Below are 60,948 nucleotides of genomic sequence, written 5' to 3'. Positions count from 1 at the left end.
TACTTCTTGATTTTTCACGTGCTTTTGAAACTTTAAATATAAATCTCCTACTTTCCAAGTTAGCCTACTATGGTTTTAGTGAAAATAGTATTAAGTGGTTTGAAAGCTATCTCACTAATAGAACACAGACGGTCTGAGTGATAGATGAGCAAAGTAACATAAAATTTTCAGAACGTGCCATTATAACGAGGGGAGTTCCCCAGGGCTCTCTTTTAGGGCCCCTTATTTTTATTATATATATTGCAGACATAATTAAATAAATAAAACACTACAATTATCAGATATATGCTGATGATACACAACTTTATTTTTCTATTCCGCCACACGAAGCCCAACAGGCAATAGATATTTTAAATGCTGATCTTCATGATATATTCATGTGGTCTGAAAAAAACTCACCGATTTTAAACCCCAATAAAACAAAATTTATGATCTTCGGCAATTGTAACGGCTTAGAATTAATTAATGAATTCAATGTAAGACTTGAGTAGTCTTACATTGAATTCATAATGATAAGCATATCGAACGCGTACAAGAAGTTCGCAATCTTGGGTTGATAATGGATGAATCCCTAAGATTTGAAAAGCATATAAATAAAGTGATTTCCAACAGTTTTTATAGATTAAAAGTTTTGTACCAAATTAGACCATTTATAACCACAGAATTGCGCATACGTCTTTGTGAGGCTCTTGTTCTATCCAAGCTTAACTATACCGATACTGTGTATGGTCTGAGGTTGCTTGGCAGAACAATACAGAGTCAATACAGAGAGTACAAAATGCATGTGCTCGTTTTTGCTGAGACATACCGGCCCGACAATACATTCTCCACTCAAAGAAGCAAATATTTTAAATATGGATGCTCGTAGACGACTTCAATTAGCCACGCTTCTTTTTGGTATTATTAAGACAAAAACGCCAAAATATTTATATAGTAAATTGGAATGGCTAGGTCAGCAAAGCCAGTTAAATTTTGAAACAAGGTTCGCATTCAATAATCTCCATCATTCCGCCTCTTTTAGAGGAAGTTTTAGGTACAGTGCCACCAAGTGCTGGAATGATATACCACCACCGTTTCGCAATTTGAAGACGAAAAAAGTTAAAAATCTCATCCTTATGTCTATTTGAATTATTAAGTATCTGCTCACAAATTGTGTGCATAAGTCCTACATTATTAGACATTATTAGATATATCTTATTAATAATACATAATGGGATCGAGCTGTTCTAGTTTGTTTCTGGCAATATTTCTAAAATTGCTATTATTTTAATATTTATGTATGTATGTATATTTATGTAATATTCTGAACAAGTAGAACCTAATTTGAAATTATCATCTTTAAAAAAATATTATGGAACCCTTAATAAAACTAAATATATTTTTTAACAATAGTAGTTACTCAATGGGTCACCTGGGGGCTGCTAAAAATCAGCGCGGTGTTGGTGCGCTGAGTCAGTTCCTTTTGATAACAATAACTGCTTTTACATTAAGATAATCACTATAATATTATGCATACATTTTTTTTTATCATTTCTATTTTTTTACGCTATAATTTTTGTTTAATTTTTTACCTGTGTAAGTCTTATTTAGTTGTATTAGTCTGTGTGGTATGTGTTTGTTATTGATAAAGTTTTCATTCATTCATAATTCTAGTTACGATTATAGTAATTTTTGGAGTCGGTGTCATCCAACATAGGTTTGTAACTACATACATTGTTATAGGTGAGATGTCCTTGAGTCGTGAGGAGACGAGAGGCGAGAGCGGGTCGCAGCGAAAGAAGACCGTTTTAAAAAATAACAATAATCGTAACTAGAATTAGATTAATTAATTAGATTATATAATAATACGCAATTATTTTTATACTTTTAGTGCATATTATAATATCTATTGTTTTGGAATACTTACTGTTTCTGATGTCGATTGTTTTTTTGTTAATTTTTTTTTAATTACCTAATTAGTGAACCTTCGTGATGGATATCGATTGAAAAATAAAACATTATTTTCCTGCCTAGCAAAATAAAATTTTAATAACACTTAATTTTAGTTAAGGCAATTAAACAATGAATGGAATCAAGGAATATTGTGAAGTTCACAAATGATACCAATTTAACGTAATAGAGGCCGAGCCTTTTGCTATCTTCACAGTCGCTAAACTTTAACAGAGTGGTCGTGCTCGTAAGTTGGCACCTACGATATTTTCACCTTGGATATGTACCATGTATAATACCTTAGAACGCTTATCAACTATGTTATATATATATATAAAGTCAACAACGTCAGTCTCAAAACTACTAATGAATTTATATTCATTTTGACCGTTGGAGAAACCCTTTGCACATCATTGAGAAAATACCGACTCAAAGAAATCTTGGTAAAATATATTATTATTAATGAAATTCGACTTGTGACAATCCTAGACCCAGGAAAGTTGTGTCACTCAAGTTTCCAAAACACTGCACAACATTGCATACCCACAGCTTATTTTAATAAAAGAATATGGGAAAAAGAAAGTATCTTCTTACCTTGGCATGTAATTCCTTCTCTAAAATACTGTTCCTACAGCTAAAATATCAAAAGCTGCAGGATGCAAAAAATATCCGTTCACTCCCTGGTCTTTATCACACAACCGACGGAGACAGATTCCAAATTCAAATGTAATATTTTGTTTATTTTTAATTCTTACAGTATTTATGTCCAGATTAAGTATAATAAATACTCTTTCGTATCCCATGTCAAACCTATATGATTGGAATGCCAAAATCGACAAATCCTAAAATATGTAAATAAGTCATTTTGATAAGGTTTAATGAATTTATTTTACAAAGTTATTTGTGATAATAATGAGCGATTCTGTGGTAATAAATGTACAGAAATTTCATTAATATTTTTAGTCGTACTGGGTACATTAAATTATTTCCTGTTGCAGACTACTGGAACGAAAACTGTTAGCGATACTTCTGGATCTGAATCAACAGAGGTTCCTCTGGTAACAAAATAAAATATACTTAAGTAATGAATTAACATTTTTTTAATGCACCAAAATTTCTGAGTATTTTCACATTGCCTTTTTAACCGAATTCAAGAAGAAATGATTTGTAAAAGGAATATTTAGAGGTTTCACAATATGATCTAAGCTTAGATAATTTATACGTCTAGATAGGAGTCTCTTCCTGTTAGTGATAAAAACACGCACACCTTTGTTCAGAACAAGGAAGGATATTGGCATTAGGGGTAGACGTGACAGAGACAGGAAGCTTTTTGCGTACTTATCGCCCCCCTAATAAAAACCGTCCAATCACCAGTGTCTGGATACACTTTGGCTGAAGGCCTTTTTCACAAAAATGAAACTTGATGAGACATCACTCACCAAACCATGACTGACTCTTGCCAGATGATGATCCATTTTTCCGTCTACTTGTGAATCTTCTTCGGAGCTATAAGCGAACATTGCATAAAGTCAAAAAAGTCAAAGTTTTTATTTGCATATGTTAGATTGATGTTACATAAATATTATGAAGTACATGTTTGCCACATTTATGACGTGCAAATTATACAAAATACATTTCTAAATTATTAGTTACAATAATATCAATTTAACAAAAGATTAGTAGTAGTAAGTATTTTTAATTAATATTAAATTATTTAAAAAAAAAAGTAATATTTCTGTTCTTTTCACCCGCTTAACGGGACAGCAAGCATTTCAAGCCCGATGGAGCCCCCTCTCCTGAACTGTAGGGTATTCCGTATGACTGTACATACACGAAAGGACAAGTCTTCATTTCCCGCCTAATTGTTTCCTCACAGCAATATGGCGAATTCTAGCTTTAGCAATATTAACAGCCTTGTTGTTCTATAGTAGACGGCCGCCCCGATCTTTTATGGTCTTCGACAGACGATGCGGTACCAATATCTATCGACAATATGATATACAAGTGCAGCTGACCTGGCAAACGTTGCGTTGTTTTGCCATATTGGTACATAAATTACACCGGGCCCGCTCATTATATGAATTGTGATGTAATGAAGTAACATTGTGTTTTTTAATTGGATTGCGAATATATATATTTCTTAGTAAAAAAAATATGTACTACTAAATACGTAAATTACTAAAACCTTCTGCGATAGACGCTGCATCTTATGGTATAAGAATTCCGATCGGTTCTCTAGTTTTCGCAGTATAACCGAAGAAGAAAACGGCTCTATATTAGTTATTAGTATTGTGTTCATATACACAAATAAGGTTTTTTAAATTTGAAAACAAAATTTTATGAACGATGTGGGACTAGAACCCACGACCTCTCGCATTCCGTGCGAGCGCTCTTACCAACTGAGCCAGCCGTTAGAGTGACGTATCGTTGACAAAATCTTGTATGCTTTGTTCAACTCTCAGTTTGTGGCTTCATCTACTTATAGTTAAACAAAGCATACAAGATTTAATCAAGTAAATAGTAGTATAATATTAGTTTTTAAAGTAGCCGTCTCTTACTAACTTTACTACAATTTATATACGGCTGCTTAGGTTTATATACATATCTTGTATTCGTTTTAAAAAGTAGACTGCGAAAACACAGATACTACGTTTTAAAACAATATTAATAGTTGTAGATTTAAAATTATCCTTTGATTCAAGTGATACCCTTTCTGAAGATTTTAAGTCCGTGTATATTTAAGTAAATTTAATTTATTTTAACTTCGCATTAATCCTCAAAATCTCCTTGTGCAGTATAGTTTTATAAAATTATTTTTACTGATATGTTCCAGTTGTTATCCAAGGCTATGAGCGCACGCTAGATTGGAAACTTCTTTGCTCACGCCGTTTGTATTCATTTGAGGCCGCCTTTAACATATTCCATGCTAAATAACGTCTGCTCGATATTATTTCGATTGTTTTTTTTATAAATTTTAAATTAAATACTTTCTTAGAAAACACCTCTCACAAACCAATAGACTAATGAATGACTTTACTACTATCGAAACTATTTCTCGACAGCATCTGTCAAGTAACTACTACAAGTACTCATGGTACCGATTTTCTATAGAAACCACTGCAAAACGTTACTTTTACTTTATGACTCATACTACCGAAATAAGTTCTCTAGATGACCGCCAGAGGTGCTGTATAATTAAATCTATACAATTTTTTTACGTAGTCGCTAGCGAGTAGGATCACTGCCAAGTCATGGTGGAGGTACAGGCCAGGTTTATTACTTTAGTGTGTAATGTGTATGACAAGGTACGTCTTACTGCACGACAATGCACGCAGTTACCTACTGTAGATAGAGGTTAACAGTTTGCTTTTTATTTCGACGTATTCACAGTCTATCTAGACGTATAAATTATCTAAGGCACCAAATTTTAATTAAAAAAATATAAATTAGAAGTTTTTAAGTCATGAAAACATTTATGGCTAGACTAGTTATAGAAATTAGTACAATCTATACTAATATTATAAAGCTGCTGTGTTTGTTTGTTTGTTTGATTGTTTGTTTGAACGCGCTAATCTCTGGTACGACTGGTCCGATTTGAATGATTCTTTCAGTGTTGGGTAGTCCATTTATCGAGGAAGGCTATAGGCTATGTTTTTTTTTTCAAAATTAGGGATCCGTAATAAAATTGCTATTTTGTAACACAAGGTGTAAAATCGAAAACCTATTTTTGCGTGCGCTGCAAAAACGATTGACAATAGGACAAAATGATGTACAGGCTATAATATAGGCAATATTTTATTACTTATAAAACTATCACGTGAATTATACTTTATATGGCAAAACAACGTTTGCCGGGTCAGCTAGTATTTAATATAAAGATTTTGATTAGATTTGACTAGGTAAATATGTATTTATGTTGACCAGGTCGTAGACCGATGGACTAATAACATCAGCTACCGTCAACTTGTCCTGTCAAGCTGCATAGGAATCGCTCAGTTCTGGTGGCACCCCTACATCCATGACCTCACGAAGCTACTCCCGTTTCTCTTTCTCCACAATGTGTTCAGCATTATCGTGGCGTATCCCTTATTTTATCTAGAGCTTGCACTTGGAGTTGTCACAAAGAAGGGAGTTTTGATGTGCTGGGACATGGCGCCTGTCGCTAGAGGTAGGTACCTACATCAATTATTTAATTTACATGATCCATCACACTCTGACAGGAGGTCTGATGTCATAACAGTATAATTCGTCTTCTCGAAAGGAAATTTGTTTTGGTGTGTCAACTGGCCTCAATTGCAGCTTTTTTTTAGCAATACTGCGGACTTAAAAGATATATCAAAGTCGATTTCTAGCGTTTTTGTTTATTTAACGTTTGAAGTAACTGAAACATACAACCTGTACCAGGATACTCCTGTTAATAAAAAAAACCTTTTTCAGGAATTGGTTTCGCAATGTTAATATGTGCTGCGTTCACTACATTGGCGTTTGGTGTGGTTTGTGCCTGGAGCTTGGCGTTCACTGTTCACTCGATGCATACGTTCTTACCGTGGCTGCATTGCGCTGCTGAGGTGACCCCCGCCTGCGCATCGAGACATCGACCATTGCCTGAAGGAAGTGAAACCCCAGCGCAATCTTTTTTTTAGTAAGTCATTCCTTAAATTTATTTTTATTTATTTATTTATTTAATATTTTTAAGAAAGCCAACAGCTGGTTTTACGTACATTAAAATAATTAACAAACATAATTCGTTCGAGCTAATAATAGGTTTCCACATGTACATAGGAACAAGTATAATATTATTAAATCTGGCATATTAATTACAAACAAAAAACACAAGTATAATTAAAAGTTATTAAATAAAACTTCATAAAATTATTAAATAAAATCTTCTCGCACTCCTATCGCCAGTTGAAACCATGATCAAAAAAGATTAATTTCATTCCTAATGTTAATTTGTTAATCACTGCAAAATGTTTTACCAAATAGGCTCTATTTGAATTAATACTGGAGTTAAAGACATCAATATTATCCGTGTCACAAAAATGATTGAATGACTGCATAGCTCTTAAAATAAATGTGTTTCTTCTATAATTTTTGCGACAGAATGGTACAGCAAAGATAGTCTGTTGTCTTAACATTCTACTAGAGGCTGCCAGACATACTTTGGTCAGTAATATAGAACAGTCAATCATACTTCTTAGTATTTTGATTAAGGTGATTATATGAGACATATCTCTACGAGCTTTAAGTGGTAGAAGGTGGAAGCGCTTGCAGCGTTCTTCATAGCTTACATTAGTTATTTTAAACTTAAAGCCTAGATATCGTGTAAACTTCCGCTAAACCCTTTCAATTCGATTAATGTGTTCAGCATAGATGGGTTCCAAATTTGTGAACCATATTCAAGATGGCTGCGAACGAAAGAACAGTAGAGAATTTTTAATGTTTTCATACTTTTGAAAGGTATTATGAAACCTAGTGCTTTAGACGCTTTATTGATAGTCTGATCAATAGGTATGTGGTACGTTTTTTATAATTATCAATTTTATTGGTACCGCAACATCACAAGGTCTCATACAAATTATATCGCGCGCAGATTTTTGTAGCTATAGTAAGTAATACATTACAACTTATGTCAGGACCATCCAGAGGTCCTTTATCAGGGTGAGTATATGCAGTTGGCGGTAACGCCCAGTCTAGCACTACAGCTCTTTGGCTGGACAGGGCGGGGGCGCTGCGTGCGCAGGCGGTGATGACGTGCACCGTATCACTGAAACTTTTGTGTGACTCTCAATATTCGCGTGTGCACAATATGTACTCACCATGTCCACTAATATAGTCATCGGCACTTACATTTTTACTTTATTTTATTTTATTTTATATTAAGAATTTGAAAATCGTGAAAATTGTAAAACAAGTTTTTACTACAAATTATAAACTGACCCTTTTGACTGTCTTGCATATATTTTTATATTTTTTTTTATTATTTCTAGCAATTTCGTATTGCATCTCAAACGGAACGGACTTTCTGGAGGTTTTGGCAACGTGGTGACAGAGTTGACCATTTATTATGTTATATCATGGATTTTAATTTATTTTATTGCTTGTAAAAGACTATACAGTTATTCAAAGGTAAGCTGTAAAATATAGTATTTACTTTGATTAGCCCAAGTGTTACACATCTGAATAAACCACTTTTTAAAGGATTACAAAGTGTGTAATTGTAACTGTGTTTTTAACATTAGATTTTGCATATAAGTTACATTTTTAGTTAAGTTAAGTTAAGTAAAATATCTTATTCTTGTAACACAAATTGACCATTCAGTTACGATTGTGATGATGTTATGTATGCTCAGACTTAGGGAAATCGTATGAGTCTGGTTGACTTGACAACTTAAAACATCGTAGTAGAAATATTTTAGATTTGGTGGAGCAATATTGGTGTCTTCAAATGTCGATGACACGCGACTGCGATTCAAATAACGTTCTACGGAAATGTCTGATAGGAGAATACGAATCTACAGAAAAACGTGGTTAGGATCGGAACATAGTCACTGGCATGTATTAACGCCTTGATCAATAATCCTGAGCAATCTATTAAACATTGATTCGAAGACACACTTACATTTATTATAATTACAGTTGGTATACTTCAAAGACGTGTTGGCATATTTCGTGATAGTATGCTGTGCCTGTGGGGTCACCATGTTAAGAGGAGCCAGTCGAATGTTTCGGGAGTCTGAGTGGGGTATCGTCTTCAACAACTTGCAGGTTATCAGCATTTTAAGAACTTTGGACAAGTAGAGTATATCCAACTCAATAGAGAATAGTGTCTCAAATGGCGGTGCTTATCATGCTCTCTCACTCACACACTATTTCTATACGTATACCTACAGGAAGCCTATAGGGTTATATTATACGTTATATTATCTGTTATATTTCTTTAAATATTCTATTTTCAAATGCTTTCGAAGGCTCCATACTAAACTCAATTATTGAAACTCTTTTCGGGATAAAATGTAGATTATGATATTATTGTTATGTATCCCTAAGTCCCTTTTAGTATCCCTAAAAACAAATGTGCAAAATTTTACGATAATTATTTATAGTAAATTATCATTACAAACATATATTCATCATAACAACCCTATATTTTTATTGCAGATATGGCGAGACGCTATCGAATTTTCGTTCATGCAAATGGTAATATCTCAAGGGACGCTTGTGATGTTGGGCTCGTATTGTCCCAAGCACAAACACAAACTCACGAGGACAGCTCTGTGTGCCTTCGCAGTGTCGAGGAGCTGCAGCACAGGATCTGCGTTAATATTGGGCGCTGTGCACGGGGCGCTCACTGTGGACTATGATAATAAGACTAATCTCACTGGAGGTATGACAAACATCATTTATCACGGGGCTTGTTCCGAAGTAGATATGAGCGCCGATGGTCAATTCCACGGCGGTGGCGTGATCTTAAAATTTGACGGCGGCGGCGGCGTCTCGGCGGCGCGGGCGCAGTTTTACAGGTTTATAAGGGACTGATTTTTGAATAAAAAATAAACCATTGTCAGTACTTAATAAAGTTATTTAAATCAAAATTAAAAGGTAAACAGAATATACCTGGCAGTTAGCCTGTCGACGGTTATTGCTCGAACCCGAAGCCCGTGGACGCTGGAGTGCCACAAGGCTGTGTGCTATCTCCCACGCTGTTTCTTCTGCATATCAATGATATGTTGGACACCTCCAACATACATTGCTATGCAGATGACAGCACTGGTGATGCCGTATACGGTACCGTACACGGGCCATACACGTCTCTCTCGCGAAATCGTTGACCAGTGCCGGGAGAAACTTGTGTCTTCTATCGAGTCCTCTCTTGGGAAGGTCGCGGAACGGGGTAAATTGAAGCTTGTCCAATTTAACCCCCAGAAGACTCAAAATTGCGCGTTTACCACTAAAATAAAACCCCATTTGCCGTATCACCGCTCGCCGACAACACTTCCTTTAAAGCCTCGCCTAGTATCGGAATACCGGGTCTCGAAATCTCGAGCGATGCCAATTCCGTGGCCATCTGGAGGGCAAAGCCAAATTGGCTTCGAAGAAGCTGGGTGTCATTAATAGAGCACGGCAGTATTGCCATGCTCTATTAATGACACCGCCCAATTGCTAGCTGGCCCACAATCTAGCGCTCTACAAAGCGCAGGATCGGCCACACATGGAATATTGCTGTCACCCCAGTAGGTGCGCCAGACCAGACATGACAGCTGATACTGATCAGCTCGACCCATTTGACCGCGTGCAACGTAGAGCAGCTCGAATTGTCGAGGATCCAGCGCTGTGTGAACGGCTGGATCACTTTGCGTTGCGTAGAGATGTCGCTTCATTGTGTGTCTTCTACCGCATTTATCACGGGGAGTGTTCCGAAGAGCTGTTAAACCTGATTCCTGCTGCGGAATTCCACCTTCGGACGACACGCCACAAGTTAGGATATCATCCCCACCATCTGGATGTGTGGCGGTCCTCCACAGTGCGGTTTCCAAGGAGCTTTCTTCTACGTTCTACAAAGCTGTGGAATGAGTTTATTTGTGCGGTGTTTCCGGTACGATACGACATGGGTACCTTCAAAAAAAGCGCGTACTCCTTCCTTAAAGGCCGGCAACGCCTGTGATTCCTCTGGTGTTGCAAGAGATTGTGGGTGGCGGTGATCACTTAACAACAGGGTACCGGTACGCTCGTTTGTCCACTCATTTTTTTTAATGGAATATTTAAAAAAATAAGTGATACAGCGCGACCTCGGCGGCGCGTGTTCCATTCGGCGGCGCGGCATTGACTGAACTCCGCAGCGGCGACGGCGCGCCGCCGCGGCGCTCATCTCTATTACGAAGAGTAGTTGTAACATGATTCCAGCCGCCGAGTTCCACCTTCGCATGAAACGCAACAAATCAGGATAAAATATCATCTCCACCATCTGGATGTGTAGCATTCTTGCACAGTGCGGTCTTCTTTCTGCCACGTACAATCAAGCTTTGACTGACTGTGTGAATGACCTTCATTGTGTGGTGTTTCTAGGACGACTTTTCTAAAAGACATACAACGCTCCTGTGACTCCTCTGGTGTTGCAAGAGAATGCGGACGGCGGTGATCACTTAACACCAGGTGACCCGTACGCTCGTTTAACCTCCTCTTCCTTAAAAAAATCATGAATCCGTATTTTAAGCTTGGACAGATATTAATTTAATTAAAATTCCCCGTACTTTCATTTATTTATTCAATTAGTTTTTTTTAATATCAGCTTGTTTTTTGTTTCTACTCAGGAAAACCTTTCATTTACTCCGTATCATTTGGGCTCATTAAAATGTCTGTGTGGTTAACTGTTTAGGAGCGCCCTCGTAAGGAGCCTTAAGCATAGTCTGTAGCCATGCTATGGTGTTAAATAAATCGACTTTCATAATTCGGAGCGGTACAAAAAATGTCGTGTCTGTAATGTCGGCTGATGAATAGTTCTCTTATGAAGAATGGGAATCCTGGATGCGGCTGCAGCAAATACTTATTATAAAAATGCATTGTCATCGAATTAAACCAAAATTTTTTTATAATCAAAGTGGGCAAAAAACCACAAAGTGGTTGTGCGAGGCAAGAAATTCCTCGCAAAAGATGTGGTTATTGAACACCCATATATTTTATGTCAACATGCGCCTGTTGTACCGCATGTGACGTAATTTCCCGCGTGGGAATTTGCCTGCTGGTATATACCTGAACAACTCCCCTGAGCACTCCGCTGTGATATATGTGATAGAAAATACAGAGAGAATCCACATCTCTGCGCAACGTCAAAGAATCTAGCCGATCGGAGATGACTTGATTGTTGATGATTCTAGCCACCATCACAAAAATTTTATCGGGAAAACTTTAGAAACATCTGTAAAATATACTCCATCGCAAATAAATTATATTATAAGGATTTATAACAGTAAAAACAGACTACAGCATTGCAAGCATCTAATTAGTTAAACAAAAGTAAAAGTTTTTAGGACCAATTTTGATATGTCCGTGTGTGTGTTAGCTAGTGATTTGCTAGTTTAATATTCAAAATACTATCGGTATTATTACAAAATATCATTTAAACATGGCTTAGACACGTGTTTTGTTAAACAGTGTCAGGCTATTAAGCGATTGACGCTAAACAGCAGAAAGATACGGATTTGTAGTAGATTTTTTTAAAGCAAGTTTTCAACACGTGCTTAACTTTTTTCGTAATAACACCGTAAGGAGCTAATTCAAAGCATTGACTATTTACGACTTGTCTATCAAAATCAATAATTACAGTTACAATAGATTCTATCTTGCTGTATCTCCACTAAAGATGTGTCCTCTTGCACGCTTTGTTCGTCTATACGCTTGTGTATTGGAACTGTTTGGTCAAAATTTTGTATATTGGTACACTACGCATCAATATCTAATAAGTATTGCCTATTATTAAAAGTAAGAACACATAATATTATTAAGATAACTACAATCTTCTCCTGTAATTCTCAGTACAGTAATAACATGTTTCAGGTACTTCAGCGTCGTTCATTCTCTGGTCAGACTTCGTAACTCGAATACCTGGCAGTCAGGTCTGGTCGTTGCTTATATTCTTCACAATATTTGTGTTGGCATTGTCTTCAACGGTAATTTATGTTTTTGTTGTATTATGTATTCATATGTGTTAGCCGCCTGTAGACCGCCTAATTAAGAGGAAACATTCGTGACGATTTTTCCATACAAACGTTGTTAACTCTTTTCTCATTGGCTTTTAAACTTAGATCAAAATTATTTTCAAATAAGATCAATATCAGCAGTATCTTTGTCCCTCTGTTTTACTTTTTTTGTTATTTTTATTTTTGTAAGTGCTAGAGTGGCTCAAAAAGTGGCCTAGCGTACAAATCTGACATTAATACTTACGCGAAAAAATCAAAACAGTCCGACAAAGAATCTTTCCCTTCCAGTCAGTTTCCGAAATTTTGTTATTTTTAGTGGCGAAAATTCTCGAGAACGAAATCCTGATTTTATCGTGTTTTACACGCGACTTTTAATAGGAGCTGCAGTTGTCCTTATCGCACTAATTATTGTCTCACTGACGTTACCGCGACGGTATGATATTTTAGAATTCTGAAATTTCTGAAAAAAAGGCCTCATCTAACGTTGCGTCCTGTAGGGGGAGTCCGGGAGAGTTTAGCATGTGGGGGCAATAGCCACTGCTCATTAAATCTTTGTGGAACTGGATTTTGCGACATTACCACACTTCTTAGACTCCTTAGACGCCTCACATCTCGCTCACACGACGCCGTTGCTATCGGCAGTTTGATTTAGGGGTGAGTAGTGACGATACAATTTCGTGCGCGGTTTGTAAATTTTTTCAATTTTCGATATTCGATTTCTGCTGCTTACTATGAATAGACTCCAGCATGTCATTTATATTACGGTAGGTAGCTTTTACTTATTTGTCATAGTTCTTTATAAAAATGTACTAAAGGACAGCTTGGCATGGGGTGGGAGACATTATCCTGCCGTCGGGAGGAGACTTTACCCAGGGTAATCTCTCTCCTTCTCCCACAATAATATTTATTTTCATATAATTCTTGGACTTTCAACAACTGCGCACGGAATGATTAGTTAAGACAAGAAACTCTGAACTAAGTTTAAGAACTCCAGAAGCAACCAACTCTGGATGAACCAGGTTTAATAGAAAAAAAATGATGATGATGATGAGTTTTCGAAGAAAATTCTGTTTTCTTCGAAAACTCAAAGAAGTTCAAGTTATCAAATACGCAGATTTAAATGGATTTTGCTGCAGCCAACCCCCTGCAGAATTAATTTAAGCCATTAGCTGTTGCCATTTATTCACCTGGCAAGGCTAGATATAATTCAGCCATTAATAATTGGGTGGTTAAAAACCCAGTACGAACTGTTATGATCTACATTACAGCCATTTGTAAGTACAATTATGTCGCAGGCTTTTAGCCGACATCTTTACAGATGAAGGTTTTTATGCTCCATCACCATCAATTTTGACTAAGGAGGATTTTCGAATCCTCCGTTTCAAGGAATTGTAACATTCAGACAATCAGCAGAGGTAGCTTCTACAATCTCAAGATCTGGATATCCAGAATAGTCAAATGACAGTGATTGATTTTGATTCGGAGAAGAAAAAGTTATGGACATGAGAATTAGTGTTTTTTGTGGCAAATATGTCTATGCAATTTGCGTTGGATTCTCCAAAGATGATAAGGAACAGTTTATTTGTCCTATTGCTCTAATTAAGAAAACAAGGTTATGTAGATTTAATTTTTGTTTTATTATTTTACCTATTTTTAAACCCGGGTAAATTCTCCCACCCAGGCGGGAGATATTAGCCGAATGTCACTTTGGTATAAATCGTTAATTACTCTTAAACTATTAAAGATTCGTCAAACTTTATTAAGATAAAATGTAGCTAAATAATGCAGCTTAAGATAAAACTTATGGAAAATAGCGATTTGTAAGTACAGAAAGAATTATGAGTATTTTAGTCGAAGGCGGGTATACTCTCCCGGACTCCTACTCGAAATTGCATTAGGCCAGGTCCATAGGTAACAAAGACGGCGAATGTAATGTTAAAAACAAAGGAGATAGAATATATGTAGAGAGTAAGTGGGTAGTAATTTATTAAATTATTTTCGCTCAACTCCCAAACTACTAAAAGTCTAAGCTAGGATTATAACTAATGTTTATAATTTTGTCAAAAAGTCGTATAAAGGGGCAACCTATAGATCGCTATAATAGCATTTTGTACAGTAGGTGTAGTATTGATGTTTCGGCTGATTTAAGCATAATAAACATTTTCCTTAATTTCAGGCATTATTAGTCCAGACAATAATGTCGACGTTCACTGGAAGGTTTATTCGTAAAATAAGATGGGCGTTCCTGATCTTTCTATGTATATTATTCTGTTTCATTGGAATTATAACACTTTGCACACAGGTAATTTGATATATTTTGATGATTCACTTCACTTTCGAGGCAACACTGCCGAAATTTATTGAGAAATTGGGCCCTGTAGAAATTGTACCCTTCTAATAATGGATCCTAATCCATATCCTAGTATAGGATTCAACCCTTAGTCCTGACACCCACCTTCCGCCCCCACCCGAGGGTGAGAAGACAGCTTAACGACTATACTCTTAGAAATAAAATGTTAGAAGCAAGACTTCGCAAAAATTCTTGAAGGAAACAAAAAAATTAATAGCGAGAAATGAAGGTTCTCGCTAGAATACTTTTGCGTATCATCAAAGAAAATTTTGGTGGTTGTCGTCGATATACAGGACATGACTTAAGTTAATTCCTACAGTTAAAGACACTGGTTTTATTTAAGTGCTTACTGGTTTGCTGGTAATAATTACATTTTTTCTTACTTACTTATAGCCAGCTTAGGAATACTTTTGAAGTTTTCTCTTTACTAATCGACTGAGTAGTTTGTAAATTTTTCGAGGAGTAAAAGCATGACATGCCTAAAAGTGACGAGTTATGTTACTTATCATTATGGGATTATGACGAATCCAATATGGCCGCTGCGCACTATTATCTTTGGATCAATATAATCGTTTAGAATGGTTCTTGAGTGGCAGGAAACAATTTTGGCAACGCCGTACGTGACCCACTTTGTATCACCAATCTCTTCAAAAATGATTCGGTTTTATTACATCTCAATAAAGTAACGCAAATAGATAGTAATAGGTATACATTTCAATTGGTTTCTCTCAGTGTGCTCGAGATGCACCCAAATAGTGAGCTTTTTTGTGTACTATCATTTTTCAAATAGGTGAAAACTATTTTGTGCTACTTTCCAGTTCTACAGCAATGTCGTAATTACTTATATACCGACCCTTGTTCAACTCTTTCAAAAATGGTATCCATATTATTCATAATAAAATGACCAGAGCGAGGTGCATCATTGAAAACGCTTTAACGTCAGTATAAATTACTGACAAACAAACAGAAATCCAAACAAGTTCAATCTTGTTCGATCCAAAAATTCTTTTTTATGAATATAATTTTAAAATAATTTCTTCATTATATTCACTCATTATGACAGAAAAATAAACAAATTAGAAATAGCTGGATCAACATTTTTCTAATTAATTTCTTTTTTTAATGTAGGTACTTAACCATTTTAATGTCATCAAAAGAGCCAGATAGAACTAGTAAATAAACATAGGTACTATAAGCGAAAACACGTTTTCCCTTGAGTATTATATCACAAAAATCGTTCAGTAAACAGCCGGAGTTAGCACATAACTTTTTATCTCATTAGAATATCTGATATAAGTTTTGAATAGAGATTAATAAATAATCCTTTGCAGGGAGGACTGTACGGTCTAAACTTCCTGATGAAATGGCCTGTTTCGAAACCTCGAGTGGTGATTGGAGCTATCGTTGCAATGGTTGTGTCATACTTTTATGGGCAATCAACTTTCTGTGAAGATATTTTCTTTACCGTCGGGGAGTACCCTGGTATTTTCATAAGAGTTTGTTGGGCTGTGTCACCTTTCATACTATTAGTAAGTATCGTATAAAAAATCGAAAAATACTTATTTTAAAATATAAAAGAATAGGTCACCTGATATAAAGGGATCACCGCCGCCCACATTCTCTTGCAACACCAGAGGAATCATAGGAGCGTTGCCGGCCTTTTAGGAAGGTGTACGCGCTGTTATTGAAGGTACCCATGCTTAAACTAAGCACTATTGAATCGTCACCATACATATTTCTTTATGGGTACAACCCATAATTTAACAAAGATATATTTAAAACAATATACTTACATATATATTATAAAACATCCACTACTCGGAACCATACATACCTACATATTTATCATATAGCGTCGCACCTATCGGGATTCGAACCCGGCACCTCTAGTTCAGTAAGCAGCGTCACTAACCAAAAGGCTATATGGGTCGACAAAGGAATTTTGCTGTTCTCTCTCACTAGAATAGAAACCTACATAGTTACGAATGGATTCAATTAGTTTCTTAATAATTAGGTGGTTACGTCAGAATAAAAGAAAATCTCAATAGATAGATACTTGTTATTTTAATGTCGACATCATCTTTTAATAAATTAGGTAATTAATTTGTCAGAGCTCGTTTCTATCCGACGTCGCGTCGTGGACGCAGCCGGATTCAGGCATCGGATGGGCGCTTGTGATTATCACGTTACTGCCAGTGATGACGCTCATGACTCTGTACCTGGTCTTCAAATTCCGAGTCAGGGTATGTACATTGTAGTGACACATAATATAATATACCTTAGTCAGTCAACCAGTTGATAGACATCTTGTAGATATTTATTTGTCAAACATGATGGAAATTCGAGCATTTTTAATAACCTTCTACTAAATAAATCAGCCGACAAAAGTTGTACCTATATTTGTCGTGGTTAGCGGCCAAATCAATTACATAGTAAAGTCTGTCTTATACTTAAAAAATGGAACGGTCATTTACTCTGAAACATGTCAACAAAGGAGGTTTTACTTAAATTTCGAACTGGCTTGCAATCGATTTTTTTTTTATTGAAAAAGTACTAAACAATCCTTGGGCACAACTAGGTATTGATGTACTTTTCTACGCTTTTTCTGGCCGCTGCAGTAAGTAATGTACTTTCTACTTAATAGTAACAATTATTATGAAAATCTAAGATAAAACGAATATCTGCTTAGCCGTGGTAGTTTCCTTGGACCCAGAATGTTCACAATTTTTGGAACGAAGTTCCTTACGGCAGGCTTGGAGGAGATAGGGAGTTTGCTGCGGGACCGAACTGAAAAAAATGTGATAGTAAAACCGTAAGAAAAAGTCCGTGGAATAAAACCGTTAGACGTGCGCAGGCGCGACTTTTGTAATTATTTCTACGGCAGGCTTGGAGGAGATAGGGATTTTGCTGCGGGACCGAACTGAAAAAAATGTGATAGTAAAACCGTAAGAAAAAGTCCGTGGAATAAAACCGTTAAATGAGACGTGCGCAGGCGCGACTTTTGTAATTATTTCTATTTCTATGTAATTTTATGTTGTCAAACAAAAATAAACAGACATATTTTGTTATTTTAATTGATAATCTGGATTACGTTTTTTTTTTATTTTACGTAATTTATTATTTTCTAAATACTTTCCTGTACTTAAATAAAAACTAATCTGCAAAATTTAAGAGAAAAATCAAGAAAACCTACATACAATTGAACACGTTTTTTTTACAAATTGTGTCGATTCTACATTAGCCGAAGGAACTTCGTTCCTACCTGGTGTCCCACGACACCACATCTTTTTATTTTATTACCTACTTGTTTAGCTGAAATTACAAAGAAAAGAACAGTTACCTCAATTTCAATATTTTGCCCAAAGAAAAAGTCAATTTTGTTGTGTCAATGTGTTTACTACGTTAGCTAGTTAGTCCATTGAAATGTAATATTTTATGGACCTAATAGCATTTTTTGGAGGACGCAATTTTATTTTTGGGACATGTGGGGTCAATAGAAGCTTAACGTTTGTGGGGCTGCCACCCTTGTCCCCCGTCCGCCATCTTGGAAAAAGGGGTGTAAACACATTTTTCGCAATATCTCGAAAACTGCGTCCTAAAAACAATTCCTAGAGACATAATTTTTAGCAACTCGCTTTTTGCCCTAAACTTAAAGATGTTACAAGCAAAAAAGTGAGAAACAATTCTATAAAAAAATATTTTTTGCTCTAGTAACTTTTTTTAAAAACTCTCTTTAAGTTAGACTTGTAGATTAGAGATAAAACGGATAGCAGTTTGGCCGGATACCGGATATTCGGCCAACAATGTGGCTGAATATCCGGCCGCCAGATATCTGACGGAACTTAGCCGTTTGGTGTATCGCACACACAAACACAGACTTGCGTAGGCGGCGCGCAAACGATCGAGTAGACTCGGTTGAGAGAAGCGAAACCGCTTGCTATCTCTCAATGCAGATAAATTAGTATTTATCCACCATAATTTGCCTTTAGTGCAGTACGAGTACTAATTAATTAATTTTTTTCTATTACATTAAAAAATTAAAAATTTACAGCTCAAACTAATTATGTTTCTTTAGTTATAAAGCAAATAATTACTTAAAATATATTTTTATACAGTTTTTTTTAATTCGGCCTGATGCCTATCCGGCCGTATAGTAGGTAGTTATCCGGTATTCGGCCAGATAGTATTAAAGCCGCCGGATAGTTACCGGATATCCGTTTCATCTCTATTGTAGATGGTCTTCAGAGGAAATTTTTTCTCTATTTTTTTTATTTCAATTATATAAAACGCTGTTACAGCGCTCCAAAGTTGACGGGTTTCGTAACTTGAGTTTTATAATCTTTTTTTTTATTGTAAATACATTCCTAAAAAAAATAGTTAAATCACTACCTACAACTTTACTCAGGTACCTTCTCATTGCTCTTTTTCCGTCAGCTACTACGCCACTACGAGGGCTACAGGCCTCGAGACAATTCGATTCCGGATGAATGTTCTGTTTATATTGTTCATTTGAAGTTCAGTGAAACGTGTGAAATCCACTATCCAACATCGTTAGATCGGATCGGAAGTACCGAAATAAGGAAATAAATTTTATAGCTTCCTACTACAACTGTAAGATGCGACAGTGTATAATATAATAACACATGTATACTGCCTTGAGCCAGTCGGTGTCTTCCGTACACAAGATACTGGTATTATTTTCAACACTACACGTCACAGTATGCTCACAGCTAGACTCTGATTTATTAATCTGCTCTGTTCGATCATAGACCAAGAAACTTCTGCAGATCTATTCCACGAAACTCCCTATGGAAGATGTATATTAATATAATTTGTCTTTTTCAGAACATGATCAGCAATGAGAAGTGACAAGATTATGTTTTGAACTAGAAATGAAATAAATACACGCATCTATAGAATGACACCATATTTTTATTCACAATTTCCTCATAACACCAATTTGTTACCAAAATAAAGGATTATTTTATAATTAGTCATACACTTCATATATTAACAACATAGGAAGATGATCATTACAGACAACATCATCTCGTATACCTTCTCCATCGAGCTCTGTCTATCACGATCACTAAGGAGAGTTTTTACATTAAATTATTGATAAATAAAACCAAAATGAGTAGTGGGCACACATAGCTTACAAATAGGCATGTTTGATCACTTGTCTCTCTAAATTAAAATTAAGCCTACTAAGCATAACATTTCTTGTGGTAGGTGACCACCTAAAAGGTAATGTGTCACAGATAGAACTACATAATATTGTCATGAAACACTAAGTTGAACTCAGAAACAATCTATTTTCAATTTTTATTTTGATGCTACAAGATTAAACAAGTTTAGTTTATACAAACAATTGACAAAGTTCACCAATTTCCAAGCAATTGTGTACCCAGCTGTGAATTATTAATGAAAAACACTCCTTTAATACAGCCTTGGAACTTAATATCTAACTATATGTAACTTAAATAAGCGATCCTCTCATATAAAAATAATAAAATGACAATAATAATTAGTGTACGCTAAAAACTAAGTAGAAAGACTGCTCACATTATTTGATTGGTAACGTTAACTTTTGTTAACGTTAGATCTGTTGAACGATACGAACGATAGAGCTGTTGCCAGCGTCAAATCTACTTTAAATATAATAGGATTAAAACAAACCAAAGTTTGTTTCTGCTAATATAACCCTGGGGTAGCAGCAAGAGAATTATTTATAAAGAGACAAGGTAACCATATAGAGTATCCAAATAACAGACATGCAGACTATGATATTATATAATAAATATGTATAGTGTGTGCAAAGCATAACTCAAGAGTCCTAGTTGGGAGTCATATTTCTTTAGCCTGCATCGCCGAGGGCATCGAGTGACTAATATAAAATGGAACATTTTGTTGGGTCCTGCGATTAAAAGAAGTAACAAACCTTAATTAAAATTTCTAATATTATAATATCACTGCATGCATAATTGAAAGCAAGCATAAAATATCTCACAAAAACCCAATAATTATGAAGGGCTTTAAATTATGCTAAACACAAATTAATATTATGTCAGTTAGCACTATATGGGAGATTGTCTCTGGGGTAGATCTTAGATCAGTGATTGAATTTGCAATTGAACAAATCGCAATCAAATATTTGAATTTGGAAGTCAATGAGAACTAAGTAGCAGGTGTTCAATATGTAAAGATGAGTGTTACAAAGCGGAGTGTGTGTGTGTGTGCTGTTTGATGAAATACTCAGAAAACAAAATTGTCACCAGCCGTAAGAGGCTTTCACTTACAATACAACTCAGCTCAAAAATATAAACAAGATGTTGAGTAAAGGACGCTAAGTATGGACTTGTAACTAGTGTGTGGTCACCATTACTGTTACAGTATGTATTATTGTAGGACTTAAAAATAATTTTCCTTGAAATATCAAGTTTTTAGTGGAATTATTACTTTTTTCAATCGGACTACCAACATCATTGAAATATTGCATAAAAGCGAGCTAAAACTACTATTTAGTATAAGTTAAGTTATTCAATGCACTCTTACACATTACAATATAATCAGTGCAATTCAACATACAATGAGTACATTTAACTTTTAATACGGTGTGACTGTGAGACACTAACACTAATAGACTATTCCGTTCTGCTTCTAAATTTGTTAAATTAGTGTTGTGTATGTACACACAAGCGACATTAATGATTAAACAGTGTGCTACAGACCGCCTTGCGGTTTAGTTGTGTCCGTTCTACTACAGAATAATTAGGCAAGTTTTTTTTTTTAATTAATTTCCTTATAGAACTTTAGATAATTTATATGTCTAGACAGAACCTCTGACTGCTAGACAACCAATGAAAACAGGCCAGGTTTATGGCTGTAGTGTGCACTTGTTACACTCGCGTTTTTTCACTTTGTGTTAGTGTGCGTGCATCTTCAAAATGGACGTTACAGTCTATCTAGACATAAAAAAGTATAAAACAATGAAGTGTGGGTACATCACCGCACTGCGGCATTATTTTGTAAGTTAAGCGCAAGCACCGACAGGTCCGTTCGTTCACCTTCCTTCTTCAGCATACCGCGATTAGAGAGTGTCCTCGTGTTGCGTTATTAATAAATTAACTTTTAAGTTCAACCAAGTACTAAAATATTTTTTTTTATTAATAATATTATATGATCGCCAAGTATAACGTCGTCCTCCAGTATCGTTAGTGTCTCCTCAGTCACTTTATAATATATATTATAAGGGGTGCACCTGGATATGAAAGAAATCAAAACATGTTTATTCTCTAGTCATTTCTCTCTCATTTAGTGTCTGATAAAACCAGTTAGTCACTCACTGGGTGTTGTTACTGTCTATTATATATTATATTAGTTCTCGCTTATATCGGTCAAGATATCAACATTGACTCTGTACTGCAAGCTTTTCACTGTCCTCTCAGATTACAATCAGTTGTAAGCTTCATAAGAAGTTCTTTTACTGGGGTAATAATGTGACGACAAGTTTACAGTTTTCTCACTTATCCAGGTTAGACTTACTGGGAATCAATTTGGAGAAAATATGTTGGAATCTAATTGTGTAAATAAAGATATAAGTAAATGAAAAATATCAACCCAGAAAAGAATCCATTGAGTATGAAATCAATGTTCATAATCTGTGTTGGTAATAAATGGTATTATATAAAACAAGTGTCCCATAATATAGTTGTCTCTATAAATACAATAAAGTACACACTAAATAATGCAGAACACATTTTGATCGGACCTAAAGCACATAACTATGTATAATTAACACCAAATAACATATTTACATCAATTTTGTTATATTTACATACACTACTCGAAATCTACTAATAAGTTACAATTCATATAAATATAAAAATTCAAGAGTGCCTCAAGATATATAATTCATATGGAAAATTTGTACAGTCTTCTTTTTATTCATTATGAGTTTTCACTCAAGTACAAATTCAATAAGAGTTATTTTTTTTGGAAAATAAAATATGTACAAAATATATATCTAAAAGCACTTTTCATAGCAACAATCCCAAGTGAGGATCACAGCCAACTGTGTCAGAATTGTCCGATACAGACTCAATACAAGATTAGTCATATTAGAATGGGGACACAATTAAACATTGAAAACAATCATTATATGTTTGCTGAATACTACAAAAGCAAACCAAGTAGGACATTAAAAAATGTCTGAAATAAGTTTTGTAATTGTCTCAGGACAACTATCTAGTAAAAAAGGCATATATTAACTTCCAGTCTGTGTCCCCCCCCCTCTATTTAATGAAAAACATCATAAAATCAATATAAATAAATGATTACATCGAACACACAAACAATTCCTAACTAAATAGTACTTAATTAAGGCAGCGTTACAATAAACTTATAATAATGTTATCACTAAACCAAACATTTCTTTCTGTCTTATGCACAACTATGAAACCTGAAATACAACACCGAGAATGGGAAAATATATGGATGTGCTTCCACCAGCAACTGAACTAAATAAAGATTGATCAAATAAAGGGTGGTTAAGTATGTTTTTGAATGACATACTTATTTATTAAAGAATCATTCATTATTTATTTTATGATGTTTGTTCGTTATAACTCCACAAATAACTTATATTTTACTGTTTACACTATATTGTTCTATGTCACTAGTACCAAGTCTTTTTCCTTACAGGTGAACTGTTATTGATGCACGAAAAGAGGAACAACAAATGTTTAAACTAAATTTGTGCAAACATAAAACTAAGAGAATTAGTGTATTATTTATTGATAACCTAGGTTATTAATTTATTCAAAATTACATTTGTATAGTAGAGAAATCATTTGAAATAAATTATCATCTTTCATATTTATAGTAATCATTATAATCAACAGAAACTTTGATTGGAACAACAGAAGATTAAAATAATGTGCAAATTGTTTGCAATTTGCACATTATGCAATTTTATATAATACATAAAATATTCTGATAATTCAACAAGGCTGATTTATGTAATTCAGTTGTAAACAAATAAAATTTGATTATAATATATTATATGTTATAAAGTTTTCAAGATTTCCCAAATACTTGATAGCTGTTAATAACTTATCTTAGTGGTCACTATGAGCTACCCACATTCCTTTTACCATTAACAGTATTCACAAAACTTACAATTACAATTCTAAATAAAGATAATTTCACTGAACTTTTTATAACTAAAAAACCTTCTAGAATAGCAGTTAAATTGACTAAATATAAGACTACATTTTTTTAGTTCATTTGGACAATGACCCAAATGATGATTTTTTTTTATAATTTTTAACACTTAACATCTAATTCATTAGCTGTTTCAAACAATATTTACCATTCATTGTTATTTAAAAAGTTAGACTAATATTTCGCTTGCTGTGAGGAATTAGGACATTAAACTTAATCCAATTTTTTTTTATTATTGAAATTAAACCAAAATAACAATAAAGGTGAGATCAGATAATTTTTAAACAATACAACCGATTTGCACCTAACATTCAGGTTTGTTTAAAAACATTATGAAATTTATATGTCAACATAATGTATAGATAGGAGATTTAGAATAATATTAAAAACAGGCATCGACACGAAAGTCACTGCTTCACACTAAGTAGCAGTCAATAACATATAATCTATTTAAATGTAACACTTAACATACTCTTACCTACAGTTATGTCAACTAAGCCATTTTCATTCCATATCACATTAGAAGGTCACAATACCACACAACACCAACTTAATCATTTGCATTTTCGATATAACTTCAACAAGTAATGAGATGATATATCAAACAAAATTGTTCCAACAATTTTGGTATTTAGCTCAATTTGACTCACCGACAAAACATAAATTTGGCCCCAAAGTCCGCACTAAATTCAATAAATCTTTGATAATAAACTGTATGATACTAACTCATATAGTACATCGAAAATGCAATGTAAGTCCCAATGAGCACCATTTCCATAATTAGTAACCACACAGTCCTCAGTACAATAATATTACAAACGACATAGCTTGCTACAAGCAGATTTGAGGTGATATATAAAAGGCTATGTACAATGAGGTTTTGAATTTTGACAGAACTAAATACACCAAAGTTAGCTTTGTACTTCCTATCAGATTTAACCTTCACTGTTCAATCCAAACATCATTATAGACAATTGAGAAAGTTTTAAAATAGATTCATGTAACATACAACTCCGTTTTGTCCTCATATTCTGATTATATACATTGAATTAAAGGCTTAAAACTCTTCAAGTTTTAGTACCAAAAATGATTAAAATGAAAAACCAAATTGTAACTCTTGTCAGGCCAAGGTTGAGATAATTTACAATAATAATAATAATGAGCTTCAAACAATTCCCTATAATAACTCTGGACGCTATTTACACATTAACCTAAATTCTATCACATTATAACAGTGTGTAATATAAATATACAAAATTTAAATTATATAATTTTCTGCTTGATAAACATTTTCATGAGACATCAAACTTTATGTTATAATTATTTCGTTGTGCTCGCAATCAATCATAGGCACAATTAAATCAAAACATACAGTTCCATTCAAATATTGATATTATTAAATCTTAGCTTTAATATTTATTTAACAATATTCACAAGACAAATATATATTTTACTATCAACATCTAAAACTGTCTGAAGCCAATCACTTATTGAATCGCTCAATTCAATTGATTGGACTTTACACTTCAATACCTGCCAGATATTACATGCCATTTGATATCAAATAATATAATACATATCTATTACATATATATTTGATAGGATATTATGTTAAATAAATAGTTTTTTAGTTTAACTTCAATTCTACTACTACACTATGTTTAATGTCACTTTTCACTTTACCGAGTTCACTACAGTCTCATTCAGGTTTAGTCGGGGCTCTAGCTGGCAGAGTGTCATGTCTGCGGTACATCAACAGATATGGCATCCTCGGTGGCTTTGGCTTCAGTACTTGTGCATCAGTAACCTGGGTTACTGTTGAGTCATCATATCTGCAAATTATATTATAAATTAATGTAAAATCATGTGCCACAAAGATATTAATCTACAAGGTGTTGAAAACTCAGTAAGAATTGTCTACATTGTGATTTCACTTTCAGAGACGAAAAATATGGCATCATTGTATCCTCTATAGTCTAGGATTAAGCTTTAGACCTGACTATTCAGATCGCTATTTTGTGTGACATGAAGGTTATGAATCAGCATGCAACTATGGAAATCTACATGAGAATTATTCTGAAAGAAAATCTATTTTGTGCTATTTAAATTCTCTTAGAATTTGATTGTTGTCAACTCTAACTGTTGGGCAGAAATTTGACTTTTGTAATTTATTTGTATTGTATTCAGGGTGTTACAAGTGTACACCTCAATCTAATGTATCTTGTAACTTTGGTGTCAGTTGTGTTTTTGTAAATAACATAGGTAGTTGTAATGTACATATTTTGTCTTCATTGTTTGTGTTTCTTAGTTGCAACAAGTTCTGTCCTTTCAATGCAGACATCTACTTACATTTTATAAAAGGTGGAGTCACAAAAGTTTATCCACTTCAGTCGTTTACAAATAGCTTATGGGGATAGATTCATAAGTTTTAACTTGCAAGTGCATTGGGATGAATTTTACTTTATAATATATAATAATATCATGTTACATATTGTTCATGATTTTTTCTAAGACGGAAATCTATACGTCATACTTATCTAACACTACAGATCTCAGCCCAATAACTTATTTCTTAGAGGACCTAGTAAGATTTATGCGATTAATTCCTCAAAAAATGAACTAACCTTATCCAACCAGCTTGTCCGTGATAAGTGTCAGTCAAATAGTGGCCTTTGACTGCTTCCACCCCCTCATGGTACACCACAGCAAACAATTTATACCACTTCTGTTTCGATGTGCACTTCGATGACATTATCTCTGTTGAACAATCACATATACATTAACACCAGCTGTCTAAGGAGATATTATACAGATACAGCAAATAGCCACTCAGTTAATATTGTCAACATGTGTTATGTGATAAAACACATTCAGAGACGAAAAATAAGTACATCATGGTATACATAAAATATATTTTTATTATTATTAAAATTTTATTCAGAAAATACTTTTTTTTTCAATTTATTCTAAATATTTCTTGACATCATCGATATTATAATTTAAATAAGAACCATTTGTTTTCATTTATAACCAAAATGATTTTATTTTGTGGAAGAAAGTAAGTGTTAAAAAGTGCAATAATTAACTGAAATTTTAAATATGTAATTGAAAAGCAACACCATTGGTCAGTGATATTTTGAAATAAGGTGATAAATTCCCAATTTTCCAGAATTTCTTTTAAAAACTTTGAGTTTTAAATTTTTGATATTTTTTAAATAAGATTATCACATACATAAATAGCATATTGCTTATTACAGCTTCGCAACATGAATTTTCTCTTCCAAAAAAGCATAATGAGAAACAAATACAAGGAAAAATGAATAATTGTGTTATACATACTTGTATCAATTTTCAAATCAATGGGAAAATCGATATTCTTAACGATTTTGGCTGTATGTCCTTCGGAATTCAACTGGAAACACTTCAGGTGCAAGAGTAGCACCACGGGAAGATGTTCGAGGGAAAGTTGTTGCCAAGCATCTGATACGCCTTCAAGGGTCTCCTTGCCAGCTAGCAGTTCTAAAGCATCTTTAACAGTGTTGGATCTCTGAAAGAAAATTATAATATTTTTATCTAATAATAATACTTACTAATGTATTTCAAATATAGTCGTGATTATCTTAACATGAATAATATATGGGTTCAAGATAATTTGTACTACTAACCCCAATCAAAAAATTAGGAATGACCCTAAAGGGTAACCCTGGAACTTTCCGTTAGTTCCATACATAAACGCTTTAAATTGTACTTATATATACAAAACATGCATTTGATCAGATATTAAACTACCTACAAACGAGGGCCTCTAAGCAGTTTTCGCGGTAAGTAGCGAGTGTCGCGACTAGACGAGTGTCACGTTGTTATTTGTTTCCACGATCTTTATAATAATGCCAGCCTATTGCGTGGTTGCGGCTTTGTTTGAATTCGGCTCCATCAAAACAGGAGCTATCGTTTTCTAACTATAAAGTAGCATAATATATAATTTCTCGCGGGGGCGAAAAGCGGCCCATGGAGAGCCGCTTTGCTACGTTGAATGTGGAGGAGTGGATGATAAGGTAGATGAAGTATGTCAGATGATGGATGAACGATCCATAGATATTCTGTGCGTGAATGAAACGAAGAGGAAAGGATGTGATACCACGGTTCATGGTCCCTACACGGCATACTGGTCCGGAGTCCCCCAAACCAGTCGAGGCTGTCAGGGAGTTGGTGTGATTCTTTCCGCTCGAATAGTAGAATGTGTGATAGAGCATGAATGTGTTAGCCCAAGACTCCTCTGGATTAGGTTAAAAGTCGGACTCACTCGCTTGTTTATCCTTGGGGTCTATGCACCGACGGATCTGTGCGGAGGTGGGTCATTAAAAGCCACAAAAGAGAGAGAGGAATTTTGGGACAGTATGAGAGAGGTCTTGAATAAATGCGAAGAAAATGAACGGATCGTGATGTTAGGGGATTTTAATGGGTGGGTTGGAGTAAAGCGTGATGGGTATGAAGGAGTTCTGGGTACGTTTGGGGACGAGAGAGTGAATGAAAATGGGAAAAGCCTGCTTGAAGTATGCTTGGAATGGAATCTTTGCGTGGCCAACACAATGTTTAACCACAAAAAGATCCATTTGTATACAAGAGATGAGAGTGAGTCTAGAAGTATGATTGATTTTGTAATTGTAGATGAAAGACTGAGAAAGAAAGTACTAGATGCTCGGGCATACCGCGGTGTAGGCCTCGACATAGATAACTTCCTGGTCATAGCCCGAATGCGCGGCCTTTTTAAACGTTGGCGACACCGACGAGCTGAGCCTACGAGTGTTTTGGACAGAGTAAGAGTAAAAGTGGAAAATCTACAAGAAAAAGAAAGGAAAGACGAGTATGTAGAGAAACTGAAAGAAAGTTTTAAAGGCATAGAAGAGATAGGTGTGATTGAAGATTTGTGGGAGACATTTAAGAAAGGGGTCGTGAATGTTGCTGTTGAGGTATGCGGGGTAGCTAAAAGAAGGAAAGGAAGAAAGAACTATAATTTGTGGATGGATAAAGAGGTACAAATGGCGGTGCAAGAAAAGAAGAAAGCTTGGTTGGATTGGTTAGCAACAAAAGCTAACCAAAAAGTACAAAAGGCAACGGATGACGAGATAAAGGAAGCAAGAACGAAGTATAAAAGATTGAAATCAGCAGCGAAAGCAGTTGTGTCTAGAAAGAAAGAAGAACGAAAGGCTGATTTTGATAGGAGGCTCACTGAAGATTTCCAGTCAAACATTAAGTTCTTCTGGAAATCCATCAAAACAGCCAGAGGAAAAACGTCTACCTCGGAGCTCAGTATAATCAGGAGTCAAGATGGGAACATTATAAGAGGAGAAGAATGTGTGCTAAAGAGATGGAAAGAGTATTTTGAAAGAGAGGAAGTGCATGAACAACATCCGGCAGCTTCTATTGAAACTAATATAAATGTTGATGAAAGTGAGATAAGCATGGATGAAATAGTGAAAGCATTGAAAAGTATGAGATTAGGTAAAGCTGAAGGGTATGACAGGATTACCGTCGAGATGCTGAGGGCTGGTCAGGGCATAGTGGCTAGCCAGCTGTACCGCCTCTTCAATTTGTGCTGGTGAAATGAGCAAGTACCAGGAGACTGGTGCAAAGCTGTAATCGTGCCATTGTATAAGGGAAATGGGTCACGACAAGACTGCAGAAATTACCGCAGTATAAGCCTTCTCAGCGACGTCGGTAAATTGTATGCAAAAGTGTTGATTGAAAGAGTTGTGAATGAAACAGACGAAAAAATATGGGATGCACAAGCGGGATTTAGAAAGGGAATGGGATGTACGGATCAGGTCTTTTCCTTGCGGTGCATAGCCGAAAAGTTTTTGGCTAAAAACAAAAAGGTCTATTGCGCGTTCGTGGATCTAGAAAAGGCCTATGATAGAGTGGCGAGGAATGAATTGTGGTCAGCATTGTCCACGAGCGGTGTGAGCAGTGTCCTCATACGAGCATTGCAATCTCTTTATAGAGATTCTAGTGCTTGTGTAAGGATAAACGGAGCATACACTGAATGGTTTAATATTGAAAAAGGTGTTAGACAGGGATGTGTAGCGTCACCGTGGCTGTTTAATCTGTTCATGAACAATTGCTTGACAGGTTTAAAAGAGAATGACAGTGGTTTGAGAATGAATGAGTTACTCGTCAAATGTTTTCTCTATGCTGATGACCAAGTATTACTTGCATCTTCAGCCGAGGAGCTGCAAGAGATGGTAACTGCTATGAATGGAGCTTTTGGTAGAAAGGGAATGAAGATGAATGTAAAGAAGACGAAAGTGATGGTGCTTGAAAGAGATGAGGTAGTTACAGACTGCAATATCGTGATTGGAGATGAAAAAATTGAACAGGTGAATGAGTTTGTGTATCTGGGTTCTAAATTTACAAGAGATGGAAAGTATGAGAGTGATATTGAAAGAAGAGTGAATGCAGGAAACATGGTGAATGGAGCTTTGCACTCCTTTATGAACAGTCAGAAGGTGTCTAATAAGGCTCGCTTGGCTGTGCATGAGGGGGTGTTGGTTCCAAAACTCATGTACGGAAGTGAAAGTTGGGTATGGCAGAAGAAACATGAAAGCAGAATAAATGCAGTTGAGATGAGAGCGTTGAGAAGTATGATAGGAGTTACACTGAGTGACAGGATAAGAAATAGTGAGATAAGAAAACGTTGTGGTCTGAAAGAAGATGCTGTGACAAAAATTGAGAAAGGTATGCTGAGATGGTTTGGACATGTCGAGAGAATGAATGAAGAACGATTGACGAAGAAAGTGTATAAGGCCAGTGAAGAGGGCTGCACGGCCTCGGAGCCCGCGGTGTGCGGCGCGCGCGACAGCCGCAGGCGCGTGCGGCCGCGGAAGATGTCGGCCAGCGGCGTGGCCGACATCTGTAATAAGTAGTAGGAGGCGGCCCACCTCGATGTCCAGCTGCAGCGTGAAGAAGGGCTGCACGGCGTCGGAGCCCGCGGTGTGCGGCGCGCGCGACAGCCGCAGGCGCGTGCGGCCGCGGAAGATGTCGGCCAGCGGCGTGGCCGACATCTGTAATAAGTAGTAGGAGGCGGCCCACCTCGATGTCCAGCTGCAGCGTGAAGAAGGGCTGCACGGCGTCGGAGCCCGCGGTGTGCGGCGCGCGCGACAGCCGCAGGCGCGTGCGGCCGCGGAAGATGTCGGCCAGCGGCGTGGCCGACATCTGTAATAAGTAGTAGGAGGCGGCCCACCTCGATGTCCAGCTGCAGCGTGAAGAAGGGCTGCACGGCGTCGGAGCCCGCGGTGTGCGGCGCGCGCGACAGCCGCAGGCGCGTGCGGCCGCGGAAGATGTCGGCCAGCGGCGTGGCCGACATCTGTAATAAGTAGTAGGAGGCGGCCCACCTCGATGTCCAGCTGCAGCGTGAAGAAGGGCTGCACGGCGTCGGAGCCCGCGGTGTGCGGCGCGCGCGACAGCCGCAGGCGCGTGCGGCCGCGGAAGATGTCGGCCAGCGGCGTGGCCGACATCTGTAATAAGTAGTAGGAGGCGGCCCACCTCGATGTCCAGCTGCAGCGTGAAGAAGGGCTGCACGGCGTCGGAGCCCGCGGTGTGCGGCGCGCGCGACAGCCGCAGGCGCGTGCGGCCGCGGAAGATGTCGGCCAGCGGCGTGGCCGACATCTGTAATAAGTAGTAGGAGGCGGCCCACCTCGATGTCCAGCTGCAGCGTGAAGAAGGGCTGCACGGCGTCGGAGCCCGCGGTGTGCGGCGCGCGCGACAGCCGCAGGCGCGTGCGGCCGCGGAAGATGTCGGCCAGCGGCGTGGCCGACATCTGTAATAAGTAGTAGGAGGCGGCCCACCTCGATGTCCAGCTGCAGCGTGAAGAAGGGCTGCACGGCGTCGGAGCCCGCGGTGTGCGGCGCGCGCGACAGCCGCAGGCGCGTGCGGCCGCGGAAGATGTCGGCCAGCGGCGTGGCCGACATCTGTAATAAGTAGTAGGAGGCGGCCCACCTCGATGTCCAGCTGCAGCGTGAAGAAGGGCTGCACGGCGTCGGAGCCCGCGGTGTGCGGCGCGCGCGACAGCCGCAGGCGCGTGCGGCCGCGGAAGATGTCGGCCAGCGGCGTGGCCGACATCTGTAATAAGTAGTAGGAGGCGGCCCACCTCGATGTCCAGCTGCAGCGTGAAGAAGGGCTGCACGGCGTCGGAGCCCGCGGTGTGCGGCGCGCGCGACAGCCGCAGGCGCGTGCGGCCGCGGAAGATGTCGGCCAGCGGCGTGGCCGACATCTGTAATAAGTAGTAGGAGGCGGCCCACCTCGATGTCCAGCTGCAGCGTGAAGAAGGGCTGCACGGCGTCGGAGCCCGCGGTGTGCGGCGCGCGCGACAGCCGCAGGCGCGTGCGGCCGCGGAAGATGTCGGCCAGCGGCGTGGCCGACATCTGTAATAAGTAGTAGGAGGCGGCCCACCTCGATGTCCAGCTGCAGCGTGAAGAAGGGCTGCACGGCGTCGGAGCCCGCGGTGTGCGGCGCGCGCGACAGCCGCAGGCGCGTGCGGCCGCGGAAGATGTCGGCCAGCGGCGTGGCCGACATCTGTAATAAGTAGTAGGAGGCGGCCCACCTCGATGTCCAGCTGCAGCGTGAAGAAGGGCTGCACGGCGTCGGAGCCCGCGGTGTGCGGCGCGCGCGACAGCCGCAGGCGCGTGCGGCCGCGGAAGATGTCGGCCAGCGGCGTGGCCGACATCTGTAATAAGTAGTAGGAGGCGGCCCACCTCGATGTCCAGCTGCAGCGTGAAGAAGGGCTGCACGGCGTCGGAGCCCGCGGTGTGCGGCGCGCGCGACAGCCGCAGGCGCGTGCGGCCGCGGAAGATGTCGGCCAGCGGCGTGGCCGACATCTGTAATAAGTAGTAGGAGGCGGCCCACCTCGATGTCCAGCTGCAGCGTGAAGAAGGGCTGCACGGCGTCGGAGCCCGCGGTGTGCGGCGCGCGCGACAGCCGCAGGCGCGTGCGGCCGCGGAAGATGTCGGCCAGCGGCGTGGCCGACATCTGTAATAAGTAGTAGGAGGCGGCCCACCTCGATGTCCAGCTGCAGCGTGAAGAAGGGCTGCACGGCGTCGGAGCCCGCGGTGTGCGGCGCGCGCGACAGCCGCAGGCGCGTGCGGCCGCGGAAGATGTCGGCCAGCGGCGTGCGGCGCGCGCTCCAGCGACGCTCCACGGCGCCGCGGTTGCGGGGGCCCATCACCTGGCGCACATTATAACAGTGACTCAATAAACATATTTAACTTACTAAAAACTACCTATTAATAGGGTTAAAATCGGTGCACGCCCGCTTGAGATGTTTTGTTCTAGACGAAGCTATCCCGCTCGAAGTCCCGGGTGGCGAGTGTGGCTACCTGCTATAACATTTGACTCTACACCGACTTCCTTCGAAACCTATCAATAGGTAGTTTTTAGTCAAGTTTGTACAAGAGGTGTATTAAATTAAATCCTTATTAAGTTAAATTTTTGAAGTCAGTTTTTAAACGTAGTTTTTTTTACCGTTTAATGTCTGCATTACATTTTTCTGTAAACTACAGTAAGAATTTTTAAAGATTACATCAGGTAAACTATAAGAATTCGGTGCTTTTTGTTATCATGTGTTAAATAGATTTTTTTAAGTAACTATGGGAAGGCCCACGTGAGGTGCCGCGTGCCTTAAGAAATATAGATCCCAATAAACAGGAATGGAAAAAAGGAATCCATTCCAAAAAATGCTGTTCGAAACTCTATTTCACATTCTTGTGAGACAGTGGAATATAGTGAAGAACGTTTGTTAGCTTTAAATGACAGGTAGCCTAAAACCCGCTTTCGGAACACAGATTAATACTATATAGTAAAATATTATAATCAACCAAAAAAATGAAAACTCCTAAAAAGCCGAACATAAATTATATAATCCACGTCAACAAAAATATTCATAAAAAATGCTCATGAAATGAAAACTACGGGGCGAAACTATGTCAATTTTTTACGGGACTAAATGGCAAACATTCTGCATCTAACTAAAGATCAATCATGTAAACCGGAACATAAATCTCAGCGTAATCGATGTACATACATAAAAAAATACCGATCGAATTGAGAACCTCCTCATTTGGAAGTTGGTTAAAAATTTCATTTCCTACCTAATGCAATAAACAGAGTGATTGATATCCAAGGGATGGGAATCGCAAAAAGGGGAGAGACCGTTTAGAAGATGAGCAAACGATATCAAGGCAGTAGGCAATACAAATACATGGACGAGGACAGCAAAAGACCAGAGAAGGTGGAAAGAGTTGGAGGAGGCCGTTGCCAAAAGGCAAAAACAGACAGGGAAACGAACGAATAATACAATATATTAAGAGTAAAAGTTAAATTTAAAAGTAAAAATTAGGTTTGTAGTCAGTTAAGCACTGTCTGCATAAATGCTATTTTGTTAATACTACCTACTCCAGGGTTTATGACACACATATTTCAACAATGTATCACTGACACTTGAGTGTAGCTCAAGACCCACGCTCGCTGTATGCGTATTATTTTACGAGGAGCATAAGAGTGAATCAATGACAATCTTGTACCTGAAAGCTATTGAAACAATCTATAATACTAATAACGAATTTTTTGTACTGTATTATTATTTTATTTTATTCAAAAATTATTATTAAAAAATTATTGGTATTGATTACTTTTTATGGGATAATAATTAGCTTTATATGTTCAAATCTACAATATACATGTTTTTTAGTACGACATTTAGAAAGATGCTCACGAAGTTCACACATACTTTCATAAAATTCGTGAAAGTGTGACAGATTACATTCAAATTTATAATATTAGTATAGAAATGTTGAAGTTTAAAAAAATCGACAATAAGTCCAATCAACTAAACACTAAAGTGAGTTTTTCCAGACATATCTTGTTAAATAAATAATTGAAGTTGAAGGTGTATTTATGAATTTATTACAAAAATGTAATGTTACATATTTGATACCTTCCACTCATCATCATCTTCATCATCTTCTACAGGAGCTTGCTCCGGAGCCACAACACCATTTTGTTTCCCATCCTTGCTATCCTTGGGCTGTTCATCGGGTGCAACCAACTTTATAAGCTGTAATAACAAATAATGCATTGATAACTAATTACTTTTTATTTTAAATTTATAGAAAAGGGACTCATTAGTAACGTGAGGCGTTTGGGGGCCAAGGGTCGAGCCAAGGCTAATCTCATGGGTCTTAATTATTAGTTTTAAAATGGAAGAATAACACATAATTGTTTTTTAAATTAAGCAGATGCAAAACCAAACATAAATATATGAACAAGTTTAAATTTGGAAAAAAACTGTGGAGGTAGCGGAGGAGGAGAGGGTCGTAAATTGCCAAAAAGTGGTACTGGCACACCTATTACAAGTGGCGCAATTCTACCATGTACGTATGATAAAACAAATAGTGAGTCAACTGGTTGCGGTACGTACCCGCGCTGTCTGCGGACGTACTCGTGTTTGGTGTGGCATGGCATAGGAACCTATGCTACAACGCGAAATTGAATTTTTTTATCAAATTAGTATTATGTGAGTCATCTGTCAACATTTAATAGCAAGTATTTGTGACAGCCCTTGCATTTTTTAGACACTAGATGTGGAGACAATAGACGCAAGAGCAAGAGAGAAGAACATATCTAACGGAGATTCAGTAAGATAGAAAAACTACTGGGCCTAACTATGTAAAATTTTTATGGGACCAAATGGCATCTATTTCGCATCAAACAATATAAGGATTACGTAAATCGGATCATAAATCTCAGAGTAATCGGTGTACATATGTACATAAAAAAAATACCGATCGAATTGATAACCACCTCCTTTTCGAAGTCGGTTAAAAAGGTAAGCGAATACATTGTTACTGTGAACGATTTTTATATACAAGTATTAAACAGACAACCACACTTGAAACTAGCTCCTTCTTATTTGGAATATTAAACTAGCTAACACATATATCAACAAACTAAAGTGAGTCCCGCAGTATCGGGTTGTAAGATCGTCTGTACTCTATGCAATAGTATATTATAAATAAATGGTCGAGACAGTGTTGTAGGTACAGAACTAAATATTAAACAAATGTAAAAAGTAATAATGTAACAAACACGCCCACTATCAATAATTTTGTAAGTATGCTAAAAAAACGTACCTCAAGCATTTCATCATTGAGAGAGTTTAGTAAGCATCCGAGGAACTCTTCGGCATCCTCCTGCCTTCCCTCTTGGGAGCCGGGAAATGGTCTCAAAGCCCTCAGCACTCTGAGACCAGTGGAGCCATCTAGTGGTGGCCCTGCAGGTACTGAAACTGTGCTATTGGTGGTATCACCACGGCCACGACGGGTGGTGGCCGTTAGGGGACTGAATTCGTAACATAGCTCCACCCTTGAAAACAGATAAACAAGGTTTAATAAAAAAGCTAGTTTAACTGATATGAGCAAAATATTTAAACCAGCAGGCAGGAAATTAAAATATTTAGCTAGTGAACATACGTAAGATCAGTTTTAAGTGTTTTGCGAGATCTGCCCTTTAGTTTTTGGGTATCGATATTCAAAATGTGAATGACTTGTACAATTGAATCTACACTGTTTAGTTATATTTGTACACTTACATAGAATCAATAACTGGTGTGCTTGATTTGCCTCGTCTGGTTTGGTATGGAAGTGCTTTCAGCATATTGTAGAATGGTGGGCAGGCAATGAGAGCTTGCAAGATTGCATTTACATAACAGTAGTTAGACCTGTTTGTTAGACCACGAGGTAGCAATGATACTGGCTTGTTGTCCAACTGGTATTTTGCAAGGAATTCTGGAACGTAGACATATATTCTATAGATATAATAAATAAATGTATCTTTTTTTATGACAATAAGAGACGAGACGAGCAGCTCGTTCAGATGACGGTAATTGATACACCCTGCCCATTACAATGCAGTGCCCACTCAGTGGCACTACAATTGCGCTCGTAACCTTGAGACAAGATGTTAAGTCTCATTTGCCCAGTAATTTCACTACCTACAGCGGCGTGCATTGGTTTTCCAGCGCGGTAGGCACTGGAAGCCTAACTCGTAGTCGAAGTCGTAGTTGCGATTAATATTTAAAAATTTAGTTCCTGTTAATAATAATCCTTAATGTTATAAGGACAAATGTTCGATGACAAAAGTTCACTTAAAAACATTTTTCCGCCGGTCTGTCAGATTGATTGTGTTTTAGCAAGATTTGTAAAATTATTCAAGTCACCGTAACCAGTATCATTCCACACAATCTTCGTTGTAGAAAATAAACAGCAAGGAAAGCAGAACAATAAATGGGAATGGCGGAATCCAGGTAGCCAAGTGTATTTTTCGTAATACTTGATATTGAAAAATCTCATAGTTATACCTTTTTGTTGAGTTAAACTAATATTTGGCATTGGTCTATTAAGAGAAACAATTTTTATTTTATCTACGAACGAAAATTATGCAAAAGGATACGTACCTAATTTCAGTAAACAAATCGTATTTTCGCCACAATCGCGACACTGGAATTTCTCCATTATATTTTAATTCCTTACTAGTTACCTATTTTAAACACAAAACACACAGCAACATCTTTTTTGTCCAATACAAACACTAAATATAATTAACAATAAACAAATCAACACAAAACAAATGTAGTTAGCAATTCACGCCAGTGATATAGTACACAAAAACACAACAACTAAAAAAATGGCGCTGTCATTGTTGATTTCTGAACAATTTAGTTTTATTTCCCGAAATGTCACATTTTATATCTCACAATCATGAATCACGTCAACACTCTTATGAGAGCGCAATAAGGTTGAAACTCAGACACTAAGCGAACGAGACACGTCATAATAAATACTCATAAATCATAATGTAGGTATAATTTCTTTCGTTGGTTCAATCCGTGACAGCTGCAGTTGTCAGTTCCAACTGTCATAAGCTTGCCTACCCAGGACGTGCCAAAGATGTCAAATTGCGATGGTCATATTTAAGAACGATATAACTAAAAAAAAAAAAAAAACTTTTCACTTCTGTCATCATACGACTTCGCTTGGGATTTGTCTGTTCCCCAGTATTTTTGGCCAAGATCCGGGTAAGGGACCATTCTATATGTGAATGTGGCCTTGAGGAAGGTAATCTTGAACATATTTTTTTCTATTGCCCTAAATTGTCAATATGACCATCTACCGAAGGATATCCCTCGCCCCATCAACATACCTTTTCTTCTTACTTTATGCCATTTCTATGCTTCTATTAGGCACATTCACATATTTCTCCCTTAAATTTAGATTAGATACTAACAAGGTAGTTAATATTATGGGTGTTTATTAATAACCGTACTAACTCTTGTTGCCTATTCTTCAGTTCACAAAAAAAAACACAGCTATATCAACCGATCATTTCCTTTTAATCAGCTCTTTATATACCTCAATCAGCTAAATTAAATTAAAAATCTCTTCACAGTGACGTTGGCCGAATCGTTGACATTCAGCCGACGGAGCCATTTAATATAAAAAAAAAGAACGATATACATAGTATATTTTTTGCTGTGGTCGTATAACCTTGAGAAATAAATTTTGTTATAGAAATTGAACGTATTCTACTAGCCTTGAGTAGGCATTATCGGAACTGCCTTCTATAGGTATTTAGTATATCGCGTATCGAAAAATTTACTGGTTGGGTTTTTTTTTTGTAAGTCTCACATGTATCGAGTTATCGCAGCGTAAAGATGAAAATTTGTTTACAAAATCGTCAAATTAGTTCGACTTGGTAAGTTTCGAAAGAAGAAATAAAATTATATCATTTTATTTATAACCGATAAATATAATAACATTATATTTGTTAGATTGGTTGTCTCAGCACCCCCCCTTTCCTAAAATTGATTCCATTTTTTCCATAAGTTCTGGAGTGGTGGGGGATAAAAATATAAACTGTTATTTGTCCAGAGAAAAAGGTATCGAGTCCGTGTCGAACATGATTACCACTTACGACAATTACGAGTCCATAAAATTCAAACGAAAAGACAGGGTCATCCCATTGATAGCAGTCAACAACAGCATAAAAGTCGGCGAAGAAACAATTATTACCATCGACCCATTGATGTTATTTCAGAGAACGTGTATTGCAAAGAAATCCGACGAAGAGATGAAGGATTACCTTGAATTCGAACTTGCCCCATTTCCGTTGTCACTTTTTTCGGAAGAAGGAATGCGCAAAGTCAGGAACTCATCGTTATACGCTATTGTTACACCACTTCAAGAAGGTGTGGAACTCGGACCTAACACAATTAATGCTGTGGATGGAGGGTATCTTCTACACAAGGTTGTATGGCATCTTAATGATTGTTTTGGGTCAATTTATGAAAAGTATGTTCATTAAGTACAAAATCACTATGGTTCACAAGCAGTCATTGTTATCGATGGTTATCCATTTGATGATTGCAAAAAAAAAGAACCAAGAGTGCAGAAAGATGTCGATCGAAAAATCAGATGCCTGCGACTGTTCTTTTCGATGAAACAATGTCAGCTCAAGTTTCGCTAGAACCATTTTTAAGCAATGAAATAAACATGGCCGTTTGATTCCGTTGCTAACAAAAAAAATTACAAGCTGCTATTACAGTTAATTAGGCCGTGGAAGATGCAGATGTTTTGATTATCAAAACAGCAATTTCCCTCTGCTCAACTTTCGATGCTGTTTTCGTCATTGGTGAAAACGTTGATCTTCTAGTTTTGCTGACAGCATTAGCGCCATCCCAAACTAAACCTGGGAAGGGTGACACTGCTGAAAGACTGTATTCTGCGAATAATTTGAAACATGAAGAAGCAGCTAAAAACATCTTGTTTCTATATGTGTTTAGTGGCTGCGACACGACATCGTCCCTCTTCAAGCAAGGAAAAACGAAATTTCGTTCGCTTGTATAGAAAAACACAAAACTCAATGACATTATTAGCATCTTCAGAGATCAAGATGCTCAAAAAGAACACATTGCAGATGCTGGAGCACGCTTTCTCATTGCTTTGTATGGTGGCAACATGGAAAAGGAAACCTTGGAAGAAGTTCGCTACCAACGTTTCGTGAAAGCAACAATAAAAAGCAAACCCAATCTTGCAACTTTACCCCCAACGATGGATGCTGCACGACATCATGCGTTTAGGACATATCGCCAGGTTCAGAAATGGTACGGAATCCAAAAAAAATCCGGAAGACTGGGGTTGGAAACTTGGCAGCAACGGGCTTACTCCATTAACAATGACAGTCACCAGCATGCAAATGCAAAAAAGGATGCGGTGGAGCATGTAGCTGCAAGAAAGATGGGTTGAAGTGCTCTATTGTGTGCGAATTTTGTATGTGAATTATGCGAGAATGCACCAGAAGTTATTATCGAGATTGAGGACGAAGATGACACAATATCAATGGAAGCTAAAAATACAGACAATGAGTTAAAAGATAAAATTGAGGATGGAAACAATAATGAAGACATAGACATCAACCGACCGACATCAAACATGAGAAAAAATTATATAATATTAAACTATTAATTTTTTTTATATTAAAGAGGGGGCAAACGGGTAAGAGGCTAACGGGATGGGGAGAGGTGAGGCAACCGCCCATGGACATCCGCAACAACAGGTGTGTCAAGCAATGCGTTGCCGGCCTTTAAGGTGGGAGTATGCTTTTTTCTTAGGGAAAACCGCAGCCGGTAATTGATTCCACAGAGACCTTCGAAAAAATAAATCGTAATAATTGGAAAATTGACGATTTTGTAAACAAATTTTCATCTTTACGTTGCTATAACTCGATACATGTGAGACTTACAAAAAAAATGATAGAACAAAAAACATGTGAAATTTTGTTCTCTAAAAGTTTGCATTGGATATTTTTAGTTGTAGGATCAGCTGTTGAGGTATTATATTGAAAAAACAAAATAAAACAGATTTTAGCACCTTTCATCCAAGATGGCGGCTCGAGTACAAAACTAAACGACTACATAATAATACACGATAATATTAAAAAATTAGAACTACACCACCTTTTTGTAGGGCAAAAATCCTCACTGACACTATTACTACTCTTGGCTACTTTTAAGAAAACTTTTAATTGTTACCCAACCAACAGTGGGTGGCCATTCAATTATCATAAAATTTATGATTGTGCTTACATAATATTACTAGCTGACCCGGCAAACGTTGTTTTGCCATATAAAGTATAATTCACGCGATAGTTTTATAAGTAATAAAATATTGCCTTTATTATAGCCTGTACATCATTTTGTTCTATTGTCAATAGTTTTTGCAGCGCACGCAAAAATAGGTTTTCGATTTTACACCTTGTGTTACAAAATAGCAATTTTATTACGGATCCCTAATTTTGAAAAAAAAAACATAGCCTATAGCCTTCCTCGATAAATGGACTACCCAACACTGAAAGAATCATTCAAATCGGACCAGTAGTACCAGAGATTAGCGCGTTCAAACAAACAAACACTGCAGCTTTATAATATTATAAGTATAGATAACAAATATGTATCTCAATATTATTAAATAGTGATTATATAGTAAAAATAATACGCTAAATGAACTAAATCTTTTAAAAAACATAAAGAAACTAAAAAATATCAAAATGTCTACATACATACCTCCCATTCTATATGAATTAGGGTCGTCAGTAAATGGTGAAGGCTGTATAGGACCTGCAGGAGTTGATTCCTTCTGAATTAGAACTTCTTTTGTCTCAGTACTGGGCTGTGCAGTGGCTGGCTTGGCAGCAGTTGTACAAGTACTTGTGATACTGACAGCATTCACCGAAGTCTTCTCAGAATAAGAAACAATTGTGGCCTGGCTGACAGTCGTAGCCGCAGGCTTTGGCTTTTCTACACCAGTTTGTAACGGTGAGGCATCAAAAGGGGGCACCTTAGCAACTGGTTTTTGGATACTGGGTGCCACTGGAACTGATGTAGTGGGACTCGGGGGCTGTTCTTCAGTAGTCACAGAAGGAGGGGATGTTGTGGTCACAATGCTTGTTTTGCTGGAGAAAAGACTTGCCCACGATTTTCCAGCTGGTTGTGGTTGTTGAACTACTGGGGCAGGGGTTGGGGCTGGTTCACCTCTATTTCTGGGAGTGGGCGGAGGAGGAAAGTCTGATGCTGTGGGTGCTGGTGGAGGAGGTTGAGGCACCGGCGGAGGCTCAGGCACTGCGGCAAGTTTACGGGAATGGGCGAAGGGAGACTTATTTGTAACAATAAGTGGAGTCCCTTGTGAGTGTAAAGTGATAGATATCGGCATTGGTGCCTTGCTCGGCGGCAGAGGTGGCTCACGCTTCACATGTTCAATATTTACATTCTTTTCTGCGTCAGGAATCTCATTTGCAGGAGAACGATTTGTTAGCCCGTCTCTTTTCTGCCTATTGCCGAATGGAGCTTTGGCAGTAGAAGCTGCTGGTTGTACTGGTACAGAAGTGGGCAACTGTTGTTTTGGTGTCTGCTTACTAGCGGAAAATGGCGCTGCTGGTCCTTTAGCGGTTTTATTCACTGGAGCTACTTTAGAAGTTTGAGCGTTACTTGATGCATTCGCGGGATATGTCTTCGTTACGCTTTGTGCTTGATGCGCATCTTGAACTTTATTCTCTGATGTCCATGCAGGTTTTGCAGGGTCAGTCTTAATAGTTGGCGAAACTTTCTCGCTAGATATCGTGGGAGTTTTTGAAGTAGGATCACTTGGTGATTGTTCTTGCTTAGGGCTACTAGCACCTTTATTGATTTTAAGTTCTTTGAGAGGCAGTGATTCAACAGAACCTGAAGTCGTCGCCGTTACATTAGATGTCACTGGAGTTTTTTGATCTTGATTTTTATCTGGTGCAAAGTTTTTACTCTGATTTTGTCCCTGAACAAAGTTTTTGGCATGAACATTAAATTGATGTGGCGCTGATTGGTGGGGCGGCATTTGCTGAGGGATGGGCATTTGGACAGGATGGGGGGGCGGAGGGACGAACATGGGCGGCATATACTCCACTCCGCCCTCGACTGGAGGACAGTACGGCGGAGCTCCATAGTGGGCATTTGCATAATAAGCTTCAACAGCCTCTTGTTCCATCATGACCTCTTGTGAATATTCATCTGGTCCTTTTTCAGGTGTTTCACCTTCCACCGGCATGGGATATTCCTGATAGTATGGCGGGTACGGGTAAGGTCCATAGACTAAGGGTTGATACATCGGCAAGTGGTACAACGGGGCTCCCTGGGCTTGAGCGGCGGAATAGTACTGCTGGTACGGGACATAGTACGGCGGCGGCTGTCGCTGCGGCGGCGAAGGGGGGCGCTTGTTGCCGCGTCTGTCTCGGCGATGGTTGCGAGGAGGTCTGTCGACTTGCTGCTGAGGAGGAGGGACGTACTGGGGCTGCGGCGGCTGGTAGTACTGTCCCATGTAGCCGTGCACGTTCACGTTGGCGGTGACCTGGCTGACGTAGACGTTGGGCGGGGCCACGGGCCACTGGTGGTGCGGCGCCGGGTACGACGCCTGCTGCGCGTACGGCGGCGGGGCGGCCGGCGGGGCGGGCGGCGGGGCGGCCGGCGCGCCCCGCGGCGGCGAGTGGGGCGCCATGCGGGGCGCGCGGCCGGGGCTGGACGAGCACGAGGACACGTCTGGTGGGGCAAGTAAGTGTGCTGAGAGATACGACAAGTGGAGCAGGACGTTCGGCTGATGGTCATTGATCCGCCCTGCCCATTACAATGCAGTACTACTCAGGATTCTTGAAAAATCCCAAAAATTCTGAATGGCACTACGACTGCGCTCGTCCCCTGGAGACTTAAGATGTTAAGTCTCATTTGCCCAGTAATTTCACTAGCTACTGCGCCAATCAGACCGAAACACAGTAATGTTTACACATTACTATTTACGGCAGAAATAGGCACTTGTGGTACCCATAATCTAGCCAGCATTCTGTGCAAAGAAGCAACTGGTAAAACTAGACAGGTACTTTGGTAATAATTGAGATTGTGTGTTAGATTCAATTTAAGATTCATAGTAATTAAATGTCCGAGATTTATGCATTATTGTTAAGTGTCTTCTAGTTTTTATAAGTTGTTTTAATATCCTAAATATAGGATGATAGAAAAGCGATCACTTAATGGTATTGTAGTACCTATATATGGCCATAACAACAATTATTTTGAGTTAAGAATAGTGAAAAATATAACTTTTCAGCAATATCTGCACAAAAAGAAATATAATATATATAATTAAATACAATATACAAACAATAGTAAATCTTACTTATATGTAATACTTTGTGACACAGTAATAATATGGTTAATATTATAATAGTAAACTAGAACTATAATATAGCTTCTTGCATCACATATGTTTTTAGCGTATATCTTATTATATCCGTTAAAGATTCACAATCCAATATATAAAACTCGCGTTAGTTACTTTAATAACAACACTTGTGTATTATGACACCCCAATCAAGATATGTTGATCCTCAATGTAAATTGTATATATGATGCAAATGGAGCTCTCTCAATTTAAGAGGGTTATAAAAAATTTCTTAATTGTTTATTTACAGACAAGATTTTTTTAACTAATAAACATTAATAATGTAAATAGCCCATCTCTTAAATTCATTTCAAATTCTCATTTTAATGTGGCAGACTATAATTTTTTTTAATTTATGCAAGTATGACATGCTTTGAACACCTTGATAATTTGGAGTCTCTAAAATATATGCAAGTAAAGAATTTTCTGATTGAGAAAGTGCATGTTTCTATTGATAACATGTTTGAGCAAAGTGATACAATCCTTATGTTCAATGGAGATAATTTTAAATAAGCTTCATATTTTTTAATATTATAATTGTTTGTAGTTTGTACAAAGTAAGTAACAGACCAAACTAATTTACCTGTAGTATGTTCTGTCCAACTGCTCTGTTCAGTGGACACCGAACTGGTTGTGTTGTCAAAGAGGGCACACTGCAAGCTGCTCAACTCTGCTTCCTTTACATCTGTTAAGTCTAGGAACTCATATTCCTGAAACATACCACTCCTATTTAACAAATTTTTGTAATTGGATCTTCAAATAAACCACATCCAAACCCCTAAACAATACATCAACAAGCCACCTCCAACCCATACATACACTTTTACAATTCAATATTTTTATACATTCATATAAAAAGCTGAAAGACAATCACCTAAAATATGCTTTCCTTTTTATTTATACATGCATATCAAGGCATTTTCATCATGTATGTTTTCCTGACAGTGTAAATAAATAAATTTTGAGGACACCAAAAAATTAAATGTTATCTATCCACCAACCAGACTCTTTTCAGAAATGTGTGTATTAAGTTAAAGCCAAATATGAAATTCTTATTAATTATGGCTTCTTTGGAGCTTTCAAATCAAGTCAACACATTTAAAAATTAAGGACATTGACACTGTGCGGGGCTCCTAATAATTGGGTCTATTGTGTGTATAAATTAGGTGTGTGAATGTGTACAAAGTAAAATGAAGTTATACACAGTAAAAATTTCCATCAAGTGATCAATTGAAAGATAAAGGTACTCCACCTGCAATACTGGGACAACATGTAGGATTGCAGGCAAATTAGCATAACCCTGTACCAACTCACATTTCAGCATTGCAATCAGCCACATGTCTTGAAAACTTTAGACAGGCAGACAGCCAGCTTTTCAGAGGCAGAAGAATAGCCAATATTTTGCTGGAGTGCAGGTAAGTGGAAAACTAAAGGTACTAGCACCTGGCCTCACACCAGGTGTTCTTTGGAAAGTATTCAGAAGTCAATAAGATGGGTAACTTCCTGAAAAAGCTTCGCTTGTAGGAGTACCCTCTTCTGCAAAAAGAGGTGCCTAAGACATTGAATTGAACCTGAAGAAGTTAGTTGGTGTTTTATAATTGGTTAAACTAAGCTGTAGTTTTAGAATTTGCATAGAACCCCTGGGGTGTGTAAAGTAAAGTGTGGGTGATATTTATGTTTCTTTTTTCAATTATTTATGTTATAAAGGAGGTGTCTTATCATATAGATTTCTGTGTTTGGTGACTTTCACACTAATAAGGTATGTAAATAGCTATTTAGAATTTATTTCAGAAACTTGCGATACTATATATATACATATATATATTATACTATTCTACCAAACTGGGCAAGCATTTTATGGGCAGTTATTCTCATGTTTCACATCTTATATTTGTCTCTAAAACCCCACTAAAATAAATATTTCTTAATTTAAAACAAGAATTAAGACATTATTGCATCAACAGTTTCTTATTTGTATTATAATCAGGCTAAGAAATAAAATACTTATAGATTTAGAATTAGATAAACCTTAAAAAAGTTAGAAGGGACCTATTGGTATAGGATCTAACATTGGATTTGGACAATAGGAAAACATTAGGTTAACAATAATAATAATAATGTAACTTTTACGCAAAAATCTAATGTAAAAACACATTTACAGTTACACACATTTTAAGACTTTAAAAGTGTTTTATCTAAATGACTCTTTATTTCTTTATCATGTAGGCATGATCATTCACATTATGACAATGGTACAGTCTTTACACCTTTGCAGCCAGTCATATAGTAGGTATGATCCCTCATGGACCTACTATAATTATATAATGATGTGTTGTTGTAACTACCTGAATAAATAAATGAACAAATAATATTACAAATTGCTACAAATTAATAGTTGATTAAAACTCTTGAGAAATGAAATATCGAGTCCACTTTTTTATAAGTTTCAGAGTTGTTAATAAATTTTCCTATTGTATCTCCATAACCCAGGTGTACACGTAATTTAAAAAAAAAAATATTTTGTCATTAATAAAAAACATCAAAATCACAGTGAGAATGCAAATCCAGAATGACAAGTTGTATGCAACACCCACATGTGTATATAGAGATAGGGTGTGAGTGAGAACCATATATTGGAATTCTAGATTATTTTCTTTATTTTTATGTGGTGTGCCATTCATAGTACTATTGCTATAAAAAGAAGGTATCATCATGGCCCCATTCTTCAAAGTCTGTGGTGTCCTCTCCTCTGTATGGCACAGTGTATAAGGTTATAAAATGACCCTCTATACAGAATATTATACTGTAAACAAGTACACAAGCTACAAAACTGTAGGGCCAGGCAACAGTAACACTAATAACTCTTGTTCCATGCTATATCATTCATTTATTGTTTTAATTTAGCATCTTATAAGTAGATTTAATAGTTATTTAGTTTTTGTTTTGACCTAAAGTTTATGTAAATGTTAGTTATTTAATATTTGACAATAGTACTTTTTGTATTATATTGATCAATTGTGGGGTGCCTTGCTGATGCTTCTTAACATATGCAGTTTCTTGAATTAGTGCTATTCTCAAAATTTTTTAATGACCTGCTTTGATAAAATTATTTGGTACACTATAAAATGTAATTTCATAAGTATGAAGTTTTCCGTTGTCACTTTTATAGTGCATCAGAGTAAGTTTGGATACAGGTTACATTCTGATAACTCAATTGTATCTGTGTCACACCAAACACAATCCAGCACAGATCAAAAGACATGAACAAAATAGAGGAGATAAACAAAATTGTATTCAAACATACCCTGTTGTTACTTATATAAAAAGGTAGTGTGATTACAATATAATTTTCAATGATTAGGACACATCATCATTATACAATTTATTACTTAATTATATTAAATTTCTATAATGGAAGATAGTTCCTTGTCTCATGAAGATTTTAAGGATTATAATTATACTCAAACAAAATCCTATTATTACTCTGTCAACAGACTACCTTAAAAACCAAATTAGTTAGAAAAGCATGGCTTACTTACATAGAATTTTGTCTAACATACAAACTTATTATCACAATTAACTTCCTGTTTGCTGGCATGAGGCCACCCTGTAGTACGATGTTAAGAAGTTAGCACGCAAGACATTAATTACACACTTGAAAATGTGCAGCACATTAATTGAATTTTGCATATATATATATTAAATGCCACTCCTAGTCATTTATCTTTATCAGTGTAAGTTCAATGACAAGTTGAGTCAGGGTCCTTTTGTATAAGATGTCAACAAAATGATTCTTTATTTTTTGTAACAATAAAAAAAAGTGTACTGTTAAGAGATAATCATGAACTTACTTTCTAAACATTTTAAAACTTTGTCAAGACTAAAATCTATCTAGAAGAGTATCTGACAAGTGTAAGTATTTGGAATTCCATTACATACATAATTGCAACTAAAAAAAACACTACAGATACATGAATTAGGTATTTGAAATTATAATTATTTTTAATATGATTTCTACAACTTGCCAACCTTGAATTAAAGAAAAAGAATGACAGACAATTATTATTATGAACTTAGGACTGCTGTCAAATTTAGAGGTTATACAAGATCCCGAAAAATGTGAGACAAATATTACGTCTAAATACATATTGTACAATTGTAAAAGCAGATTTTTCATGCAACACAAGTAATCCGGTATACTTTTATAATAGGTAGATAATACACACACCAATACTTCTAATTAAGCACATGTGCTCAGTTAAAATGATGCAATGAAAAAGTGAAAATGACATACCTAGAATCAACGTTTACAGACATTTTCCAACGCAATCACCATGATTTAAAGCATTTATTTTCACCATCTACTTCTCTCTCGCAATTAATTATAAGCTTGGAAATGTGCGGAACATTTGGAGGACTTTAAAATGGCGTAACAACGCTCAGTTGCCGGGTGCCAATATTGACAAATCAACAAATATGGATTTATGGATAAACCAGATAAGAATCATATATTGATACTATCAAGACTTACCTCCCACGTGCACACATTTCTGGAAAGAGATATTTTTTCTAATATAATGGCCAGTTTCAATATCACCAAAACAAGAAACAAAAGCCAAACAAAAATAAAACTATATTGCTGATGTTATATAATGCTTACCGTTTTCATCAAATCCATGGCCTTTTACAGAACACCATCACGAAATTTAATACTGTAATTTCACACAAATAAAAATTTATCGGCTTCCTAGAATAAAAATCTTAGAATGGGAACAACGTCGAGGCCATGCAGCAAAGAGTACTCAGTACTCACGTCTCCGGACCTTTTAGGCAAAAGTGACACAACAGGATGTGACAAAATCCGCGCCATTCAATTTCAACTTCAACGACCAATCAAAAAGCTTGTTTTGTTTCGAGACCATAAATAATATAGAATCCAAGTCCGTTTTGAATATACAAACCACACTGAGTACTGAACATAGAAATAAATATAAAATAGAGTTCTAACGACATTACAAAGGTTTTTAACTCATACGCCTAACGGGTCTGGTAATCTAGTATGTTGAAACTGATTTTTATATTTTTTTATACTTTATTTTTCAATGTAGATGAGTTTTTTTCAGCTTAGATTGTAGCTGTACCTACAACCAATAATATCAATTAATACAAATGTCTAATAGCTAACTTGTAAGGTAGCATTATAGATCGTAGAAATAGTAATCGTGCATAATAACTGTAATAAGCGTATGCCGAAAGATTCGTTCTGAAAAGAACATTTTATTTTATATAACGTAATATTAGCTCTGATAAGAACATTTTATTTTGTATAACGTAATATTAGCTCTGAAAAGAACCATTTCATGATGCTGTACATCAACTCATAGAATCATACAGATCTCTCGACGATCGCAGACATACTCACGTGATCAGTCATATGCTCCGCGTTATACAACCGCAAAGCAAGGCCGAGCGGACTCGACTGACGAGTGAAGCGTCGGGGGTCGATCGCTATTCATGCAATTTTAATCAAAGAGCAATAGCGTAGGTGCGGAATGCTCATTGACATCGTATGATCGAGCTTCGACGCGAGTTTTCACAAACTGCGATAGTATTAGTTTTAGAGCGAGATAGAACACATAATATTATTCTCAAATCTTATTGAATGAAACTTTTTACTATTGGTTTAAATGTAAGCTTTAGTATTGGTGTGTATTTTCTGAACTTGTTAATTTTTTTATTAAGTAACGATTGTAATTGGGTAACTAGTTTTAAGGATTTTGTATATATATCGTGTAACCTTTTAATAAATATGTCTTCCATATATCTTCCACATATTCCTCACAGTCAAGCAGTTGTTTTATTTAATCGCCAAACGCTCAGTCTCTAAAAGATGAATAATTCGGAGTTGCCTGAATTTTAAAACGAAAGAGAAGAAGTCTTTAACTTCCTTTCTTTAATAACACATCCTGAATTATGTTAACCGATTGAGAACTGAGATCAAAAATAGCGTCTTTTCATAAGTATTATTAGTACCATAAATTTTCACCCGCAAAGACTACGCAACAACAGTCGCGGGGCGTCTCCTAAGGAGACTCGAACCTCAGACCGGCTGTGTGCTTGTGGGAAGGAGAGAGAATGAAAATCAAAATGAAGATGAAATAAAGATGAAAAGATGAGAAGAACACACTCGCCGGCGAGTGTGGTGATGTTTAGTGTAATGTATGTAAGTGTGTGTGTATGTGTTTATGATTGTATGTATGTATGTTTGTATGTGTGTAAGTAGTGTAAATGTTAGTGTGCATGTATGTTTGTGTTTGTGTCTGTTTGTGGAGTGTGTTTGTGATTGTGTAAGTGGTGTATGTCAGTCCGTCAGTCAGTCCGTGTGTGAGTGAGTGTAGTGAAACGATTACAGGGCGAGGACTAACGTCTCGTCGGGTATCAAAACAATGTGTGGTGTATCTAGGGTGCGGGCCGCTGGCCATCGTCAGAGTGACGAGTGCCAGTGGTTTGCGGTGGTTGACCGCGCCTACGCCTGCGAAGGCGGTGTGTGCGTGTCTGTGTCGGTGTTTGTGTGGGTGTCGCGTTCGCGATGGTGATGTCGTCATCCGGGTCTACTGTTACGTGTCTGGGACGTCTTATTGGGTTGAGACTATGGTGAAGGGGGGTGTACCCGCATGCCTTCCTAACCAAGATGTTGGGATCTCTTTAAAGTGTTGAGCTATCGTCGGAAGCTCTAGGTCGCGGTCAACGTTTCGGATGAACCACGGGGCTCCGGTTGCCATACGCGTGAATTTATTTTGAACTACTTGCAAACGACGTAAGTAGCTCGGTCGGGTGTGCGCGAAAACGACGCTTGCGTATGACAGTATGGGCCGTACGATGGTTTTGTACAGCGTCACTTTGTGTTTGAGCGGAAGTTTGCTTCGCCCACACACAAGTGGATAAAGGCGACTGAGGACAAATCGGGCTCTATTGCATACCGTATCAATATGTTTCTTGAAGTTCATATTGCTGTTGAACGTGACTCCTAAGTATTTGTAATCCTTCACCCACGGTATGGGTGTTTCATACAATTTAATGACGTCGGTCGGTCGTTTTTTAGCGCGGATGCTATTCGCGTTACCGAAGAGTAGCGCTGCACTCTTGGTGGGGTTCACTTCAATCCGCCATTTTCTGAACCAGTTGCCTAGTTCATCGACGGCGGCTTGAAGCACTTTAATGTTCCTGCTCAAGGTTGAGCGGTTCAATTGAGCGGAGCCAAAGTAGAGTGCCGTATCGTCAGCGTACTGAGCGAGCTGGACACTCGGAAACTTGGGAATGTCGCTCGTGAAGAGTTCCCGTACCACCCGCTGTAGGTAGCGGAGGTGGCGCCTATTCTCGACCGACGGATACCTATCGTAAAGTCTAGTGGCTCTGTGCTTCTGTGTGAGTATGTTCCTGACCTCTGGAGGCAGGTTTAGGCGATGCGGTTGCATCGTCGGAACCTGCCTGGAGCAGGCCTTGATCCTATTCTGTATATGTGACGATGAGAGATAGCACTGTGAGCCGTGTCAACCGAGTCGATGACGTCCGGTATAAGGTCAAGGTCGTCGGACTTGATAGACTCGAGATCCTTTTCCAGCCGTTGCCAGTCGATCACTGTTTTCGTCGGTGGTTGAAAGTTAACCGGTGGGCCTAGATTTAGGACGACGGGCCGGTGGTCTGACTCTAATTCGTGAAAAACCTCGATTGAATTTACATTGAGCGTTACGTTTTTAAGTAATGCAACGTCTAGAATGTCGGGTCGGTGCGCGACGTTATCCGGATAACGTGTTGGTTCGACGGGTGCTATTACTGGAAAGTTCAGCTTGTCTGTCAGCGAATCTAATAAGATTCCGTTTCTATTTGTGGCTCTACTGTTCCAGCTGGAGTGTTTGGCGTTAAGATCGCCGCCCACTATGACTGCTGCCCCGTGGCCGAGTAATGCTACTATATCTGTGTCTAATACTTGTTGGTTGGGCGGAAGATAACCTGAAATAACAGTGATTGGCTGGTGATTCGCCATACTGACTCGGATGGCAGAGGCCTCGATGTTAGTGAGGACCGGAGGATCTATAGGTATAGATGTAGAAACCTTTTAAAATAAATGAGTTACAACCGCCCATACGGGTGGTGCGATCATTTCTGACTAAGTTGTAATTAGCGATACGCGGATCGCGTATACGTGGTTTTAGAAATGTCTCTTGCACTAAGAATAGGTCTAATTGATGTTCGTGAGCGAACTCCTTCTAGTCTAGTTGAGATTTAAGGCCTTGAGCGTTAAAATACGCTATACGGAGCGTATGTGGTTTAACCCGTCCGCTTACGTAATTAGGCATCGCGAATGTTTTTATACTTTCGCCCTATCGGTGAGGGCACGGAATATTTTGGCGTTGTCTGCCATAACTTGCAGGAGCGACGGCGGGTCGTCCCGGACAGCCTCGAGCCTGCTGGCCAGGGCTGTGATTTCATCTATGTCGAACAGCTCCGCCTAGGTTGCCTGTTGCCGCGGATGCGGGCGCCGGTGGCCTCGGTCGCGGGACCGACGCCGCCGGGCGGGACGCTAGCGGTGGCCGGAGGGGCGCGGGGGCCGCGAGAGTGGCCTCTGTGGCAGCGTTGGCAGCCGGAGGAGACCTCGCCCAGGCGTTTACCTTAGGAGGTGGCGCAGGTTTGAAGGTCGGAGTGAACTCCACCTTCTCTGCTCTGCCTTGCGGCTGGCGGCGCCCTGGGTGACGCTTGTGTTTGGGTGCCTTGGGACACCCGCGATAGCTCGCGGGGTGCCCCTTCATCCCGCACAAGACGCAGGCCAGGGGCTCCGCGCATTGCGCTGGTCGAGGGCACTCCGGCGTGCCATGTTTGCCGAGGCACTTCACACACCTCGGGGTGTGTTCACAGTTGCGTGCCAAGTGCCCGTATAACTGGCATCTGTGACACTGACCGGGCCCCCCACGGTTGCGAGGAGCTTCGGCCCGGATGCCCTGAAGGGAGCAAACCGATTTAATATTGAAAATTTCCTTTCCCTCTTGCGTGAGGTCGAGGACGACGAGAACCATGTTAAATGGTTGTTTGTTGTTGGTGCCACGCATACGGTGCACCTCGTGTGCAGGGTAACCCTGCTCTTTGAGATCCGACAGAATGTCAGCCTCGTCTTACTCTCTCGGGACGTTCCTAATAACGACCCTCAGATGCTTCTCCTCAGGCAGGGCGTACGTGTGGAAACCCACACTCAGCTCTCTAAGAAGAGATGTCAAGGCGCGGTGGTCCGCTACCTCCTTGGTCTCTAATTTGATAAGAGATTGGTACGCCCTCGCCTGGAAGGAGAGCGTCTTTGGGATCCTATTTTTGATCACCAACCAGCGGCCTCGGTCTCCTATAAAAATAGGGGGCGGGCGCTTGGTCGGAGGCGGTACGCGGGCTTTAGCGGGCGCGGGCGCGGGAGTGGAGATAGTCGTGGCCGCGGCTTTCTTGGCGGGCGTGCCATCGACAGAAGGCGATTCGCGACCGCGCTTCTTTTTACGGCTCACGGTGGTGAAGCCGTCCGTGTCCGATGCGACACTCTCCGCTCTCGACGGTAGAGCGGTTTCCGGCTGGGCCGGTGAAGCACTGGAAGCCTGAGGGGCTTCCGTGCGGTCAGGAGTGACCGCGGGGACCTTAGGGGTCGCCTGCGCGTCAAAGTAAGCCTGAAGGCCAGGCGGGCGGGCTGATCGGGTGATCACTTTTCTCGGTTTGACCGAGGCTACGGAACTAACATCGGAGATGTTGCCTAATTCCATTTCGGATTCCCCGTCGGAACCCGAAACGTCAGACGAAGAGTTATAGTTTTTGGATTTCGCTTTGATAGCGGCATCCACTGTTTTATTTATTGTCTCAGTCATTAGCGGAGCGATCTTCTCCGTAAGGAACCTATCAAGTAGAGCGCTGAAAAAGCCCTCGTCGGCAACCATTGGTGAAGCCATGGTTGTAATATTTAGCTAAGTTGAGCGGGTGTCAACCCCCGCTGCCCGAGTCAGGCAGAGGGGGAGTATAATAATTAAGTTGACAACTATAGTAAAGTTGTACACTTGTACATTAATAAAATACTATTAATAATAATGAAATATACAAAAATAAAAAGAAATTAATAATAATAATTAAGCCTAAGACTTAGCTTTACTGGATGTAGACTGGCTGGGCCGGAACCCCGATGCACGCTGTGCAGGCCCCCGCGGAGAAGACACACACGGCACGAACTGCAACTCACAAACACACACGATTAGCGTGCAGAATCGCGAAACACAGCACAGGTGCTAACTAACACGATCGTAAAACCGGCTAATTAACACTGATAATAACTAAGCTACGTTCCGCGAAGGAACGTAACAGGTGCGAGACTCAGAGTCCCGAACAATAGCGTGCGATAACAATAGCTAGGTGGCCTGAGCAGATAGTGCGATAACGCAGGTAATAAAAATATTCGATTGAGGACAGATAACGCGGCACGTGTGCTCGCGTTGTCTGCCTGAATCGAACAGGCATGCTATCGATGCTATTCTTAATTGTTTCTTGTGGAAAACGCTCCCACACAGCGGGCTGCACCGATCTTACCGAGTCGACTCTGAGGTCGGGACTTGCGCTGGTCAAACGAAACGATGAATCCCTACTTCTTGAATATATGCTTAAACATCGCCAGAACGGTAAGCGCGAGCGAGAACGTCCATAAAAAATTAAATTTTCTCCAAGAACCGCAGACTGTACGTAATGAATTAAGACTTCTGATATGTACTGGTGTGCATTCAAAGTGCCTTTTTCTATGAAGACTTACTCCGTACGATGCAATACATTAATCAATGCCCTTGGGCAGTGTGTTATTTTTATTTATTTATTTTATCAAAATACACATTATGAGGTATACATACAATATTACACTTTACATTTTTAGATCGTTAACTTTTATAACATATTACAAATAGCGCTACTCTCGTGAATTCACCCTGAGTGCAACAAAACAGATCCGTCTGTGAGGCTATATCGTTAATTGTACGAGGGGCACGCGTCACCGTTGCCTGGATTACCAAGTTGGTGAGCGCGGTCGATACCATCAGCAACGGCGGCAGACGTTGGCGCCATACGTACCTATCCGGAACAACAATATACCGTCTCCTCAATATATCCGCAATATGCACCTTCCCTCTTAGTACTTTGAATAGATATGAGGTCAGCGCCAGGTCCTTTATTACCCTCAGCTAGCTGTATCCTACCATACCCAAAATAAATAATGTCGGGTACATAAGTGGATAAAAAGGATAAACCCCTTATAGCCTCATATACAGGTACCGTATAAATTTATTTTGTATCCGCTCTAACATTATACTGTACTTGGATTCATGAAGATCCCAGATAACGGCGTTGCATTCTAACTGGCCTCTAACCAAAGCGTTATATAAATTAATTGCCTTAATATTCGAAAAACTACGAGCCATACGTAATATAAACCCCAGATTACTAAAAGCTTTCTTACAAATCTTAGTGACATGATCACGAGCCGTCAAGTTCGCATCAAGAATCACTCCAAGATCCTTGACTTCAGTTACCCTGGTTATCTGCGCCCCGTCTACGTGGTAGTTTAACAATGTTGGATTACGAGATTTGGAGAAAGTAATAACTAATAACTAAACATTTTGAGGTGTTAAACTGCAATAAGTTGTTTTTACTCCAGGCTACAACCCTGTCGATGTCACTTTGTAATTTCTCACAGTCATTCTTTTATTGGTAATGAAAGTTTAAGATCATCGGCGAAGAGCAAGCACTTCGCATACTGAACTACCTTAGGAAGATCATTAATCATCAGAATAAACTGTAATGGAACCAAATTACTGCCTTGAATTACACCGGATCTGGTAAATTTTGGCTTTGATGTATATGCAGCATAATTTACATACTGCTGTTTATCAGCCATATAGCTGGCCACTGACTAGATCAAATGCTTTTTTAAAATCAAAGTATCATCAAAGTAGTAGGCTGCATCGACCTGTGCGCCACCATCATCTACTGGAATAATATTTTCCATGCGGGTTAATAGATTACTTGTGGTGTTTCTTTGCGATCTAAACCCATGTTGAGCATCTGACAAGTAACATTGTACCTGTCTTAAGACATACTTTTGAATTACTGACTCAAAAACCTTTGCTGGTGATGGCAAGATTGCTACATTGCTACTATTGCTATTGCTACTCGTCTACTCTGCAGCTGCTACCCCCACTTTTGGGTACCGGAACTACACGACTAATCTTCCAGCACTCGGTATATATAGCTGCATTTAAAGACAAGTTATAAATATGGAGCAGTGGCTCCTTCGCAATTGGCAATCCTTTTATATATATCTAGGTATACTGTCAGGACCTGCCGATTTTTTTTGCTTAAGTTAGTTAAGCGCACTGACGTGACGTACGGTATTTTACTGTGGGGTCATGCTGCTGACATTGATATAGTGTTTGCTCTGCAAAAGAGAGCTGTTCGTGCTATATATCAGCTTGGTTATAGACAGTCTCTCAAAGAAAAATTTAAAGAAATAAATATTAACACTGTTCATACAAGCAATGTTGTCAGTACATTTATGAAAATTTAATATACGTTCACAAAAATCGTCACCTTTTTGCTCTTAATATTGATTTTCATTATTATAACACCAGAAATAAGGGATTGCTTGTATACACTTTTATAAAAAAGTCCCAGCCACTGTTCAGGCATTATCTATAAATAAATTTAAATGTTTTATAAAAACATGGCTCTGTCGTAAATCCTATTACTCCACAGCTGAATATCTAAGTGATCGGACAGCCTGGGACTAGATTATGATTATTTAGCAATAGAAATGACTGTAGAATATTGTATATTTTTATTGAAAAGAGCGCAAAAAAGAATGCTGGAAGAGTTTCTTGCGCCGCTTCTTCTCTCTCAGAGTGCCTTTTTTTCCGAAGCGGTAGTACTATCTAGTATATTAGAAATGCTCCGTTGTCCGGCGTTATGTTTTGACATAACGGAGCCTCCATATACATCCAGAGGGGTATTTCTTCAAAGCAAACTTCTGCGAAACGTTCCCTTTCCTTCGCAGTACTCGCTGCCGCGAGCTTCACCATATACTTATATTCTGGCTTTTCTTTCATTATCACTCTCATACTTTCCATCTCTTGTAAATTTAGAACCCAGATACACAAACTCATTCACTTGTTCAATGTGTATATCTCCAATCACGATATTGCAGTCTCTTACTACATCATCTCTTTCAAACACCATCACTTTCGTCTTCTTTACATTCATCTTTATTCCCTTTCTAGCAAAAGCTTCACTCATAGCAGTTACCATCTCCTGCAACTCCTCGGCTGAAGATGCAAGTAATATTTAGTTATAAAGTAATCATTTGAGGAGTAACTCATTTATTCTCAACCCACTTTCATTTTCTTTTAAATCTGTCAAGCAATTGTTCATGAACACAGCCAAGGTGACGCTACACATCCCTGTCTAACATCTTTTTCGATATTAAACCATTCAGTGTATGCCCGATTATACTAACACAAGCACTAGAATTCCTATAAAGAGATTGCAATGCTCGTATGAGGATATATTGCTCACACAGTTCGCGGACATTGCTGACCACAATTCATTCCTCACCACTGTATCATAGGCCTTGTCTAGATCCACGAACACGCAATAGACCTTCTTGTTTTTAGCCAAACACTTCACGGCTATGCACCGCAAGGAAAATGCCTGATCCGTACATCCCATACTTTTTCGTCTGTTTCATTCAATTTTTTTTTATCAACACTTCCACATACAATTTACCGACGGCGCTGAGAAGGCTTATACCGCGGTAATTTCTGCAGTCCAGCCGTGACCCTTTCCCTTATACAATGGCAGGATTACAGCTTTGCATCAGTCTTGCCCATTTTGCCGGCACAAATTGAAAAGGCGGTAAAGCTGGCTAGCCACTATGCCCTGTCCAGCCCTCAGCATCTCGACGGTAATCCTTTCATACCCTGAAGCCTTACCTAATCTCATACTTTACAATGCTTTCACTATTTCAACCATGCTTATCTCACTTTTATCAACATCATATTAGTTTCAATAGAAGGTGCCGGATGTTGTACGTGCATTCCTCTCTTTCGAACAAACTTTCAAAATAATATTTCCATTTCTTTAACACACATTCTTCTCCTCTTATATTGCCAATCCCATCTTGACTCCTGATTGTACTCAGCTCCGAGGTAGAAGTTTTGCCTCTGGCTGTTTTGATGGATTTCCAGAAGAACTTGATGTTTGACTGGAAATCTTTAGTAAGCCTCCTATCAAAATCGTCCTTTCGTTCTTCTTTCTTTCAAGACACAACATCATTCACTGCTGATTTCAATCTTTTATATTTCGTTCTTGCTTCTTTTATCTCGTCATCGGTGCCTTTTGAACTTTTTGGTTAGTTTTTGTCGCTAACCAATCCAACCACGCTTTCTTCTTTTCTTGCACCGCCATTTGTACCTCTTTATCCATCCACAAATTATAGTTCTTTCTTCCTTTCCTTCTTTTAGCTACCCCGCATACCTCAACAGCAACATTCCCGACCCCTTTCTTAAATGTCTCCCACAAATCTTCAATCACACCTATCTCTTCAATGCCTTTAAAACTTTCTTTCAGTTTCTCTACATACTCGTCTTTCCTTTCTGTTTCTTGTAGATTTTTCACTTTTACTCTGCACAAGACACTCGTAGGTTCAGCTCTTCGGTGTCGCCACTGTTTAAAAAGGCCACGCATTCGGGCTATGACCAGGAAGTAGTCTGTGTCGAGGCCTACACCGCGGTATGCCCGAGCATATAGCAATTTCTTCCTGAGTCTTTCATCCACAATTACAAAATCAATCATACTTCTAGACTCACCCTCATCTCTTGTATACAAATGGATCTTTTTGTGGTTAAAAACTGTGTTGGCCACGCAAAGATTCCATTCCAAGCACACTTCAAGCAGGCTTTCCCATTGTCATTCACTCTGTAGTCACAAAACGTACCCAGAACTCCTTTATATCCATCGCGCTTTACTCCAACCCACCCATTAAAATCCCCTAACACCACGATCCGTTCATTTTCTCCGCATTTATTCAAGATTTCTTTTATTCTGTTCCAAAATTACTTTCTCTCGATTTTGGCTATTAATGACCCACCTCCGCGCAGATCCGTCGATGCATAGACCCCAAGTCTAAACACGCGAGTGTGTCTGATTTTTAACCTAAACCAGTGGAGTATTGGGCTTACACATTCGAGCGGAAAGAATCACACCAACTCCCTGACAGCCTCGGCTGGTTTGGGGGACTCCCGACCAGTACGCTATGTAGGGACCATGAACCGTGGTGTCAAATCCTTTCCACTTCGTTTCGTTCACGCACAGAATATCTTTACATCATTTGACATACTTCATATACCTTATCATCCAATCCTTCTTAATTCAACGTAGCGAAGTGGCTCTCCATGGGCCGCTTTAGGCCCCCACGAGAAACGAGACGTGATGGGTGGCGAATAACATCGCCGCCATTTTGGTTAATTAAATTATTTTTATAATTCTCCAGTAATAGTAATAGACAGTAATAGCTAGGGGAGCCGGGGTCGCATACCTGTATACTATACCACAACTTCCGGACAGGTAAGTTGGGATGAGTATCCCATTCCTCAAGTAGCGCTATAAATTTGCTCGCTGTTATCGCTCTATCAACCATTTTAGAAACCGCTACGTAATGTTATCAAGACTTAAAAAATATCAAGAGAATAGGACAATCCGACAATAATTATTTAAAAATGTAATGTAAATTTCGTATCATCATGTCGTATTAACGAACTGTCAACGATTCCCGCCACAATACGCGGTTAACTGCAATCTTTATTAAAGTCTTAAATAAGAATAAAACTGCCTGCCTTTTTTGCAAATGAGTTTAATAATAAAATGCAACTTTCTTTTACAACTTCTTAGTATTACAGTGTATAAAGGTCAGCTAATTCTGTCAAGAAAAACTTTCCAGATTAAAAATTCGAAGTTTATTTTAAAAGCTTGCCTACTTTGCCACTCTCGTATATTATATCTATACCTCCTTCATCCATCATGACCAATATTTCTTTGCATACAAAGAATACGATTCGATAAGAAACAGGCGTTGTTATCTTGTTACTTGTTTATCATATTAAATTTAACCTTTTGTAAAGTGGCGTATCGAACTTGGGTTGCGGCGCTGGGCACAAAGGATCCGAACTGCAAAGTTCTTAAGAAGAAATATAACCGTGCCTACAGATTTTTTAAGCGGCAAATCACCCGTGCAAAGTCAAAGCACGTCGTCAAAATCGGCGAGCAGCTTTACAGCTACCCGACCGGAACACGC

General features: G+C 38.4%; 2 protein-coding genes across 4 annotated transcripts; one reads left to right on the top strand and one right to left on the bottom strand.

Moving 5' to 3' along the window:
• The first annotated feature begins 2,762 nt into the window (after positions 1-2,762).
• On the top strand, positions 2,763-19,898 carry LOC126972454 (sodium-dependent proline transporter-like). The gene is made up of 12 exons (XM_050819233.1): positions 2,763-2,856; positions 2,928-2,987; positions 5,854-6,097; positions 6,367-6,571; positions 7,920-8,058; positions 8,569-8,697; positions 9,091-9,316; positions 12,484-12,596; positions 14,803-14,928; positions 16,308-16,505; positions 17,088-17,219; positions 19,822-19,898. The coding sequence occupies exons 1-12, from the start codon at positions 2,842-2,844 to the stop codon at positions 19,843-19,845; spliced, it is 1,611 nt and encodes a 536-aa protein (XP_050675190.1). The 5' UTR covers positions 2,763-2,841; the 3' UTR covers positions 19,846-19,898.
• Positions 19,889-49,368, bottom strand: LOC126972428 (ubiquitin carboxyl-terminal hydrolase 10-like). Of its 3 annotated transcripts, XM_050819159.1 has the most exons (11): positions 49,207-49,366; positions 49,078-49,096; positions 45,130-45,256; positions 41,870-43,870; positions 36,842-37,037; positions 36,384-36,615; positions 35,189-35,308; positions 33,254-33,421; positions 27,541-27,748; positions 26,826-26,958; positions 19,889-26,033 (listed from the first exon to the last, which is right to left on the bottom strand). In XM_050819159.1, the coding sequence occupies exons 4-11, from the start codon at positions 43,827-43,829 to the stop codon at positions 25,901-25,903; spliced, it is 3,150 nt and encodes a 1,049-aa protein (XP_050675116.1). In that variant the 5' UTR covers positions 43,830-43,870; positions 45,130-45,256; positions 49,078-49,096; positions 49,207-49,366; the 3' UTR covers positions 19,889-25,900. The 3 variants fall into 3 exon arrangements, with proteins under 3 accessions (XP_050675116.1, XP_050675115.1, XP_050675117.1); XM_050819158.1 differs by lacking the exon at positions 49,078-49,096 and having other exon boundaries at positions 49,207-49,368; XM_050819160.1 differs by lacking the exons at positions 49,078-49,096; positions 49,207-49,366 and adding an exon at positions 48,841-48,978.
• Between the last annotated feature and the right edge of the window lie 11,580 nt (positions 49,369-60,948).

This window comes from Leptidea sinapis, chromosome 26, assembly GCF_905404315.1.
Source record: "Leptidea sinapis chromosome 26, ilLepSina1.1, whole genome shotgun sequence".
Taxonomy (NCBI): Eukaryota; Metazoa; Arthropoda; class Insecta; order Lepidoptera; family Pieridae; genus Leptidea; species Leptidea sinapis.
This window is presented reverse-complemented; position numbering and strand designations above follow the sequence as displayed.

What these genes read in the sequence shown, in the direction of transcription:
- LOC126972454 (XM_050819233.1), top strand. An exon ending in CCAGCGCAATCTTTTTTTTA is followed by an intron (nt 6,572 to 7,919) that starts GTAAGTCATTCC and finishes TATTATTTCTAG; the next exon opens with CAATTTCGTATTGCATCTCA. An exon ending in TGTTGGCATTGTCTTCAACG is followed by an intron (nt 12,597 to 14,802) that starts GTAATTTATGTT and finishes CCTTAATTTCAG; the next exon opens with GCATTATTAGTCCAGACAAT.
- LOC126972428 (XM_050819158.1), bottom strand. An exon ending in AAGATGATGATGAGTGGAAG is followed by an intron (nt 33,422 to 35,188) that starts GTATCAAATATG and finishes AATGTGCGCCAG; the next exon opens with GTGATGGGCCCCCGCAACCG. An exon ending in CGCTGCAGCTGGACATCGAG is followed by an intron (nt 27,749 to 33,253) that starts GTGGGCCGCCTC and finishes ATTTTCTTTCAG; the next exon opens with AGATCCAACACTGTTAAAGA.